The 72,089-nt window shown below is 30.7% G+C and overlaps 1 protein-coding gene across 1 annotated transcript; it reads right to left on the bottom strand.

Moving 5' to 3' along the window:
• Window positions 1–55,989: 55,989 nt before the first annotated feature.
• LOC129909818 (alpha-amylase 1-like) lies at window positions 55,990–57,726 on the bottom strand. Its single transcript, XM_055986917.1, has 3 exons — window positions 57,431–57,726; window positions 56,906–57,373; window positions 55,990–56,849 (listed from the first exon to the last, which is right to left on the bottom strand). Exons 1-3 carry the CDS (start codon window positions 57,611–57,613, stop codon window positions 56,028–56,030), a joined length of 1,473 nt encoding a protein of 490 aa, XP_055842892.1. The 5' UTR covers window positions 57,614–57,726; the 3' UTR covers window positions 55,990–56,027.
• Between the last annotated feature and the right edge of the window lie 14,363 nt (window positions 57,727–72,089).

Genomic DNA, 72,089 nt, shown 5'->3' with positions numbered 1-72,089 from the left:
GCTGTTTGCTATATGGATTCTTCAATAACGAGAAGAGAGTGTAACTTTTCATTCGTTGCCATATATAGATGATTTCAATATTTGTCACTATTACACCGGTAAGGAAACCCCTTTCCATCCTTTTTTAACCTCCTCCCCAAAAATATTGCATAACACACTCGGGCGTATACGTTACCAAAACCGACACACGAAGGAATTTCAATGACTTCTCTCTCTCTCGAATACGGAAGCAAAGAGGAACGTTGTTAGAGAACGAACGAACGTTATGGTCTTGATGGGCAGAAGAGAACCTTGTGTGACATCTCGTGCAGCGACATGTGACGTGTTATGATGCAAGTAGTAGCAATGTCGTTCGCACAGCAGAGTAAATTATCTCATTTTCCCAAAGCAATTTCCTGTCTATTTATCGAATACTCATATCTTGGGAAGACGATAATCAGCTTCCGCTTGTGTCTAATGTGGTAGTTATGTGGGATATCCTTTTTGATATCATGATTCGTGATGTCTGTTAGTAGGAAAGTTCAGGTGATTGTATTCGAATGCACTTAAGAATTTTGATGAAAACGAAAATGTCATAATGGAAGAAGAATGATGGTCACGTGTTAACTGGTGAAGTGAGTGACTGAGCACACACAAACATTGAGAGTAAAACATTTTCCACTTGAAGAAATTTTAAACAGTTGTTGTTATTTTTTTTTTATTCAATTCTGTCCACACCTTTCGAGTTTTTCGTATAACAAGGAAACAAGATGAAGAGAAAATAAAAAAAAAAGAAAAGAAAAATCAAAACTTTATCAGGTGTTGTCGAAGAAGTTCGAAAACTTTCTTTGAAGCCAGTTTTGAAAGAAAAGTTATACCCTCTCACACACACACACACACAGATACACAGAACACATGTAATATACATGAAAAGGTTTCAAATCTGGGTAAAAAAAACCTTTAAGGATTGGATATTTTGTTGTGCGTGGCGTGTGACTTGTATAAGTTTCTCGTTTTCCAAAATCTTATTTCAGTTATCTGATCCGAAGTAGAAATTGGTGAGAAAAACTTTAGTAAAGTGTCTGTGTTTTTTTTGCCTGTTATCATTTCGATTTCAAGTTTTGTTGAAAACTCTTACAGAGTCATTTAACTAAAGTTAACAATGTTCTTATCTGCTACGGTGGAACTTTTTGAAATAAAAAATTACTAACGTTTAACCTTTTGACAGGTGATGTAGCTTTTTTATGGTCTTTCTGCTTCTTTTTTAAATCTTCTATGTTAAAAGAAAATTTAGTATTCTGTCAAATAATTTCATGTTGAATTATAGCAAAGCAATATTTATTTGAAATTCTGGACAAACTATACAAAAAAATTAAAGAATGAAGAAAAAAAGTCTGTAGTTTTAAGAACTTTTCAATTAGGCGAATCTATTAGAAAATAGAAAATTTGAAGTTTAAAACACTTCTGGAGGACGAAAAATATTCAAAGTTATATGTGTCGTGCAAACCTAATGAAAGCTTTTTTTTTTGGTGTTTTTTTTTTTTGAGGAAAAATTGGGAAAATCGTCGATAAGTCCCAAAAAATCTAATCGATTACGACTGTGACTACTACGATAACGATAGTAAAAGCTATAATGATAACGATAGCTAGAGTGATTACGATAATGATAGCAATATCGATAACGATAGTGATAAAGATGGCGATGACGATAACTATAGTGATAGCGATAACGATTACAATAGGGATAAGGATAATGATAGTGAAAACGATAACTATAACGATTTCAATTACAATTAAGATTACGATTACGATTACGATTACGATTACGATTACGATTACGATAACAATAACGATAACGATAACGATTACGATTACGATTACGATTATGATTATGATTACGATTACGATTACGATTATTTATTTATTACGATTACGATTTCAATTATGGTTACGGTCACGGTTACAATTACGATTGCGATTACATTCAATATTACAAAAAATTGCAAAAAATAAAGCAAAGAGAATTTTGCATGTTATCGATGTTCTTCTTTATTTTTAGATTAAAATTCTAACAGATGATGATATTTTTTTTATTTTTATTTGTTTATTAAAGAAAACAATTGGAGCATATGGAAATCTTAAACCTAGTAAACAAACAAGTAGGTATTACAAACTTAAAAAAAAAAATAATTTTCAAAAATGGGTCACTTGGGCGTATACGTAACATTTAATTTTAACATTTTATTGGAAAATCAGTATATGAAAGTCCTAGATGCTTATATTTCCGCTGATGCATTTAAATTTCAGCGTCAAAACACATCAAAGTCACACTCACATCAAAATAACTTTGTTAGGTAAACGTTTTTTTGGCTAAAACTTAAATCTTTATCTTAAACCTGAAAATAACTTGTTCTATTTGCCTTCAATAAATAAAATTGTATGATTTTCCATAACAACATCTGTTTGATTTCAATTCGATTTATAAATTTTCAGTTACCACACACACCTTCCTTTTTAATAACAAATCCACTGAGTTAAAAAAGAAAACACCAAAAAACAAACAAAATCACTGAAATACAAAATCTGTCTAAGCCTCGAAGAATGATCCAAAAAATTAACTCTACTACAACTGCTGCCTGGTCGGCCAGTAGTTGTGTGGATAAAGTTTAACAAAAAAAACCATAGCAAGTAAAAGTGGTGACACATGTGTGTTCGCTCAAATAAAATACAGTATGAAAGCGGCATTTCAACACAAAAGGACTAGGTAAATATTTTAAGCAACACAAAAAAAAAATTGTTTCCCTATTTTATCCTTTTTATGTGCCTACAGCTGATGATGGTCTATCACTATAGAGTCCTTTTATTTCACCGAATCAAAAAAAAAAAACACCACTGAAAAGTTCAGAGCAACTAAAAACATATGCCAGTTTTGTTGTTGAAATAAAAACTTATATCCTTTAGCTATGAAAATTCATAAACATCAAGTCCTTTCGTTTTTTTTTTTTTTCTGTCTCTGTTTTTAGTTTTTGTTTAACTTTCTTCAAACAACCACCATGCAAAATGTATATATAAAAAAGGATGCATATGCATAGAAAACAGGAAAGGATGAATGAACTTAGAGAAAAAAAAAATAAGACAGCTTGGTGTCCATTCTCGCGGTTAGGCAATATCCTTCTCTCTGCCACGCTGTTAAACCGACCTCTCTCTCTCTCTCCGTTGTACAAAGTCCATTGGATGTAAAAATTAATCCTTATCAAGGCGTAGCATCCCTTTTGTGCTAAATTTACAAGGATAACATTGTTAAATACAAAAAAAAAGAAAAAAAAAAAACAAACAGATAAAAAAAGAAATCCTTTAAAAAGTGAATGAACGACGAATAGGATACATATAGTGGACCCGCAGGTTAAACTTTTCTATGAAAATAATCCTACAACATCATCCAGGATATCTGCATATATAAATGTATGTATTTTGTATGAGTGTTTTGTGTGTGGATTGTTGTACAACAGGAAATCTTTTCCATTTCTATGTTAGTTGCTCTTGCTTGGGACTCATCTCTATCCTCGGCAACCACATCATATAATGACGAAACGTATAGTGGTTAACCCCGGAAGACTTCATCCTTTTATGCATTTTAATGTTGGCGCGACCCCCGTTCGTTCCTTGTGCACAGTGATAGAGACACTGGTAGAGACACTCCAAGTCGTCCTTTGAGAAATGTTTTGGTTGGAAAATGAATATCATCAACGCATACCAAGACTGTAGAAGCGCGCAGAGCAAGCGGAAGACCTTAAAAAAAAAAAATAATAAAAGTGGAAGTTCCAAGAAGAAATCACCTTTTCTACGACCTCATTTACGCGAACATCCTGGATTGTCCTGGCTTTCTGGAGTTGGTTTAGAAAATGAGGGCGTTTTTAGTTCTCTGACGCATCACTTAAATAGTCGTAGGTCGGGGGTCTAAAAAAAGGTGCAAGGGACCAAAGGACACACCAGGAAAATGGGATATGATTTTTTTCCTTTTTTAATTTTTTTTTTGTATAGTCATTATGATAAGTCGTGAAGTCTTCTTATTCGTTTTTTGGTTTGCCATGCTAAGTATAGTGTACCTCACTTAGGTGCGCTCTAACATTTGCATCCTGAAGACTTATTATCTTGGAGAGATTTCCTGATTTTTCATCTTTTCTCTCTCTGTTTGTGTTGAGTTTTACTTGTATTTTTTTTTTCTTCTTTTTCTGTTTGTCTACTGTTCTCCTGCTGTGTGATGTTGACACAAGCAGCATAGATATTATATATATTTTGTCTTAAATAAGATGGGATTGTGAATTCATGGTGGCTTGGACTGGGTTAAAAGGATGATAGTCCTTCTGTCCTCGATGTTTAATGCGATAGACTTTCTTTGAATCTTAAGTTTTTTTTTATTTATTTTTTTTTTGTCATTCTTCTATTTGTGTCGAGTTGAAGAGAGACTCCTTTAATCTTATTTTCAAACTGCAACCGAAGGAGAAGTATATGCGGAATCAAAGGAAAAATATTTATCTTAGTTATTATACAAGAGGATAAAAAATGAAATAAAAAGGAACGTTAAAGATAAAGGTGCATTTAAGTGAGGAGCTATTGATGATGATGGGGAGGGTGATGGGGGGGATGATGGTGACACTATGACGACAATATGGGGGAGGCTTAAGTGATTTTCGATTGTGTAATCCTTCAGAAGTGATCATAAAGTTTTTCCAGCTTTATTTGGGTCGTCTAGAATGGAGAAGTGAGAATGAAAAATGTTTCAAGTGGTTTGAAAGGAAGAATAAACGTTAAGTATGATATCATTGTTTTCGAAGGAATAGTCAGTTAAGGAGGACCAAAAAAAAAACACTAGAAGCTTTCTTAACTTGAAAACAAAAAATATTTTTTTTTGTAAGAGTTCTTAGAGTATTTGAAATTTTTTGAAAAAGAGATTATAAGTGCACATATTTGAATTATCTTGAGGGCTTTACTTTTTAGATAGAAAGCTATAATAACTGTTTAATCGAATAGTAAAAAAAAAATGTATATATATTATTGACCCTCTCAACGTGTTTAAATCCAATTCTATCACCTTAATGGGTTTAAAACCTTGTTTAAATAAATAGAGTTTAAGGCTCAGATAGTTAAAATGGCGCAATCCTGTCTGATATAAAACAATATTTCAAGCAATATTATGCACAGCAGTCAAAGAAGAGAACACTTGAGAAAGTCCAACTGGTTTCTTTTTTTTTGCAACAGAATTTTTATCAAATTTAATCGTATACGGTCACTGTGGCGTATGTGGAACCTTTTTTAAACAAATTTTTGTTGGTTGAGAAAAATATCTCTTTTACCGAACAAATATTTGATGTCCGCGGAATACCATAAACATTTCCAACCCTTGTATGATTTTTAGTGTTATTTTCACATTGTGATTCCTACGCGAAAAATGAGCTTTCAGTTTCTGACGCTTGACATATATCTTTCAAGCTTTTACATCAAGTAATATCGCAAATACTTCGCAAACAAAAACTTTTCGCCTTAACATTAAAATTTAATTTAACTTATTTAGAAAAAATTAAAAAAAAAAAAAAATAAATAAATAAAACGAAGTTTGTTTCATGTAAAAATTATTTTAAAAATAAGTTAAAAAAAAAAAACAGTAAAAATCATAAATGTCATATATTTTACTGAAATAATAGTAACTTTATTTGAATGGTTTTAATCCTTAAACTAAGGATGCCATTTAATTAAATTTTTGGAAACAAACATTTTTCAAATTGTTTCTTATGTCGTTTTCGATTGGCTCTCCGGAAGCGTCCGGAATCATTCAGAAGACTTCTGAATCCGTTTTATTGGCATGAAAATGACAGCCAGAACGCTTCTCAGAAGAGAAATTCTCTTCTTGATTTCAAATCAGAATCAAATCAAGAAGCACTAATACATGAATACTCACATGTCAAATATACACTCAATCATTGTTTATTATTATTTTTCATTCAAATTTTTTTCGTTTTCTGAAATTAATTTGTTTATTTATTTTCAAACAAATAAATTAAGCTTTTAAAATATTTTGCAAAACGAATTCCCGATTAATTTGTTGAATATTAGGTACTATTTTCTTCACATATTAATTATTCTTCAAGTCTTATGCCATATTTGACATTTTAAATTTCACAGAAAAACAAACACAAACACAAAAAAAAAATAGAATTGAGTGGAAGCAATTCAAATTGTTTTATTGGATTTCAGAATGAGTGAATCCTTGAGTGATTCCAATCGAAAACGACATTAATGAATGTATTTTTGATTGATAAAAATTTTGAAAATAAATTAATAAAATAACAAATTAAGAATTCCATTCAAGGGAAATAATTAATCGACACATTTAAAAAAATTTCTTCGAACCGTTTGCGTTTTCAAAAGAAAAACTTTTTTTTTTGAAAATTTTACTTATTTTTAATTTTGTGACTACTAAAACGGTTTTGTATAAAAGTTGTAGTATAAATCGGTTGATTCGTTCACCAGAAATTAATAAAGCAATTCTATTACAAGTACCGTTTATATAGGTTCAAAAATAATTTTTTTTTTGTTTCAAGAGTAGGACGGTATTTGCCACAGTCCACACAAATATTTTGATTAAAATTATTAGACCCATTTTTGAAAAAAATTAAGCTATTCAAATTCCTCTATTTTAAGTAGAGTAGTTTAAGCTGACATATCGAGTTCGATTTTTCTTTCCCACCTAAAATCATAATTCAAATTCTCCGAAAACTAGACCTATTTAGCTATCGTTTATTTATTGACCTACACAAAAAAAGAAAGAAAACAATTCCAATTTCAGGAGGTGAACCTCGCCCACCCGATTAAGAGGTGACGTAGACAGATTATTTAATATGTCTACGAAATTTTGAATCAGGCATATGATTTCAATAAGCTTTAAAGATTTTTAAACTGTGAGACAATTATCGTCTTTTTGATTATCATTTAAAAAATTACGGTATGACCCTTTTTTTCAAAAATCATTATAGCCGTTTTTGAGTATTTTTCGAAACTTCGAAGATCGAAGATGTTGTATGGTTAATATCCGTTCAGTACATCTTTTCATCAGAAAACACTCGTAACTTGTTTGCATTTCATTAATATAAAGGAAATAAAACTATCTTAAGCTGAGCCATTAACCACTTTATTATAACTTTATTCAAGCTTACATTATGTAATAATGGGCCAAAGTCATTGAAATTAAATTTATTTCAAATCTGCGTCATCTTCGGTTCAAATTGTATCTTCCCGTGAGCATTATAATACACTTATTTCGTTGCTGCAACTGAGTCTCATAACTTCATTGGCCACAATATGAAAACATTACAAAGCAAACATTTGTCGAAAAGAAAAAAAAAATTCCTCCCAAACAAAAGCAAAACAACAACTTGCACAACACAAACACACAGAGACAGATATTTTTAGATGCTTTTTGAGAAATCCTTGGTTTTCAGACATTTTGTGGTGCAAATGGTCAAGTGTCCTGCTGTTAGAGAGACTTTATATGCCAATGGCGACAGCAGCAGCGGTGACGAGGATATATACCACCAACATTCTGAAAAGCCAAACTAACTGGCAATTGTACATGACGACGACGATGGGAGAGGGACCAAAAAAATGGTCTTTTATTCACATCAGTCTTCTTTTACTTGGTTTGGTATTCTAGTAATTTTCGCTTGATTTTCTTTTTTTTTTTTTTCATTATTTTCTATTTCGTCTATACGGTTTTCCTTTATGTGGTTTCCCTTTTTGCTGCTTCGTTTGTTTGTGGCAAAAGTTTAAGTTGAATTCAAGAGGCAAGTTGATTGAAAGGAAAGTACTATATAATACTAAAGGACTAAGGACCATGTGACACAAAGTTTCGTCTATATTCTTTTGTGTTGTTAACCTTAAAGCAGTTGTGTGAGTGCAATAAAGCGGACAAAAATATTTAATACTTTTGTCATACAGATCACGTACGAAACACACAATGAACTCACCAATAGGCTGTGACTTTAAGCTTGTGAGAAAAAGGAGGACTTTTCCTTGATTGAAGAAAGGAAAAGAATTTATCGAGTGCGTATTTATTGGTATAAACGAACACTTTCTGAATGGTTTCAATTTTCAAGCAACTGAGCTCCTGGAGGTAGTTTCAATTGCTATATAGCCATGATGGGGAAAGAAAACTTGCTTAAAAAAAGACGTTGAAAAGAATGACCTCCCCCACAGGGAACAGCATCTTCTTTGCTGAACAAAAATAAATTGACTCTCATTCATGCATGATGCTCTCTATACCTAACCTTCCCTACCAATAGAAGATTGTCACCTGCAAAGCATTATATTAATGGTGCGGTGTGGATTCTGGTCATCAGGTGGAAGTCGCAGCAGCACTTGGAATATAGTAGCAAGCAATGGGTGCGGTTTTCTTATTAAATTTTGTGCAACGTCACATTTTTCAATTACACGTACGTTCATCGTTCACGTCCGTTCCGTTCGTTTTTCCATCTCCATTGTTGGGCGTCCACCCGTCGCGTCGTGTCGGTCGTCTCTTTTCAATTAAGTCGAGCGAAATTAATGAGTGCAATAAAAAAATATTGCTTCAAAAGTTTGCCAGGAGAGGTCGTCTAAAATAATGGAGAAAAAACTTTAAGTGGGGTAAGAAGTTATTTGATTCAATTGAACACTGGGGGGAATTATGAAAACGTACATGTGAAACAGAATTGGGTTCGAATGTAATAATAATGTGAATGAAACATTTGGGAGCATTTTACACTGTTCAAGGCTGAGTTTATGTATGTATTGATAACCAATTCTTCCTAAGTTGAAATTTAATTATATTATGTGAAATAATATCATAATATGTATTTTATAAGAGAAAGTGACAAACTAAAATTCTTTTTTTTTATTTAAGATAAATTTAAAAATCGATCGGGACCTTTTCCTTACTTTTCTTTATTCCAGCTAGCTATACAAATAAAAATTCGTTCAAATATTAATTTCACTTTTAAGTCCATGACTTATTTAAATCCTTGTAAAGGGCCCAAGTAACATAAGGTCCATTTTTTTTCGATTCGACAAGCTATAATTTGTATACGTTTAGAGTTTAGTATAAGGCTTACTTACGCAAGTCAACCATTTTGGAAAAAAAGGAGGTCTCCTTAAGGCTACCTAGAAGTGTTTAGAAGAAGCCTTGTAAATATCAGTTAAAGAAGACCTTTATAAGACCTATTTGAACCGTTCTTTTAAAGAAGCCTTGTATTTTCAAGTGACAGAAGGCGTGTATAAGACCTGTTCCAAGAGGTTCTTGTAAGTATATAATGTTTTCATCTTGTAAGTATGCAATGTTTTTCACCTGTAAGTATGCAAAGTTTTTATCCTGGAGATATGCAATGTTTGTAACACATTAGAAAAAAAACATTGCATTTCAATGTGAGGTTTCAATTAGCTCCGTATTTTCCACTCATCTTTAATATTCGAGCATGGTCTACTGGTAAGGTGCAGAGGTACGTGGGATCAATTCGTGGTCGGGCCATGTGAAAATAAAAAATGTGTTCTTTTTCAATTAAAATAATATTCTCATCATTTCAGAACAACAGAAAAAGCAGTGGAATTTCCAAAAACGGAAAAAAAAATCAAAATAAATAAAATAAAATAAAATAAAATAAAATAAAATAAAATAAAATAAAATAAAATAAAATAAAATAAAATAAAATAAAATAAAATAAAATAAAATAAAATAAAATAAAATAAAATAAAATAAAATAAAATAAAATAAAATAAAACAAAAAGTAGAAAATGCAAAATGCAAAATAGAAAAAATCAAAAGAAAACAAAAATAATGAAATAAAATTCAATTAATTCTTTTTTTGTATGCATAAATTCAACATGTTATAACAACTTCTATAAGGCCTTATTATAACATCCTACGCAAGTAATCCGGTTTGTGCATTAGATAAACCCTCTGCAGGAACACCTCCGTAAGGCCATTACTAAGCTGTTTGTCACAAGCTATTAGCTTGTGGATTACCTGTGAAGGAATCTCCTATGCAATTTCGGTAAAATGCGCCAAAATGATTTGTATAAGACCTGTCCTTCTTCTAATGCAAGCCAAAAAATAGCTTGCATTGACCCATATGAAAGCTTAATTGTTACTTGGGGGACTGTCAAGTTTTCGCAATTAATATAAACATCATAGAAATTTGGACAGTTGTAGATTTTCTACAAACATTATAGTAGAAGATCCCGCATACGACGACCTACCCTCATCGTTATACCAGCTGAGATTTATATTTTCTGAAAGTTAGTGTCTAAAGAACAAGTTTGCGCATGGGTTGCCTAGCGATATCCTCTCAAGGCATAGGGTTGCCAAGCCTTAAAGTTCATTTTTTGAATTTTTTTGATTAGAAATATAAGAAAGTCACACATACAAATAAAAAATGTCAAAAATCCACAACTCGCGTTATGGACTTTTTAAAGTTAAAAAAATAAAAATTTGACGTTTGAGAAATAATTCACCAAAAATTAGAATAAAAGAATTTTGAAATAGTTTTAATGGTATTAGAAAGCTTAAGTAAAAAAATTTGACAGGTATCTGCCAAATTTTCAATTTAGCTTACCATTTTTGCGGAGTGATTTTTTTTTTAAGTAAAAATTTGAATTTAAAGTTTTTTTTAGAAATTTGAAATTTTAGTATTGTAAAGTGAGGTGAATTTTGAAAAAGGTCAAAAAGCTATTTGAAACAGGAATCGAAAGATATTGTTAATATAAAAGTGACACATACAAACAAAAAATGTAAGAAATATGCAACTCGAGATATGGACGTTTAAAAGTCAAAATCGTGAAATTCGACGTTTGAGAAATAATTCACCAAAAATCAGCACGAAAGGTATTTGAAATAATGTTTATGTTATTATAGAGCGAAAATAAAATAACTTGAAACGTACATATCTGCCAAATTTTTGATTTTATTTAGTTTTTTTGCTTCTTTGTTTTATTGAAAAATTACAGAATTTTACATTTCAATACACTGTTTAACAAAAAAAAAAAAAAAAACGAACTGTTCTACAATCTGTCATTTTATGTTTCAAGAATATTTTTAGGACAAAAAAGTTCAAGTTTTTCTGCTCCTACTTTTGGGGTAGAGCAAGTGAGTGAAAAGTGTCAATTGTCAGCTGTTTGTTTGATTGTGAAAAAAATAAGAGAAACCAAGATTTTAAAAAGTGAATTTCTTAAGAATTAGGTAATAACAACAAAAAAAAAAGTTATGGGAATATTAAAAAAATCATTTTAAAAAATGATTTTTGAACTTAAAACTGATATAGACAACTGTCAATTATGTCAAATATGAAGTTCAAATTTTCTGTTCTTTATTGTTCTGACAGTGTTTACAAACTTGTGCTGCTCTGATCTGTTCTGTCCTAGATTTTTTTCATTAACCAGACCTATAGTGTTAAGCTTTAATTTTTTGTTTTTGTTTTGGGAACGTCTAATTAAAAAAATAAACAAAACTGTGAAATCAATAACCGGTAGGGAATTACAGAAAAAACGACAATGAAGAGTCTTCATTGAAGACATTTGACATTTGAAACATTTTGACATTTAAAATTGAAAAGGTGTGTTTCATTGAAATTTTGTAAAATTATTTACTCCAGCAAGTATGGCAGATTGTAAACTACCTATATTAAAAAAGAAGAATTATTTGTTTCATTGACGGATAAATGTTCTACTGATCATTTCCTTCCTTAACTTGTACCTAAACAAAACTTGGTGCCGATGTGATCAGAATTTAGCAGACAATTTCCGTTAACCGCATTAAAATCATAAATATCTTTTTAAAACACATTCAACTTTCTCGTTACCTTAAAGTGCCAATTTACAATTTGTCCAAATGAACACTTTCGGAAACCATTTTCAAATTGCACAATCGCCCATTTTCAAAATACACACTAGCGCACATACAGTTGCCTTCACCAAGAGTTTCCATTAAAGTAATCGCTTTTCTTTGTCTAATTTTATTCTCAATAATATGTATGTGTTGTGTAGGTATATGTAAGTTTAACATCAGTGGAGAGAGCGTTTAGAACTTTCATTTCCGTCACTGGAACAATGCAATTTAAGGTTAAATTGCTTAGAAACCTTGAGGGTATTCAAAACAATTTTTTTTTTTTTTTTCTCCTCTCTTCTATTTGCAACAATATATACATACACAACACACAGATAGAGTACACAAGGACAATAGATGAAATAAAAAGAAATAAGAAGAAACAGCAAAAAAAAAAAGTAAATTCAACGCAAAGTGACAAAAGTTTCATTTCCTGCGAAAAACCGTTTAACAATCATTAAACCCTCCTACGCAAAAAGACATACGAGCAACTACAACAGGACAAGGCTGCTACTATATAGAAGCTGTTAAAAGAAAGAGAAGAAAGATTCTTCTGTGGAGTATTGTTCTTAGCATAAAGTCTAAGGTGAATGGAATATTCAAAAAAAAAAAAAACAGTAGCAGCACCAACAACAACAACAACAATTGCAAATGAAAAACTTTTTCAAACTAAACAAAAACCCTCGTTTCTAGAACCCTGTGTATACTTTGGCAAAGAGGACAAGGAGCACTGAAACAACAAGGCCCCTGGGCGGTCAAGAGAGAGAAAACTCTTGAAATGTCTGGCATTCGCATTTGTGCATCCTTTAGCAAAAGGTTCCCATCATCAAACGGACACATACAAATAAAAATAAACAAAAACAATTTTTGGGTAAACGAAAATAAAGAAACCCACAGACAGACAGACGACACGACACAACGAAGACGCGGCGGAGTGGGTTTTTCATGCCCTGACATTTTCGAAAGCAACTTTCTAAATTATCATTGTATAATTCGACTTGAGAGGACCTTTATGTGCATCCTGAATTCATGCATTGTGTGCATTAAGCGAATCCTTCGAGTTTGTGTGTCTGTTTCTTTGCTTAGTGCTTATGACATTAAGTAGAATGTGCACGTAGCACGTTCTCCTTCTCTCTCTGGCACTACTTTGTCGAGGCCATTATGACAGGTGGATTTGCTTTGAAGGTGTAGCCAAAGCTAAAAGCTTTGTCACACAACAGTTGTTGTTGTTGGAGGGGATTTCCATTAAGAGGATTGTTATACTTTATGAAGTATTTTAGCTAATTAAATCAGGAATTGCATGAAATATAGAACTTATAGTTTTGGGATTTGAGGTTAAACATGGCAAGTTTGTCTTTTGATACAAAAATATTTATGTTCGGCTGGAGGAAGATAGGTTTGCATTTTTGTCTCTTAACTTGTTTTTTGTAAAATTGTTTAAAATTTAACAAATGTGATTCCGTTTCTCATTAGTTTGGAATTTGTATCACTACAGAGCTTTACTCCTTAGTTAAACTTATAAATGGTTTCATTCTGAAAGAATATTTCTTCTTCTGTTCTGATATATAAAATCTTTGAGATGAAAAATTCTACAAAAAGAGTATTAAATCAACAAAAAAACTTAAAATTTTATTAGGATGACGGAACAGAATGTATTCTTCAAGTAAAAGATATCAGTTAATCATGTTTCTGTACTGGTTTAATTTTTCCCCCGATTAAAAAATTTCAATAGAACACTATGTATCTAATCTCAGTTTCTAAACTCAATATGTTCGTCAATACCATTCACCAAAAATCTGTTCTTCTCATCATTTCTAAAGAGTCTATCTTGTATTAATTTTTCTGCTATGGCTTGTTCATTGTAGGTTTGATCTTCCTAGTCAATAACCATCTGCAGGAGTGGAGACTGCAGCCTTAAGATCTTCTAAGATCCTTTCCCATTAATTAACTCCATTTTACAGATCCATTTAAGCCTACGTTTCTTACACTAATTTCAAGTTTTTGAACATTTTAACGTAATGTTTCTTTCCAAAAGGTATTTCGGAGATATTCAATTTTAAGTCACATTTTATGTTTGTATTTTCCAACAATTAGCTAAGTAAGGTAGAATTGGTAAATAAGGGGCTTGTTAATTTTTGTTGTAAGCCAAACCAAATTGGCAGTGATGTGTGAAGCTATTACCAGTGACCGGCTGTTTCTACTAGGTGACAAATTGAAAAATGCACTTATTTTTCCCCAGAATTCCAACGAGTGACGCTGGCTTACTTTCTCGTTAGAGTGTCCTTAGACAGCTTCTTCCAGTTTCATTTGCGTGTGCCATTGCAGATTTTTCGTTTAGGCACAGAACCTAATGTCCATTTGCTTCTCTGCAATTAACAATCGACTGCAAAGTTCTGATACCTTAAAACAAAATTTTTCTGATCGGTCTGAGCTAATTATTTTTGCCTCTAGAGGGCGCTATATTCAAAATGCTTCCAACGATACCTCTTTTGTTGAATTAGAATATGTAGATAAGAAGTTATGACGGAAAAATTGAAAGTCAATGTTTCCAGAGCCAAATCAGAAATCAAATAGAAGAAAATTTGTATACCCGATTTTATGAATAATTTTTGAAAGCGGGTGTTTTTGGCTCCAAAAATTTTTCAAATCCGGCACTTTCTTTTTAAAATATTCGAACAACACTACGAGTTAATGTATGAGTAAAAAGGGAGCGGGTCAAAATTCTGACTTCAAAATTCTGCTTTTTTCAAGAAAATTCTGCTTTTTTTCTATTCTGTCTTTCAAAGTTCTGCTTTTCAAAATTCTGCTTTTCACAAAATTCTGCCAAAAATTAAAAAAGGGTTTGGAACATTTTCCAATTTTTTTTTTTAATTTTTGGCAGAATTTTGTAAGATCATCTTCTATCAAAATTTGACCCCGGTAGAATTTTGACCCCAACCCGAGTAAAAACCAAGTTATCGTCAAACCTCCTCAGAACGCATCATTTTTACTCTCAAATAGAAAGGCACTTTTCAAAAATTCGAAAATGCATCTAAAGTTGCAATTACAACTAAGCTTGGCTTAAAAATTTAAATGACATGTTGCCATGGTTGCCAGATAAGTTTGAATAACAATATGAGAGTGCACAGCTGCATACTGATTCTCAATACTATTCCGAAACAATTCAGTGTTTTTGAACATCCAAGCATAAGTACAATGATAAAGAGATTATATTCACATCACCACCTCCTTCCCCTCAGCAAAATATTCTAAAAAATAACTAACACGTTTAAAAAAATAAAAGTCTTTACTTTGAAAAGGTGTAGGTATTCGTTGATGTAAAATATCTAAGTTTTTGTTGTAATATCCTACTCCTGCTTAAAAAAAAAGGAGGATAAATTCCCCCAGATTTATTTAAAAATTTTTGTTTTCTGTAACCCTCTACAAAACTTCTATAATTCTTTTATATCAGTAGCTATATTGCAACTTGCAGCAAGGAAAATGCACTCTTTTCTCGCTGAAGGATATCTATCTCAATCTGAGAAGAACCCATCTCCACAACACCTACGATATAAGAATAATTTTTTATTCAAGGTTAGATACATGACAGAAAAAAAAAACATCAAAGAATTAAAGGAAGCAAAAAGATTTGCACAGGCTTCATTTCGTTCTTCGCAGAAATATGTGCTGTTCCTTTGTGTCATCAACTCTTTTATTTTTTTTTTGCATCTCATCATGATTAAATAAACACAGACGTTCCCCAGCGTCAAGTGTCAACCCATTTAAGCCTTGCAGCAATGAAATTCTGCTTAACTCAAAAATTATACAAAGCAACGTTTCAACCATGAACCTACGCAACCCCTAACCCATGTCACATATTATACAACCCCCATTCCATTGCGTGTTTTGTTGTAACCCTCCACTTTTTTACCTGAGGAGATAATCCTGGGAATTTATTCGATTCATTCAGCACGACTTTCCACGTGAGAACTTTTTACAAAGTCACAAACGAGGCACGCACGCACCCTCTCGTTTATAGGGGGTATAGAAAGGTATAGGGTATAATACCCTTTATGGTGTCTCTATCGTTATCCAACATCCCCCTACCTTAACCGTGTGTGCCCTTGTGATCCTTGGCACAGGATTAAATTTTCAAATCAAAACTTTACATGTGTACGCGCCGCCATCACATCGACCGCATATATAGGTATTGCCGCCTTCATACACACCATCAACTTCAACTCCTCCTCAGAGTTCCACAACCGCACCGTTAGACTTTCAAAGAAAACTTTGTGGCCTCGTTAAGATAACTTTGATAAGGAAAACGGATTAAAACTTTTAGGGCCTGTATAACCCCCGAGATTTTTGAATAAATTTCTTCACTCTTCAAGAATAAAAATGTAGGTATACATACACTTGCACAAACCAACATAGTGTACGTGCATAATCCAGAGGATTGCAGGATTGATTGTGTGCAATTGAATGCGAAGATAGGGCGGAGGAGGTAGGTGATGGTACTACGGTCATTTCCCAAGTTTGAAGAAGGATCGGATCAGCTGGGAGCAGGGGGTGGATGCGGTTTATAGGAATACACCATTCAAAATGACGAAAGCAATTCACATAATTGAGGCCACTGGCAGAAAAACAGACACACAGATGAGCACAGAGAAAGGACAACGACCGAAAGACCGAAGACCAACGACGACGAAGCACCACCAGGACATAACTTCCTCGAAGGAATTTTGTTGAATTGAATTTTTAGTTTTGGGAAAACTTGAGTATGCCAGGGCGAGCGAGTAGCGAGGGCAGACCAAACGCAAACGAACCGAAGAAGGACGATCCACCGAATTAATGCTAATCTTTGGGGAATCATTATTCTGGCTTGTGGTCGATGGAGGGCTTTCGAAATAGATAAAATTCATTCTCATTCCCTGTTTTTATTGTTAAAAAGGATGAGAATTGGGAGTAAGCGAGTTTATTTAAATGCTCCCCAAACCTGAATCAACCGCACGAACCAAAAACCATTGCTAAGGCTGTTCTCTCTCTGTTCAAACGATTTAAGCCCGACCAGATGGGAATTTAAGGATTTGATGGCCAAGTTTAGATTGAAACTGTTTGCATAGTGCATTTATGGGATAGAGAAAAAGAGGAGATTCTCCAATATTCACAGCTCTATGCAAGTTATGTGTTTGGGAACATTTCTTCCATGTTTTATTCTATGATGGGCCTGCCAGTAACTCCTATAAACTCTGTTGATGATGATGCTGGGTTGGTTTGGTATACTGGGGAAATGTGAAAATAGTTTTCGGCATTGTTAGTTTGGTTTTGGGCAATTGGTCATAGAAAAGATGAACAGTTGAATGCATTTAAGTTCAGAGGTTAGTTTTAGTATAGGTGAGGATAATACTCTTTTGGGTTTTTTTTTTTTTGTTTTATATCCCTTTTTATTTGTTGCAATGCAAACAGGATTAAAGCAAATCCCACGAAATGTGGCTTAGATGTAAGCAGTTTGAAAATGGTTACCAGAATGCGGTAAGGTTAAAGTGAAAATAGACTAAAATAAAAGAGGCTTAGTTGAGGGGAGAGCTTCAAAATGAAACTTACAAGAGAAACGCAAAACTTTGTTTTTTTAAGAAGATATACTCGCCAGGATTTGTGTGTAGATTTACTAAGGATTTAAGATTTAGAACTTTAAGAGAATAGAAAATGGATAGAAAGTCCCTAAATTTCTATTAAGGTGTGAGTTTATTAAATATTTGGACCAACTTTTGTTTAAGAAAAATGACTCCTTTAGAGTGTTGAGTCCGATAGAGTTAAAAAAATTAACCATGGTTCTATGGTGAACTATAGTTAAAAGAAATCAATTAGACTTTGATTCGAAAATATCTGCTTCCGAATGAAGAAAAACAAATATTTCGATGGCAAATAATTCAGCAACTCGAACATCTACAAACTTTTGTTTTTCAGTTATGAATAGAGTCTAAAAAGTCCTTTCTTTTGTTGTCTCATTTGAGGGATTTGGAGAAAATTTTTGAAAATTCCGTTTTTTTAGACAAGGGGTACCCCTTGGATAATTTTCGAAAATCTTAAGAAATTAAATTTATAAATTTATTAGCTGAATGCATTGGCCCGTTCACTGTGATTTCATATCTTTAAACTAAAACTTATTTCGAGACTTTGATCCGAAAATACCTGCTTCCGAATTAAGAAAAAAACATATTTCGCTTGCAAATAATTCAGCAACCCGAACTTCTACAAACTTTTGGTTTTCAGTTATGAATAGAGTCTAAAAAGCCCTTTCTTTTGTTTTGTCATTTGTGCGATTTGAAGAAAATTTTTGAAAATTCCGATTTTTTAGACAAGGGGTACCTCTTGGATAATTTTCGAAAATCTTAAAAAAATAAATTTATAATTTTTTTAGCTGAATGCATAGATCTGCTCACTGAGATCTCATATCTGTAAACCAAAACTTGTTTCGAGACTTTCATCCGAAAATATCTCTTCCGAATGAAGTAAAAAAAAAAAATATTTTGATTGCAAATAATTCAGCAACCCGAACTCCTAAAAACTTTTGGTTTTCAGTTATGACTAGAGTCTAAAAAGTCCCTTGGTTAATTTTCGAAAATCTTGAAAATTAAATTTATAATTTTTTCAGTTGAATGCACAGATCTTTTCACTGAGATCTCATATCTTAATTAAAATTTTATCGGAATTTAAAATTGATCGAACAAGGTCCGAAATCCCTTATTATTCCCATAAGAAACTTCAACCGCTTAAAGGCATGGGTAAGAATTATGTTAGAGACTTCAAACTTTGGGAATATCTTTTTGTATTTATTTCCAACAGAAAACAAATTTCAATTTTTTTTAAATAACGACGAAATATACGAAATAAAAGTCATAATTTCATATATTTTGAACTTTAAGCTTGAATAACTACAGTGGGGTTCACTCTATGAAAAAATGTCTTGAATACTTTTTGTAGAGCGCTCAATGTACTATAAGAATCGAAATGGTAACGGAGTTACGAATAACAGAGTTACGCGCGACAGAGTTACGGCCGTCAAAGTTACGCGAAACCGAAGTTACGAAAAACTAGAGTTACGAATTCTAAAGTTATGTTAAGTTATGATATGTGATTTTTGGGTTGGCAACAATTGCGAGGAACTATATGGAATTATGGAAACATAAATAAGAGAATATCGATACGTAGGTGTGCAATATTAGTTGGACAAATAAGAAGTTAATTTCAATTTTGTCCCCCAAACTTACATAAGTATGCTTATGTTTTTTTTTTCTATTTCAACGTTTTTGCGATCTTCTCACAAAAACAAAACCATATATGTATATCTATACCTATCCAATCAAAATTTTACAAGATTAAATAACACCCATTTTCGCTTTACTCATTCAGTTCTGACCAATGAGAAAAATGTTAATCTCTTGTTTGTATTTCCATAATTCCATATCGTTCCTCGCAATTGTTGCCAACCCAAAAATCACATGTCATAGCTTAACATAACTTTAGAATTCGTAACTCTAGTTTTTCGTAACTTCGGTTTCGCGTAACTTTGACGCTCGTAACTCTGTCGCCCGTAACTCTGGTATTCGTAACTTCGTCGGTTTCCCATAAGAATCATATTTTAGTTAGTTTCTACAATGCTTTTTTGTAAAACAACAAAAATAAGAAAAAAAAAAAACAAATTTTTTTCCCATGTTATTTATATGGAAATCAGAAATAGGCACCTCTACAATATTCAGAGCTCATATTTTGAGAGATTTTTTTCTTCATATTTTTGAAAATCTTAGACCTGTTTTTTAGTTGAAAAAGAAAAGTTGCCTCAAAATGAAAAAGGCTAAGGTATATATAAGAAATCAGATGGTCTACTTAGTTTGGAAGTCAAAGCCTTTTAATATGATGTGCAGTAGAAAAAGCAAATATAATATTTTTTAATTTGTAAGAGAATAAGTTAGAATTACTTTTTGAATCAAAAATCTTTACTTTGTTTGTTTTAAAATCTTAAAATGGATCCTTTTCCTCGAATTGCATCTTCATACTTTTCTATTTTCTTTTCTTCTACAAATTCCTTTCCTTTCCCAATCTTATTTCTAGCATTATTGCAATTCCATTAACAAAATTACGCAATCTCATTACTTAATCGTCATCAATGTAAAGAATTAAACATTAAACTCCTTCGTTACTCATTTGCGGGAAACTATTTCAACAATCCCAATTTACCTACGCATTAATATCCAAATGCCCATCGCATCCGACTCAATTTTGTAGGCCTTCCAAACCTCATTGTTGTCCTTATAATGTTTACATAATTGCATATATACCAAAGCATCTCTCCTCTCTCTAACAGTTTGTTGGCTATATTGATGAATTTAATACACAAACGGACCTCAATAATTTTCGATTTGCTCAAATTCTATTTGTGCTATAATTATAGCAATACCATTCTGAAGGAGAATGTTTTCCATTAACCTATCTCTCATCCTCTCAATTTTCTATCATATCTTGCTTCATCGATGTTGTTGTTTATATTTACCATTGACCATTGCGTTAACTGTTTATGCACCAAATTACAATTATTTAGAATATCCAATTGGAGCGAATAAACAAACAACAAACATACACAAACACATACAGACACACACAAACGCACACATACCTGAACCACAAGCCAAAATGCAAACAAACTATAACTATAATCTATCCCTAGAGCCTTGTATATAGCATAACTTTAGCACTATATGACATAAAGCACTTTACGGAAGTGGCAAATTCAAATGAAACATCCCTTTCTTCCGGTGTGTCCTGCTAGCAAACGTTTCACCTCGTGTCGTCCACCATTTCTTTCTCTATCTTAAGACTGTCTATGTTGTTTGCAATGCATCCTGGTCATTAGAATTTAGGTCAGATCCTGATGCTGAACCACTATTTATGCTCTGTCAATATTAATCTCATTTGCATATCATTAAGATCAGGCTATAAGGACGTAGTGATGGGAACTATCGAACGATTTGAACTATCGATAGTTAGTACCTAACTAAATGATTTGAACTATAGAATTTTTCATTCATTAATTTATTCATTCGAATAAACTATCAAATAAAACTATCGAATAAAAACTATCGAATAAACTATCGAATATACTATCAAATAAACTATCGAATAAAAACTATCGGATGAACTATCGAATAAAATATTCAGTTATTTAAAAAAACTATTCGAATAAAAAAACTATTCGAATGAAAAAACTATCGTATAGTAAAACTATTCGAATGGAAAAACTATCGAATGAAAAATCTATCGTATAAAAAAACTATTCGAATGAAAAAACTATCGAATAAAAAAAAGTATTCGAATAAAAAAACAATCGTATAATAAAACTATTCGAATGAAAAAACTATCGTATAAAAAACTATTCGGATGAAAAAACTATCGAATAAAAAAAGTATTCGAATGAAAAAACTATCGTATAGTAAAACTATTCGAATGAAAAAACTATCATATAAAAAAACTATTCGAATGAAAAAACAATCGTATTAGACTAAGAGCCCACGACGGCCAGACCTTCGTTATTTTATACCAGCTGAAAGTTTGTCTGTGCATACCCCCCATAGAGGTAAGAACGCCCAGGGACTTTTTAATTCTGGGTTGTGGTTGCTTTGGCAGGTAAACGGTACTAAAGGTGTAAAAAATAGGACCTTACTTTCGTCATAGTATACCGCTTCATCTTTTTATATTTTCTTAAGGATAACTTCAGAAGTCTAGTCGTCCATTGCCAGACACCTACGGCGGTTGTTTCCCCCTGCCAGACACCCTTTAACTTGCAAAAATTAGGACCCTACTTTCGTCATAGTATACCAGCTAAATTTTATATATGTTATTTGGGGTCCTATGAAAAGATGTTACCTCAAGAGCCAGACAGTTTTGATGGTTGCAACACCTTGCCAGACACAATTTTCTAAAAAATTACTCAAAATAAAAAAAAAATATTAAAAAACGACGGCAACACTTACAGTAACAAATGATACTTTTTTCAAAAGCCAGAATTGTACACTTAATTTTAATTTTTAAATCAAGTCATTTCAATCAATAGTTTTTGAAATAATTGATTCCAAAGTCAAAATTTGTGAAAAAAAAAGTTTAAAAAATTACATTGAATACACGGTGTTACAAAAATGAGGTTTTAAAATATACGCGGGCGGAGACCTATCAGGTTTTGTAGAGCTAGTCGCACTGAATACGAAACGGTATTTGAAAATCCCCTAACACCCCCAAAATCTGGAGTTACGGGCAAAAAACGGTTTTTTGGACCTTCACCCATTGAAAAAATTCTAGCTTCGACAATTTTTTACCCATTTTCGACATTTTAACAGTTTCTGATAGAAGATAAATATACCTTTTTAACAATGTATAAAACATGTAACTCGGTTAAACCACTTAGAATTTATAAGATGTCAAAGTTCAAAAATTCAATTTTTTTTGTCATTTGCCCAACTTCGGCATCAATTTAAAGTATATGTTTTCAAAACAACATGCTATTTAAAAAATATATTCTAAAACTATATCTATTTCCTAATTGATCGAGGTATTTTTTATGAAAATCACTTCAAAATTGGCTTAGAAAAAAAAATTTTCGATTTCAACCCAGATACAGAAATTCGAACTTTTAGGTATAGAACAAAAAAGTTGTTTCGGCACGTAGTAGGATAAGTTGGGCGCCAGGATTTGATGAAGAGTTTTTGTAGAGGAGCTCAATACAAACATTTTTTTCTTTGGGAGGGGGGTCTATCTCCCCCCGTTTAGGTGGGAGGCCATTTTTCTAAAAAAAAATTATCAAAATAAAAAAAAATTATTAAAAAACAACAACAACAACAAGCAACACTAACAGTATTAAATGGTACCATTTCCAAAAGGCAAAATTGTGCATTTGATTCTAATTTTTAAATCAATATAATATTACCAATAGTTTTTGAAATAATCGATTTCAAAGTTAAAAATAGGGGAAACAAAATTTTTTAAAACTGATTTTATACTATTTTTGTCCAGACTGTGAATTTTAGTAAATAAATTACTTAGACAGAAAACTGCCTCAATTAATTCCTTATCGAACAATGAAAACAATATGTTTCTATGTCTTCTAGTTTTTGGGAAAATTGAAAAATTATTTTATCAGATTTTTCTTTTTTCAAAATAATTTTTGTTTTTATTTGTTTTTATTTTTCAATTTTCTCAAAAACTAGAAGACATAGAAACATATTGTTTTCATTGTTCGATAAGGAATTAATTGAGGCAGTTTTCTGTCTAAGTAATTTATTTACTAAAATTCACAGTCTGGACAAAAATAGTATAAAATCAGTTTTAAAAAATTTTGTTTCCCCTATTTTTAACTTTGAAATCGATTATTTCAAAAACTATTGGTAATATTATATTGATTTAAAAATTAGAATCAAATGCACAATTTTGCCTTTTGGAAATGGTATCATTTAATACTGTTAGTGTTGCTTGTTGTTGTTGTTGTTTTTTAATAATTTTTTTTTATTTTGATAATTTTTTTTTAGAAAAATGGCCTCCCACCTAAACGGGGGGAGATAGACCCCCCTCCCAAAGAAAAAAATGTTTGTATTGAGCTCCTCTACAAAAACTCTTCATCAAATCCTGGCGCCCAACTTATCCTACTACGTGCCGAAACAACTTTTTTGTTCTATACCTAAAAGTTCGAATTTCTGTATCTGGGTTGAAATCGAAAATTTTTTTTTCTAAGCCAATTTTGAAGTGATTTTCATAAAAAATACCTCGATCAATTAGGAAATAGATATAGTTTTAGAATATATTTTTTAAATAGCATGTTGTTTTGAAAACATATACTTTAAATTGATGCCGAAGTTGGGCAAATGACAAAAAAAATTGAATTTTTGAACTTTGACATCTTATAAATTCTAAGTGGTTTAACCGAGTTACATGTTTTATACATTGTTAAAAAGGTATATTTATCTTCTATCAGAAACTGTTAAAATGTCGAAAATGGGTAAAAAATTGTCGAAGCTAGAATTTTTTCAATGGGTGAAGGTCCAAAAAACCGTTTTTTTGCCCGTAACTCCAGATTTTGGGGGTGTTAGGGGATTTTCAAATACCGTTTCGTATTCAGTGCGACTAGCTCTACAAAACCTGATAGGTCTCCGCCCGCGTATATTTTAAAACCTCATTTTTGTAACACCGTGTATTCAATGTAATTTTTTAAACTTTTTTTTTCACAAATTTTGACTTTGGAATCAATTATTTCAAAAACTATTGATTGAAATGACTTGATTTAAAAATTAAAATTAAGTGTACAATTCTGGCTTTTGAAAAAAGTATCATTTGTTACTGTAAGTGTTGCCGTCGTTTTTTAATATTTTTTTTTTATTTTGAGTAATTTTTTAGAAAATTGTGTCTGGCAAGGTGTTGCAACCATCAAAACTGTCTGGCTCTTGAGGTAACATCTTTTCATAGGACCCCAAATAACATATATAAAATTTAGCTGGTATACTATGACGAAAGTAGGGTCCTAATTTTTGCAAGTTAAAGGGTGTCTGGCAGGGGGAAACAACCGCCGTAGGTGTCTGGCAATGGACGACTAGACTTCTGAAGTTATCCTTAAGAAAATATAAAAAGATGAAGCGGTATACTATGACGAAAGTAAGGTCCTATTTTTTACACCTTTAGTACCGTTTACCTGCCAAAGCAACCACAACCCAGAATTAAAAAGTCCCTGGGCGTTCTTACCTCTATGGGGGGTATGCACAGACAAACTTTCAGCTGGTATAAAATAACGAAGGTCTGGCCGTCGTGGGCTCTTGCTCTATATAATAAAACTATTCGAATGAAAAAACTATCGTATAAAAAACTATTCGGATGAAGAAACTATCGAATAAAAAAAGTATTCGAATGAAAAAACTATCGTATAATAAAACTATTCGAATGAAAAAACTAACGAATGAAAAAACTATCATAAAAAAAAACTATTCGGAAGAAAAAAACTATAGAATAAAAAAAAAAGTATTCGAATGAAGAAACTATCGTATAAAAAAAACTATCGTATTAAAAACTATTCGAATAAAATAATTATCGAATAAAAAAACTATTCGAATGAAAAAACTATCGAATGAAAATAGTAACTAAATGAATGAATGAATGATTTAAAACTATCGAATGAATGAATATTTTACAACTACACCGAAAAAAAAAACCAATATCAATTTAACATTTTTTAAATATCAAATTAACATTTTTTAAATATCAGCCAAAAATGCTCTATAAAATGTGTTTTATGATATTTAAAATGTTAAAACAACATTTTTATTATCAGGATGATATTTAAATGTCACATTTTGGAAATTTTTTTTGATATTTTATTATCATTTTTTCATATCAATTTCTCATTCCAAATTATTGAAAAAAATTAAATAAAAAATTCTTAATGTGTACTAATTTAAAGGCGCTTTGTGTTTTTTCGAAGTAAAATATATGATTTACTGAGAAAATTTGATCGGCACTAAAATTTTACTTCACATAGTTTGGGAGAAAGTAACAAAACAATTATATCACCTATAATAGGAAAAATAATATCACCATTATTTGTAAAGAATATTCCCTTTCAGAATTGTTTTGAAAAAAGAAAGAAAATTCTTAAAATAATAAAAATAATAAAAATGAAAAGGAAAGAAATAGGTTTCATTAAAATGAAAAGGAAAGAAATAGGTTTCATTATAATAAACTAAAACGTAAAATCGAGTCAACATTGATATTTTAATTGTAAAAGTGAAATTTTCACTATCCACTTTAACTTAAAAAAATGTTAAAATGATATTTTAATTGTCAAAGTGAAATTTTCACTATCCCACCTGAAATTAAAAAATGTCAAAATGATATGATAAAATATCAAAATTGATATTTTAATTGTTGGACGACTTTTGTCACTGAAAAATGTTAATTTGATAGCTGTTATTATCAAATTTTTTTTTCGGTGTATCGATAATTTGATAGTTTTTAATCTACAGTTCCCATCACTAATGAGGAGGCCTTAACTTCTAGACTATACAACAAATCCTGTTTTGAACTTTAAAGAGGATTTTCCTGACTTCTTTAAAAAAAAGGGTATTGACTTTTCAAAAAGTATTTTTCTGCAAATTTTCGTAATATATCATCTCTCCCAAAAAATATGATGTCCTCAAATAATAAACATTCATATCCTGATCCTGATAATAAAAAGAGAAAAACAAAAAAAAAATAATCAAAATAAAAATGTCCCTTTTCCTGTGGGGACAGAAACAGAGAAAGTATGAGAATAACACAACGACAGCAGCGCCATAGAGAGCGACTCGACTACTATACCTGTCCCAGTGCCTGTAATCCAGATAAATCTTCATCAAGCTTTATGTGTTTTGGGTTTGTGTCAGTCCACTTGGGCAATCACCTGTCTGATGCTATATGTCCTGTCCATATAGTTCCCTGGCAGGTGATGCATCACTTCGTGGTTTAACGAAAAATGAATAATGGGGTTAGCGAGCGGCAGCAAACACAATCACACTCCGCCTGCTTCTATTTCTATGGTGGACTGGAGGCTCAAGGGGACGTTTTTGCTTTATCTGGAATCTGGGATGTGTGATGCTGGCTGGTACCTCTTGTCTACTTTTTTGGAACTCTCTCTCCTGCATATATATTTTGTATGTTATGGGTAAAAATTACAAAACACAAAACCTGGGGGTACACAAATATGTACTCTATGTGGGTTTTTTTTTTGGTGTAGGTATACCTTAGATAGATTTTAGATGGGAATTCCACAAAAATATTATGCATGACATTACCATTCCATTCCATCACTATTTTCAATCTAATATTTTGTCAGCTGGAGCAACATGAAGGAATAAAGTTTTTGAAATTAAATAAAAATGTTGGTCTTTCTAGTTAGCGATGGTAGGAATGGCGGTTTTTGGTTCGGTTCGCAGATCGGTTATGATGGGAATTTGAATTTTTGTGTTGAGAATGGTTGATATGTTACAATCTACATAGACACATTGGTTGGGTTTTGTATGAAATGAAATTTTGACAGAAAGTCTCGCGTTGAATAAAACTGACTGACAGCTGAAGGCAGATAAATTATATAAAAAAAAAAATTATACCAAGCTGTGACAGATGAAGTGATAACTTTTTTTTATATACACTTCGCGTCACTTGAATAGAAACAACAATTTTTCTTTAGAAAATAGCGATTGGCGCTTTGGTGAGGTAACTTAGTAGATTTTTGGTTTTGCATTTTCAAAGAGGAACTTTTAACAAACAATGTTGTAAAAACAAAAAACCCAAAACAGAAACCGTATGGCTTCTAGTTGCGTTTTTTCGCATTACCTCACAAAAAACAGTGTTTTTTTTGCGTCACTTGAATAGAAACAATCTCTTAAATTAGATAAAAATGATGAAAAATCATGGAAAACACTAATTATAGTAAAGCAATATTAAGCTTTGACATTATTTGCACATTATAACCAATTATGGGCTACGAGCTACCAATAGGCACCACAGAAAATGCATAAATAGCAGCTAACATTAGAAATGCACCTGCACTATGCAAAATCGAGAAAGATATTGGAAAATTTGCCAAATTTGGATGAGATAATTTTTAAAATATCGTAAACTAGTGATCAAATCAAAAAATAAGACAGGTGAGACCCAAGTCACGAGCAGAGAAAAAATAACTTAAAAACTAGCTGCAATTTTCTTCACTTTGCCGCTAAAATCGGTCAAAAACGTGGTGTTAGTGCGATGGAAACGTGTTGGTTTGTTTCATCCTTTAAGTTATAAAAGGTGCACAACATTAAAAAAGCCTCAAAATGCAAAATAACAACATTTTAAGTTCTACTAAGATTACAAAAAAGTTAACTAGGTATTTTATAGTTGCATTCGAACTGAAAAGTAGTGAGGTAAAGAGTAGTTTTTTAAAGGAAAACATACCAACTCAGATGGACCACGTTAATATTAGCCCTATTTCATTGGTTTATAAAAGAATAACCTTTATCGCATCGCCAATAAAGGGCACTAAAATGTGTTATAGTAATACGCTTTGTTTTTATGATGTGCAATAGCAAAATTGAAGCTTCACGCTTTAAAAACAGATGCTTACTTTTACAAAGAAATAATGGTAGAAGCTCTTGGCAAGTTTAGGAACGTGGAAGAACAACCGTCTTAGAGATTGCACAGGGATAGTTCAAGAAAAAACAACGCAATAAAAACAAAACAGATGCATTCCGGATAAAAACGAAAGTTTATTTCACTTATTCAATCCTTAAATTGTAGAAAATGTCATTTTCTTAATTTGTAAGAAGTTACCAAACACTTTTATCACTTTCTCCAATTAGGTCCACGATTGTGTACAGTAGAAGTGCATTTTCAATGTTAAATTCTATTTATGCATTTTCTGTGGTGCCTATTGGTAGCTCGTAGCCCATAATTGGTTATAATGTGCAAATAATGTCAAAGCTTAATATTGCTTTACTATAATTAGTGTTTTCCATGATTTTTCATCATTTTTATCTAATTTAAGAGCTTGTTTCTATTCAAGTGACGCAAAAAAAACACTGTTTTTTGTGAGGTAATGTGAAAAAACGCAACTAGAAGCCATACGGTTTCTGTTTTGGGTTTTTTGTTTTTACAACATTGTTTGTTAAAAGTTCCTCTTTGAAAATGCAAAACCAAAAATCTACTAAGTTACCTCACCAAAGCGCCAATCGCTATTTTCTAAAGAAAAAATGTTGTTTCTATTCAAGTGACGCGAAGTGTATATATTTTTTTTTTAAGAATTTAACGGGTTTGAAATTCAAATAGCTCAAAAAACTGATTCTCATTAACAGAAAAGATAAAATGTACCATTGCGTCACACGTACTTGTATCTAGGTAGGTTCCAAGCTTTACAATATACCTACAAGAGTATAAAAAATACCTTAAGTAATAAGTATCAGTTAAATCGAATTTGTCACTTCGGAACTGGCAAATCATAGAAATCTATAGAAAAAATGTTGATCTTCACCATCAATTTTTGTTAAAAGTCCCAAAGGCTTGTGATGTGGATTTGTAACACTAAAGCTGCATTCTGTACTGATATAGTCGTCAGCATAAAATTTTGTCCTCTTTCCTGGTATATACATTTCTCAACTGAACAGCAGTGTAAATGCTAAAGACATAATATGGTCCAAATGTTGACCCTTGTGGTACACCTGCTTTGATTTATTCATTTTTAAATCATAGCATACTTATGAGAGTGTATTGGTTAGAAAATTGTTTGATAATTTTTAAGTATGTACTATTGGACTTATATTATCTAGGTTTTTTCTTTTTTAATTCTTTCGAGGCTGAAAAAGCATCTCCTTAAATGGTTTTTACCTCCAACCGAAGTATGCCACTTAGTTTTTTGTATAACAAAGAAATGTTAGACTTTTTTTAAATTGTTAAAGCCGTTTTTTTACCTATAATCCAGTCAAATAAGGGTTTAACCTCGGAATGAATGTTAGTAGAAATTTTTTTTCCTCAATATCTTCCTTTTGCCATTCTATAACATATCTCAAAAGTCTAGAAAAATCTCATGTCCGCTTGTCGCGATTTCAAGGTCAAATCGCGAAATGGAGGTTTTCAAAATTAGCAAAAATAGGCTATGGTATTATATACATATTTGATACATGATTTCAAGGTATTTTTTAATGCTGATTCCAAAAAATCTAAAATCAAGGCAATCTGACGTCTCTGAAAAAAGTTATACCTGTTTTTCATCTGTCAACCCATATTATTATAACAGTTGCTAACTTACTACCGAAAAACCCTTAAAAGTTATGGTAGCGGAACCAAATTTTTCATGAAGGTTTTAAGATACATTATCATTTAGAATCAAAACAATGCAATGCAAAAAACATTCATATCTATGACAAAATGGTATTTTTTGAGAAAAGGGGAAATTTTGGGATGTGCACTAAAAAACATCCAGGTACAATCTTGGAATTAGTGCTCATAGGCTAATTTTTTGGTTTCTATGTTTGTTTGGATATTCTATAATTTATGTCCAAAATCTAAAAAAATCTCATGTCCGCAAGTTCTAATTTTCCAGGTTAAACTAAGTTAGGTGCAGATTTAAAAAAAATAATAAGAAAACTTTAGATTCTTATATGTATACAAACATAACCCATATCATTTCAAGGTACTTTTTAACGCTGATTCCAACAAAACCCACAAACAAATCAATATGACCATCCCTGAAAAGTAATGTACCTTATTCATGTTGATCTGACACAAATATCTGAAGAGTAGTTTTTCAATTTTTTCAAACCTGCAACTAATCTTCAAACCAAGAAAATTAGTACTCGCGGACATGAGATTTTTTTAGATTTTTGAGGGTAGTTAAAGAATATCCAAACAAAGATTAAAATGAAAAAATTAGCCTATTAGCACTTATTCCTAGGATGAACAAGAATCTTCTTTAGTGCATATCCTAAAATTTGCCCCTCGATAAAAAAATACCAATATTTCGTAGGTATATATATTTTTTGTAATGGATTGTTTTGATTTTTAATAATGATGGATTCTAAAATCTTCAAGCAAAATTTGGTTCATCTACCATAACTTTTCAGGGTTTTTCGGCAGTAAGTTTGCAACTGTTATAATAATATGAGTTGACAGATGAAAAACAGGTATAACTTTTTCCAGAGACGTCAGATTGTCTTGATTTAAGATTTTTTGGAATCAGCATTAAAAAATACCTTGAAATCATGTATCATATGTGTATATAATACCATAGCCTATTTTTGCTAATTTTGAAAATCTCCATTTCGCGATTTGACCTTGAAATCGCGACAAGCGGACATGAGATTTTTCTAGACCTTTGAGATATGTTATAGAATGGCAAAAGGAAGATATTGAGCAAAAAAAATTTCTACTAACATTCATTCCGAGATTTACCCCTTTTTTCTCCTTATTTGACTGTATTACTATAATTTTTTTTCATACACAAATTTTCCACAAAAAAAAATTGGTTATTAATTGACACATAAGAACAAAGTCTTAATTGAACTCATTAATCCGTTTTCAAATAAAAGATTTTTCAAAATAATAATTAACTTTTATTTTTAATTTTAGAAGTAATATTTTTAAAACGTTTTTGTACAAAAATTTTAATAGAAATCGGTAGTGTCGCTTGGAAGAAAGTCAGACAAAAAATAAAACGGTTCTATTGGGGCACCGTTATAGATATTATTATTTTCTTATTATATATTATTTTATTTTAAAAGTACGACGTTACGAGTATTAGCTACACCAAGTAATTAAAATCGTAATAACTTTTTTGAGTCGTATTGCAAATAACGTTAATTTTTGTTCTAAAAATAAAATTTAAATTTCGCCATTGTGAGTGAGTGAGTGAGTGAGTGAGTGAGTGAGTGAGTGAGTGAGTGAGTGAGTGAGTGAGTGAGTGAGTGAGTGAGTGAGTGAGTGAGTGAGTGAGTGAGTGAGTGCTCAAAAACTGCTTTACTACGAAGTTTGTAGTAAATCGCTTCAATGGCTTAGGCAGCCCAAGATAGGGGCAGACAGGCAGGCAGGCAAACGGAAATAAAACATTAAGAATTATTATTCATTTCTGTTTTTGTTAGGTATACATATGTTTTTTTATGTCGCTGAAACCGAATCCAAAGTCCATTTCGAGATAACCTCAACAAAAGATGTTCCTTTTTTTCCAGACAGACAACCTGCCTCGAACATCTTTTTTTAAGGTTATCTTGAAAACCTGACGTGATGGGACAAAATAGATTTCGGATTCGGTTTCAGGGACCAAAAGAAATATAAATTCGCACCCTTAGGTCAGAACTTTTTATTAAAAGGTATTGGTTTCGTGTAGAAAAAATTCGAGGTTTTAATCAAAACCAACATAACGATGATGGAGAAGCTCAAAAAAGGGGTTTTCGTCATGCCGTCCGTCGGTCTGTGCAGCAGTGTGTGTGTGCGTCTACCTGTACATCGAGTTAGGACTTAAAAGATGAATGGATTAGCTTGAAACTTGGTACAGATGATTTTTGCGTAATTTCCTAGACCAGTTTTCGGGTTGGTCCCCGTGAAATAGCTATAACTCCAGCCTATGAGCTTGGTGGTAGCACACACAAGTTGTTGTTGTTAATTCAAAACCTTCAATATAAATTACATTACACAAGCAGCAGCCCTGCAAGTATGAAAGCTATACACAAACCTCTTCAGTTTTTTTTAGTTTTCCAATATCTCTTTTATAACGCATATCTCCCATATACCGTTTTCGAGGTATTGCAATTTTCTCGAAAACGGCTCTAACGATTTTGATTAAATTTCTTGTACGTAATACTCTTATCGATTCAAACAAAACTGAGTTTTTAGTTTTTCTCAAAAAATTGGGAGAACGGAAATATGACCTTGTCGTTTTAAAAAAAAACTTTTTGCATGATGGTCGAGACATTTTGGTATTTATTTTTATCGATCAGGCGTTAGAAAATACCTCGAAATCATGTATCGTATAAATAAAAATGTTCCATTACCTATACTATGATATGCAGTGCAACACAGAAAAACTCTATTGTATCTACCCTTCCGGATGGAATAGAAGGTGGCCCAATATCTCAAAATAACTCTTATATTGTGTACTACCAACGATGTAAATTTCATGCTTTTATCACAAAGTGCACGATTTTGTTGCTAAGCCGCCCCACTAAAAGAAAATAATGTATTTGGAAAAAAATTATAAAAGTAAAAAATCAAAAATTAATGAGATAGTATTGAAAGTGTTTTCAAGTTCAATAAAACAAACCACCATAATGTGGTGATTTTGTTATATATGCCATTCAATTCAGGACTCACATGCTTGTCTAATTATTTCTTCTTTCCTCATTTTTATATTCGTCTACAAATTCACAATGTTTTTTTTTTGCATAAAATTACATCATTTGTTCCTCTTACTTGCCTAATCCATTTGTAACTTTTTTTATGTTCAAGCTGTTAAAAATTAACAACACCACATCCACAAAAGTTTTCTTAATCACACACATAGTCACAAAGCCAGTCATTAAATTTATATAAAAAAAAGTAGGTACTTAAATTAAAATTACAACATGGTATGGAACAGGAAACAGGAAGAGCCAGCATCAAAATGCTTTAGAATGTAAGTCTCATCCCTAAAATACGATAACAAGCGAATATATTCACACTACACATCATTAAGATAATTGATTTTTAATTTACTCTTCTCTTAAATTCATCAGTAAAAAAAAAAGAATACGAATATAAAAAAAAATCTGTGAAGAAAAGCTTGTTAAAAATGTTTGAGGGTGTTTCATATAATTACTTTCTTTGCTTTTGTTGTTTTATATGGAATCATTTTTTTTTATCAAGATGGTGAATATCCTAATGCTTTGATGATTTCGTGAGTGACAACCAAATGATGGCAATGTATATCTTTTTTGATGAAAGATACTTACAAACAAAATCTCGTTATGAGGTTTCTTAATAAGAAAGTTTTTCTCAGAAATAAAAAAATGAAAAAAAAAAAAATTAACTTGAAGATGAAGATGGAGATTAAGATCAGAAAAAAAAAAAACAAGAAATACTAGTATCAATAAAGGACTTCTACAAAAACATTGCAGTGGCGACAAAAAATAAAAGCCTTCGATAAATAAAGATTATAAAATCGTTAAAATACAAATTTAGTACATGAAACTTGGCAAAAGTTTACTTTTGGAATAAGAACCAAGGATCAAAAAATCTACCTATACAAAAACACTGATGAAATTGAGAACAAAGGTTTAAGATAAGGATTCATAAAGTTCTTAAAAATATTATTTGTGAAAGGGTGTTTTTTTGAAGGGTTGAGTTTTGTGTGAGAAAGTTATCATAACAGTTGACATACATTTTGTAATTTTTATCAAACTTTGTGAAAACTTCTTTTCTTTTGTTATAACAACCAAGAATTTGAAGAGTCTACAAAATTTTCTGGAGTGAAATAGGGAGTAACTAAAGCTCAAAAATTGGCAATATTAGGGAACCCGGCCGAACAGCTTAGATTTTGATGATCTTTTTTTTAAACGTCGGTAATTAAAAATACTTTAAAGTCTATAGATTAAAAATTGCCGGTGTTGCCGTTTTGATTTTTTAAATTTTATTGAAGATTTTTGTGATCAAAAATTTTTTTTTTCAAATTTTTCTTAAATTTCATAAATTAATTGATGCCAAAAGATTGTCTAGGAAATTCAAGGAAAAAAAATATATGGGAGTGAGGGACAATCTTTCATCGTTCAAGCGATAGATGCAATTTTCTTATTAATTGACTTCAAACACAAAAAAAAATATTTGAACACAACGGCAACACCTACAATATTTAAATGTACATTTTTAAAAAGCTAGAGGCTTAGTCATATTTGTAAAATTAAAATTAAGTTAATTGAATTAAGGGCTTTTGAATGAATGGTAACTAAACTCAGATTTTTGAAAAAAAAAATTATTGAAAAAATTTGAACATGTGATTTTTAAAACTTTTTCGTAATATAAAATGCATTTTATTTTTCAATTTTTTTTGGCCACATTTATTATGATTTGAAATTATAAAAGGAAATGTCAATGTATGTCAATATGTATTACGGTTTATGAAAAAAATTAAAAAGTATTTCATTTTCGAAGAACTTTTTTGAATAGAAGTTTTGGAAAAAAATTTAACTTATTTTTTTTTTTTAAGTTCAACTTCTAAATATAAAATTATTTTTTATTAATTTAATAACCCTTACTGTTGAAAGTTAAATAGCAAAAATTGAAAGTTCTTATTTACCAAAGTCTTTGAGAAAATCAATTATTTCAATGCAAAAATTCAGTTTTTATCAAAAAAAAACCCATTGAAATTGAAGTAATTTTTAATTTTTTTTTTAAACTGTAATATACATATATGTATTACTGATTCAACTGATAATATTTATAGCCAAAAATTTTTTTTAAATAAATTCATATTTTATTAGAAAAAGTTTGGAAAAAAGTCATTTAAAATTTTTTTTTTTTAAACATTTTTACTTGCGATATAGGTACTATAGGGCAAGTTTAGGATTCGTAAAAAAAATCGAACTCGAGATAACAATTTTACATGACATTACGATGATGGAGAATGCCAAAAAAGTGGGTCCGGCAATTCTGTCTGTCTGTCTGTCTCTATCTGGAGCTGCAGCCTACACGAGTGAAGTGATTTTCTTCAAACTTGGTAGTTAGCAGTTTTTGGTGATTCCCTAGAGGGGAAATTGAAATTTTTTTTTATGACCAAAACTAACGGTACCTGCCATATAACGGAAATAGAAAAGTTAATTTTTTTCAAAAACGGCTCTAACGATTTTGATTAAAATTTTTGTGTGTAGTACTACACATAAGAGCCAACTTTTTAAATAAAAAAAATATTTTTTGTACCGTTATTAACGGTACCTGTCATAGAACGGTTTTTTTCGTTTCTGAATATCTCGTACAACATTAACCCGATTTAAATAAAAAATTTTATACAAACGTGTGTAAGTAAAGATAATATTAAAAATTTAGAAAATTTTCAAAAAACGCAATTTTGGATTTTTAAAAAATATTTCAAAATTTTTTTTTGAAAAATCAATTTTTTGAAAACGGATCAATGAAAAATTTTGAAATTTAGTTTTTATGTGTAAATTAATTATTTCTTCAAAATGGCATACCAACTTTTTTTTTGAAAAATGTTAAAAAATTTGTATACATAAAAAATTATTTTTTTAAAAAACGGCTCCTACAATTTTCGAAAATTTTTTTCTAAAAATACCTTTTTATACAAGAAATAAAATGGCATATTTGTTTTTTTTTTTAAGATAATTTAAAACGGAGTTTAATTAACTATAAAAACAGATTTAATTTTTTTATACTACTTATGAAATTTCTTCAAAATATCAAATTTTAAATTTCTTGAATAAAAAGCTTTAACATTATAGTTACTTTAAGCATAAGAGCAAGTACGTGCGACCCCAGTCGTGCAATTTATTTTTTTTTAAATTCTGAGTTTGAGGACCGTTTTTTCAAAAACTCTTCATTAAATTTAGTGGATTTAAATTTAAGAGATACGAATGAGCTTCTGGCTTTTTAAAAATGTATTTTAAAATATTGTAAGTGCTGCCGTTGTTTTCAAAATATTTTTTTTTGTGTTTGAAGTCAGATTGTGAGAAAATTGCATTTATCGCTTAAACGATGGAAGATTGTCCCTTACTCCTTTATACTTTTTTTCCTTAGGTTACCTAGAGAATGTTTTGCTATCATTTGTTTTATGAAATTTAAGCAAAAAAAATGGTTTTGTTCAAAAAAAATTTAATTTTAATTTAAAAAAACAATACGACAACATCGGCAATTTTTAATCTATAGACTTTAAAGTATTTCTAATTACCTACGTTTGAAAAAAAAATCGTCAAAATCAGAGCTGTTCGGCCGGGTTCCCTTATAATTTGCTTTAGTTACTCTACTAAAAGGCCATTTTTAAAAAATGATGAAATTTAAAATTAGTTCCAAAAATACAAGGACACAAATCGTACCCTATTTAAAATTGGTAAAAATATTTCATTTAAAATAGAAACTACCCAACTAACAATTTTGCTTCTATAAAGCTTTATAGGAGCAAAAGAAGCATGTATAAAGCTTTACAGAAGCAAAATTGTTAGTCGGGTAGGAATCTAATCAATGGTACAAAAGATACCCTTACGAAATCGAATCCACTGGAACCGTTCTTCGTAAATGTCAAGCAGTTCGAAAAAGTCATAAAACACTTAACCTCAAAAATACATTTTTCAAAACCTGTCAATTGACATCGACAAGGGTGAATTCCAAGTTAAGAACTCAATACATTGTGGTCTTCATAATATGGTTCTTCCCAACTCAAACTTAGATTGACTAACTTCTGAATCCATCCATTTATGTATGCTATGTGTTGGGTTAGTATAACCAAAAAACAGAGTTTGGAAATAATTCAGATATCATAACACTTCAGCTCTTTAATAAAACGCTAAAACCACTTTAGGATCTAGCATAAATCATAGTATCATAATGGTTTCAGAATTCACGTACGTCGTCGGTCGTATGTATAAGGAAACGCATTGGTTCTCTATTTTTCCCTAGAGGCAATGTACAGTAAACGAACAAACAACTATTCGTATATAGCCTCATTCCAACATTTCAACCGACACACCCGCCAGACCCGGTTTCGTATAGAAAAGCCAATTGCTATTGAAGTACCTTCTATTTATTGATATTTTCGTATTCATAATTTATTTAAGGAAACCAGTGATCCTGGCAGCGTTATGGTACCAGCTGAACACTCCTGGTTCCTGGTCCATGGACCTGGGAAGCATAGCTATGTTCATTTCGGTTATTGGATAAAAAGGGATAAATGTGTATAGAAGAGGTATAGTTTTGAACTATTTTATTTGCGTGTACTGTACAGTATAGTCCTTTTAGAGGTCTGCTATTGATTTGCGGATAGACATTCAGTTCCGTTACATCTGCAGGCGATTGGTTTTGGCAACTTATTTACGAACACACACCTCTTTTATTCATCCACCATCCTCATCTAGAAAAAATAACAAACTCTTAACCACCCTCCATTTTCCACTATTTCTGTCTATCCATATCCTTCTGGCAATCGCTCCAGTTGGAACAACTCGCTTTTATTGCATACAAAAAAAAAAAAAGAGAAAACATTGGTGTAATCGAAGTTGTGCGTTACTATCGACGGAGTGTGTTTCGGAATATTTATTTGTTTTAAGCATCTCTCTTTTTTTTTTTTTTTTTTTTGTTGAACAACTGAACTGAGCAATAACATGAACCGGAAAGGCGGCCGCCATATCCCATAGTAAAATGGAGATCCATTACACTGCTAGCTATACGGATATGCGATATTGGTGATGCTGGAGAACAGAGCATTTTGTGAGGCTTTAGGTTTTGTTGTTTTGTATTCTTTGACTACAACAAATTTTTGGTAAATTTCGGAAAACAACAACTGATGCAGCTGATGCTTTTGCTGGATGAGGATAGATTTTCAGAAGGGACTGAATTAGAACTCGTATTGGCTCTTACATATTTGTCAAAATAAAGTTACCAATTACAGATTTTACTGTCTCTTCGAAAAAGAATACCCTTTTACCCAAAATTATTTTATGAAAACTTTTTATTCTTGCTTTCTATCCCAAATACAACTTTCTTACCAAATTTCATGTAAAGCTAATAAAAACAATGATCTGATCCGGATCACGAGGAAAATAAAACACAGCTATTATCAATAAATACTTAGTTCTTTCAATGAACCCTACATTTTCTCTACACCTAAAAAAAAATACCCTTTCAATCTTTCAAATGAAAAAAAAAAAAATTACAGACCCACGCGTCGTTCGTTGAAAATTCACCAATTTCAGTAGTTTGCAACAAACAAACTTCTAGATTATCGACCATGTGAAATTTAAATGAAATCCTTGCTTAATTTGGAAGAGTGTTTCAAAAGGAAAAAGTTGTGTTTTTTTTTTAAGTTAATAAAGTTATCATCGAATTCTAAGTTTTAACGCATTCCATTAAAAACCCAATGAATCCCATTCGTTACTTGGTCACTATTGTATAAGAAAATAAGAGTAATCATATTTGAGCTACAAAATTGGGGTTTGCATGAAAAAAATTGCCTTGAAAAGCTGTAATTGCAGCAAAAAAAAAATCAAAAACAGAATTTTTTTAATTTTTAAATTATAATGAATAGTACAGGTAAAATAGTACATAAAATTAATAAATAAAAAATAATATTGTTACACTCATGAAACTTGGCAAAAAGTTTGCTTTTGGGATAAGAACCAAGTACAAAAAAAGTCTATAAAAAAAGTTGTGAGGAAGGGTGTTTTTTGGCGGAGGGGGTGAAGGTCAAAAATATACTGAAAAATATTGTTTGTTGAATATCATCATATGACACATGTTTTCAAGGTATTTTTTGATGCTGAATCTAATGACATAAAAATAAAGTCAATGCGATTGCTCTAAGAAAAGTTATTTCCGATTAAAACCCAGGGTGCTTGTTTTTTGATCTCAACAGGTAAAATATAACCGAAACCCATGTGAAAAACATGCTACACAGACAAAATTTGGGAAGAAGGTTTAAGATAAAACAGGGACATAGGATTCATAAAGTTTTTAAAAATATTTTGGGTGAAAGGGTGTTTTTTTTTTTTGATAGGTTAAGTTGTGTGTGAGAAAGGTATCATAACAGCTAACTTATATTTTATTAATTTTTAAAACTTGGTGAAATAGTTTTGGTTGGTATAAGAATTAAGAATCTATAAAAAGTAAAAAATTATTTTGAGTGAAAGGGTGTTTTTTTTTCAAGAAATGATGAAATTCGCAATTAGTACCACAAAAACTGGGAAAAAATTGTTACACCAATAAAAATTGGTAAAAATGTTTCATTTATAACAGAAAGCAAGAACTCAAAAAGTGTATACAAATATTTTAGGTTAAAGGGTGTTTTTTTTTTGGGAAATAGGGAAAAATCCGCGACAAGTCCGATAAAATCAATGGTATGAAATTCATTAAATATGTTCTCTTTCCCATGGAAATTACGAATAATGTAAGTCTATAAATTTTTTTTATGTGAAAGGGTGTTTTTTTAGAAGTAAAGAAAATATGGGTATATTTGAAAAAGTGTGTATTACTAGAGTAATATTAGTGGTACCCCATTGAAATTTAGCAATTATGTTACTTTTAAGATAAGAAACAAGTACATAAAAAGTCTATAAAAATATCATGGGTATTAGGGTGTTTTTTTGAGTGAAAACAAAAATGATGGGTCACCCTAATTGAATTTGGTAAAAAAAATTGATTTTGGGATAGAAAGCAAGAATAAAGAGTTTTCATAAAAAAAATGTTGGTGAGAGGGTGTTTTTTTCGAAGAGACAGTAAAATCTGTTATTGGTCCCAAAAAGCCAATGCTTTGAACTTCTATCGCTGAACCAATAACCAACCTGATTGATTTTTACTTGCTCTACGGTGTGAAAACACCGAATGTCAAAGTTTTTATATATTTCAAAAATTAAATTAATAAAAATGTATAGTGTCCTTATTTTCCAGCAAATACAGCGTTAATAACACTGCTAATCCCACTGAACCTAAAACCTTACAGTTACGGCTATAAAAAAATTTAAAACTTGTCATGGAACTCGTGTTAATCTAGAACACAAGCAATTTTTTATCTTTTCTGCTGCTAGCTGGTCCAATTTCGAAAATTGCATCCATCTTCTTCCTTGAAACACGATTTTGTGAGAGATCTGAAAGGCAAGTTGTATTATGTTTTACTCGGCTCTCCGTTCAGCTTCAGGCTTCGTTTTTCATCCTCAAAACAAATGACATCTCACAAATGCGACACAGAGCCGTATCGTGCATGGAGGAGGAAATATATACAACACAAACCAAGACGAAGAGTTGACGACTCCAACAATTCCGAGTCCGACGAATGGACAAAACCGTATAGCCATAGCCAACACTCGGTGTGGTACATGAAAAACGGACGAAGGACAAGAATAAATTTTCGGCATTTTGACATTTTATTTAATAAACGAACCAACAACGGTGTTGCAACGATATTGCACTTCCAACAACAATACTAGAAGGAAAAAAAAACAACAACAAACATTTGTACACGGAAGTGTAAGTTTGGTCTTTCAGGATTCCTGCAAACGAGAGAACACAAAAAAAAAAAAAAACAAAACTTAGCCGTGAATAGGTGTATCCTTCCGTATCGTTGAAAAATATATCACGTAATGCTAACACAGCTCAGAATGTCCTTTCGTTCATTCTGTGCAATGTTCAGAGTAGTGCACATATAGTGAGAAAGAGAGAACAAATTCACATGTCTGATTGGGTGAAAGGGTGCTAACTGTCATACTATTCCGGATGCTTTGCTACTACGTGTCCTTTGATACAAATTGGACTAGGCCACCTTTCCCTCTGCACAGTAGTTGGATATATCCAAACTTGAAGTAGAAGTTTGATTAAAAAAAAAAAACAGAATGACAAATTTTCCATTTGAACAGTGTTAGATAGGAAAAATTAATGTCTTTGGGTTTAATTAATTATATACGAGATATGGAAGTCGAGCAAGTGAGTACTTTGAAATTTATAATAGACAATCTAGCTTTTAACATTACTGGAAAATTGTACAAAATTGTACAAAATTGCACGTATTTTATTGAAGATTTTTTTTCAATATTTTTAGTTTTAACTCATTTCATTATAATACTGACGAAGAATAAATAAATGGGAAAATATGATCATAATTTCACCAGATAAAAAATATTTTTTAACAAGGGTTTAAAACTACCTATTATTCAAAACTACGAAAGTTTACATATCTTTTGCAACACAATCAGCTTATATATAATAACTTGCAAACTCGAACATTGAAGCTCAGAGAATTTTTGTTACCGACTTGCTTACGGCCAGAATTAAGCTCATAGAGCAAATTTATTTAACAACGCTTAGTTAAGTCAAGGCAAGTTAAGATTTGCAATTATAAAATATCTGCATTCATTAAATCGATAAAACAATGTCATAAAGAGCAAAAAATCTTGACATCATAAAAACATGTATGTACCTAGAAACCGTCTAACCGGTAATAGAAGATTTACTGAAATTAAATATTTTTGTATTAAAAATCAAGGACCTTTTTCTTAATTTTTAAGATTCAATTTATTTTAACGATATTTCTTTCTTTTTTCTTTAAAATGAAAAGTGAAAATGAAAGTGAATATTCTGTACAAATATAATAATGTGACATAATAAATTGTTCTATAATTTTTTTTCCAAACAACTACACTTAGGAGCAAAAAATATAATCAAACATTGCATTCTTTAAAAACATAAAATTGATCGGGGCCCTATTTCATAAACATTGACAAGTGCGACAGGTGTGACAATTTGTAAAGTGACAACTTGACAATTGTCTAATTTCAGTCTCATAAATAATTTGACAATATTATATAGAATTGTCAGAAAATTCGTAACAATTGTCAAGTTTTCGGATCATATAAAAATTGTCATGACAATGAATTGTCAAGAATTTTCTGAGAATTGTCACAGATTTTCCGACAAATTTTTCGTGACAATTTTTTTTGTGGGACAGAAAAAATATACAAATTACAAATTTGTCGATATGTCAGTGACAATTGCGACCGGCAATCGAGTTTTGGTCAAGTTTTGATATTGTAGATTGTAGTGACAGATACGGTTAAAAATGTTTAAATATTTTTTCCTCAAGTGAAAGTGATGAAGATTGTCAAATCGAATATCGTGAAAGACGCCCTCGAGGAAAGAATTAACAATGATTTTATAGTATTAAGTGGTATTCAAATTAATGAAAAATTTCAAGTCGGATAAACAACAGCGCAACATATTTTGTTAAAAGTTGGGTACACTTACAGCATCTCACAAAAAGGAACCATGCCCTCTGTTTTTGAAACCGTTTCGAACTTAAATTAAATTAAAATGAAAAAGTGGGGTTGGGGTAAAAATTCTGCCGGGGTCAAAATTCTTTTGTCAAAATTCTGCTTTCAAAATTCTGCTTTACAAAATTCTGCTTTCAAAATTCTGCTTTTCAAAATTCTGTTTTTCGAAGTTCTGTTTTTCACAATTCTGCTTTTCATAATTCTGTTTTTCAAAATTCTGCAAAAAATTAAAAAAGGGTTTGGAAAATGTTTTTAAGTTAATTTTTTGCAAAATTCTGTAAAATCATCTTCTTGAAAAATTATCTGCTTATTTGATTACTTACCTAAATAATTTGTCATTATTTGAGTGCATATTAATTATTGTTTTATAAATGAATAAATTTGAAAACAACATTTCCGAAAATAATTTAAAATTTTTTAATTTGTCAAATAAAGATGAATATTCAAAAATTTTAATAAGAAAAGGAATATCTTGTATCAAACAACATCGGTTCCAAAAAGTTGTTATAGATTTTATTTGAAAGAAAGTCAGTCTATACATTTTAAAAAATATTTTCGACACTTAAGCAAAACAATTTAGGAAAGTACCAATGTTGAATTACATTGATGAGGTGTATTTTTCTTTAGTTAGCGCATATGCTATATAAAAAAAAAAAAAAAACAAAATTGGCAGAATTTTTTTGTTCAAGTATAATGCTAATAGAATTTTGAAAAGCAGAATTTTAAAAAGCAGAATTTTGAAAAGCAGAATAGAAAAAAAGAAGAATTTTTAAAAACAGAATTTTCGTTAAAAAAGCAGAATTTTGAAAAGCACACAAAGAAAAAATAAGGCAGGGATTACTATGCTTCTGATATATTTAACTTTATTTCTGGTATATTCAACTTTATTCTGATTAAATATACTAGAAGTTATCCCTGGCGTTATGTTTTCTCCGTGCAGAATTTTGAAGCCAGAATTTTGACCCGATCCCGAAAAAGTATTGTTGTGTTATGTGTTGTATTTGTACTACACCTTTATCTTATTTGTACTACACCTATTGCGTTCTAACTTAACGACAAATTTGTCAAAGTGTGACATTGTTAAAGTTGTCACGACAATTTTGTAAAAACACAAAAACGACAAATTTGTCATAGTGGAAAAATTGTCAAGACAAATTTGTCGTTGTATTTAACTGACAAATATGTCACCTGTCAATATAATATGAAATGAAAACTTGTCAAACAAGTGCGACAAATTTGTAGAATTGTCACCTGTCAATTTTTATGTAATTGACATACCTACATGAATGTTAATGGTACCACTGATAAGCTTGAAATAAAAGCTTTAAGTCAATGCTAAGAACTTAAAAAATCCAATCATTTTATAGAGATCCAATCAACATAAATGAAGTATGTAAGAAAAAAAAAGTCTGAAATTGAAACAGAGAGTATCACGGAAAATTTAACACTTACAAAAATTAAGTGCAATTTATTGACAGATAACGCTAATAGGGTAGAGTTTCCTTATTCCGGCCGTCTCAAGTAGCCGGCCACCTTTCAGAAAAATCGTTATAACTAGTGATTTCGTAGGATTTATTTCAAATTTTTGATCTTATTATGTGCTTTTAAATGTCTCGCCTAAAGTTACAATATTATTATTATTCTTGTTAGTCAGTTTTCTTCGAAAAAAATAACTTTTTGTGCCGTGATCCAATGAAGTAAGGTTTTTTTATAATTTTACTGCCGAAACCTATTATCGTAATTAGTGTTTTGCGTAAACAATTTCCGAGTTAATACTTTGAAATGTTGTTATTCTTATTAAATATATATTATTCTTTGATTAAAATAGGTTGTAAATAGGTCAAAGATGTGAATTTTGTTAATTTTGAGGGGGGCCGTAGATAGAACACAAAAAAAAAAGTATTGAAATTCAAGGGGTTCCTGTATTCAGCCCTCTTTTATTGATAAAAGTTTAAAAAATGGAAAAAAATAAATAAATTTTTGAATCATTTGATGTAATTGCTTATTTATATTCAAAATTGTTTCTAAATTCATTAAAAACTGAAATTTAAATAAAAAACATTCAATTTATTTAAGCTTGACCTAATTAAGTTAAAGGCCGGAGATAGGACACTAGATGGCCGAAAATAGGAAACAAAGGCCGGATTTAGGAGAATCGGACTTCTTTTTACAAAAACTTAAATAAATTATTTTTGGGAACAAAAATTAACTTTTTTTTTAATTGTACTATAAAAGTAATAAAAAAACTACATTTTACTTCAAGAAAATTGTTCGAAAATGTTGATATTTGACGTTGCTGTGCTTTTTTTTATGAGAAAAAATCCGTAGCAACTCTTCCCAATTATCGTTTGTATTTTTTATGTTCCTACCAACAATTCAAAGTAAAAAATTCAAGCTTTAAAATCGGATCATACAAAATATTTTATCCACTGCAATTTTTGTTTTATATATATAGTTCCAAAGGTTGTCTTAAAACTAAGACAGAATTTTTAACCTTATGGATATCAAATGATACTTGCACTTAGGCTGCTATTTTCCATCTATTTCATTTTTGTAATCTTTGAACATCAACAAAATGAGGGCGCTACTACCAAATCTTATAGCTAGAGTTACAGCTTTTTCATGGTTGTCAATCCGATCATCAGACTTCTTATTTTGAGACGGAAGTCATTTTGGCATAAATGCATGCAGAGATCCGCTTAATTTAATACAATTTAATAATAATTTTAGGTGGTCTTGAACTCTTTGTTCACAATTTTATATAAAACAACGTAAATTGTTAATTAAATTTGACAATCGGCAAACTAAATAGTACCCTTACAATTTTTTGCACCTAATCGTTGATGAAAAATTTGCTAAAAACACTCGTTTCTCGTTAAATTATTTCCTTTACTATCCTCCAAATTTAACAATTATTTTACTGATGGTATCTATTCTCCTAAATGTTTGTAATATTTTATACTAACTCAACAGAATAGTCTATAAATTATTTGACCACTCATATACATAGTTTTCATTTTATCTAAATTGATTTCAATTTCCTATCGATTCGAAACAATTGCTTTTTGGAAAAATTTAATTCCCATCAATTGTTAAAAATGAATTTTTCAGCTCTAACTAAAAATGTTGGTCCCAAATGAATGAGAGATGTTAGCAATATATATAAATTTTTTTTAATCATTTTACTCGTATAGATAAAAGCTAACAGCTATTCACAAATAAATTTATACACCACCCACAGCACACCTCATCTGGTACTCAATTCACTTAAAATATGGGAATACAATTTCAACGCACTTGCAGTCCATTAATTTATTTATTTTACCAAAGAGTAGATACATTTTAACAACTACATAAAATAAATTTCAGCTCTTAAATCAATTTTCTTTTTAGTAAAAAAAAAAAAAAGTGTGGGCGAAACAGACACACAAATCTGATAGGGAATAGACCCTATTTTTTGGTAACCAACCGAAATAATTAAACCTAAAAACAATTTGCTTCGATACCTTTAGTCCCCAGAGTTCCGGTGAAGGTGTATTTAATGCAGCTTGCCAATGGGTTCGTTTCCTTTTTGGCCATATCGCCCGGCTCTACTCCGGTTAATCACGTTATTTAATATTTATTATGACGTCCAGAAATGATATAAGTTATGGAATTTTCAATCTCCATTTACTACTCGTATAATGTATCTATATACGATGAAGGTAGAGCCTTAACATTTCAAAAGAGGATATTAGCCATTACCTTTCCTACCTGTATCAACCTCCTTTTTTCATTTTAAAAAGTTTCCTGTTGGCGTGTTGTTGATCTCCTGCTAATTTTCGTGACATTTTTGGGGAGCTACTGTTCTACTGGAGGAGTGTTCCTGTTCACTGTCACAACCCAATGGACTCATAACTCATTTAAATAAATACAAAATGCAACGACAGTGGTCAAAATAATTACAATGAATTATTGAATTTTATCCTTCCATGCATATAGAGAATGCAAATGAATTGGCCCCCACGGCCAAAACAAGAGAGGGTTTAATTTTGTCATTTTTCGTTGGGTAACTTATATACCCACATATCCACATGTCACATCTACTACAAACATACATGTTGTTTTGGGTATTTATTATTATATGACATCATTCGGATGTGCGGTTTTGTGTGTAGGTATATTCTTTTTTCAAAACTTCACCGAAAAATAACATTTCATATTTTTTTTTTTCGTAAATTAGTTTTTACATTGAAAATGTCCGGATCCGGATCCCAGATCCAAAAACACACAAACATGAAGGATTATGATCTCTAATGACATTAGGATAGAGTGCAGGTTATTTTGGGGATTTTCGTGTTAATTAGTTACATTTTGGGTTTTTAATCATTTAGCTATGGGTAAATAGTGCATATAGTAGGTATATATACAAGTTCCACAAACATCACTAAAGCTTATAATTGAGTTAAAAGGTGACACAGGTAATTTGAAGCTTTCAACACATATCATCTGTGAATATATGAACAGGTGGGGAGGTGGATTTTGGAAAACTTAATTTAAATTCGGACACATAAAATTCATTATATAATGGATTTATATTTGGGAAAACATATACATGATGGTTGTTTTAGTTAAATATTAACTGGGTTCTTTTTTCAGAACTACATATATCGATTGCAAATTCTTGCAGTTGTTTGTTTTCGATATTGCCTAAAGTATTCTAAATCTATAATTTTTTTTTCTACTTCGTTGTCACACATATATACGTACATACAAGTTTTTTTTTGGTCAATATTTCTACATATATAAAAAATTTTTAATAAATAAAATTAATTTAAATTTGTTCACTTTGACGTATACGTAATTTTATTTGCAATATAAGGAAAGTTTAGGATACGTAAAGAAAAACGAACTCGAGATGACAATTAATAGAGAATAAAACAAATTTGACTAATACCTAATAATAGAGAAGCCTACAAAGGTCTACTCTGTCTATCTTCATCGCGAACTACAGCCTAAACAATTGATCTACTTCAAACTTGGTAGTTAAGCGTTTTGGGTGATTCCTTAGAAGGGAAATTGACTTTTTTTTAGACTAAAATTAAAGCTATTTGCCAAAATGAAAAAGGTTATTTTTCCTTTATGTAAACAATTTTAACTTAAAAAAATACGAGTATCTACTACTGCAAAAAACCGTACTTTTGAAAGTAAAAAAAAAATTAAGGCACAGTTCTCTTGATTTCTGACTTTTTGTAAACGACTTAATCGATTTCAACGAAAATTTTTGTGAAAAAAAATTTGTGGCCTTGATCAAGTGACTTAGAAAAATAGAAAGCTTCAAAAACATTATTTTTTTAGATTTAAAAATATCCATTTTTTTTTCCAAAAATCAAATTTCTGAATATTTTTGGATATTTTTTTTTTTTTTTTTTTTTAAATTATTTTTGCAACATTTTTTATAAATAAAAATTATATTTAAAACATTATTTTTCTAAAAGAAAATAATAAAATATACAAATAATTAGGTATATGACATACCTACTTCGTTTTTACTTGAAAACTATTTAGTGAGATGTTCTGGAAATTTTTCAATAAAAAAAAAAAAAACAAAAGTTTCTTTGACGTCTGGGCCCTTGTTACTTTATCACTGGCGATAAACGTTTTTCAACGTCTTTAAAATCCACTTTCTTTTATAAATCAAGCAAAATTTCTTTCAAATTCAGAATTTATGAATTGAGAAAGTATCTATGATCTGGAACGAAAATTCTTTAAATTTGAAGAGATTTAATGGATTTTAAAGTCATTTAAACATTTTATCGCCCGTGATAAAAGTTACAGAACATGGGCGCTGGTTGTTGAGTTATCTGCAAACCAAGTACCTATACCTAATTTTTTTTTTCTAAAATTGAGTTATCTTCGGAAAAAAGTCTAGAAACAAGTATTGTTTTAAGAACATGAATTCATGGTGAACAGGCGTAAGGATTTCGATAAACAAAAAAAAAATTTATTTTTTTCAAATTTTCGAAAAAATAAAATGCACGACTGAGTCGCACGAACTTGCTCTTAGAGTTAAAGTTGCTTAAGTTTTTAAGACTTTTTATATAGAAACTTGGGAAATGTAGGTATATAAAAACAAGAAAAAAAAAAAAACAAATAAAAAAAAATTCATTTTTCAAAAAAATAAAACAATATCTGAAATCAAATCGCCCCACAAAACAAGTATGCACTATTATTTGATATATTAAGGTGCATTTTTAGAAAAAAAAATTTCAAAATCGTTAGAGCCGTTTTTTAAAAAACTAATTTTTTATAAATAATTTTTTGAAAAAAAAGTTTAAAAATAAAATTGGTATGCCATTTTGTAGAAATAACTAATCAACATCAAAACAAAATTTCAAAAAAAATCAATGTCCCATTTTCGAAAATTTGATTTTTCAAAAAAAAATTTTCAAAATTTTTTAAAAAATCCAAAAATTATTTTTTTTCAAAATTCTATTTTTGGCTAATATTTAAATTATATAAATGCTTTTGTATAAAAAATTTCGTTGAAATACAAAAAGTAGTTTTGCAGAAAATCCGATTTGAAAAAAGCGGTTCTATGGCAGGTACCGTTAATAATGATTTTCCAAAAAAAAAATTTTCTTCAAAAGATAGATCTTGTTTAAAAACTAACATTTGAATTTTTTTAACAAAATCGTTGGAGCCGTTTTCGTGAAATTAAACTTTTCCGAAATGTTTAATTCCAAAAACCCCTCTGGAGAGTCTCCAAAAACTGCTACATAGCAAGTTTGGAGTCAATCGGTCAATCCGTTTAGGCTGTAGCTCTTTATACAGACAGACAGACAGACTGACAGACGGACAGACTGACAGACAGACGGACAGACGGACTTCCGGGACCCACTTTTTTGGCATTGTCTATCATCGTAATGTAATGGAAAAATGTTATCTCAACTTTTTTTTTTTGTACGAATGCATAACTTGATATATAGTACCTATATCGCAAGTAAAAATTAGGGGGTAGGTAACCCTTGCCGAAAATTTTTTTTTTAAGCATTACTTCCAAAATCCATCCAGTGATACATACATCAAAATAAAGGCCTTTTTGAGTTCTATTCACGAATGAAATCCAAAAGTTTATTTGAGGTTTGGTTCATGAGTTATTGTGAAACAAAGTCAGTATTTTTTTACAACTGTTGTCTTCGGACCAAAGTGTCAAAGTCTCACAACAAGTTTTTGTTCAAGAATATAAATTAAATACATGAATTTAAATAAAGCAATAACAGATGTATTCTTTGCATATTTTCGAAAAAAAAGTATTGCTCCAAAAGAAATAAGCAAAATGTATTTTCACATTTAATTCATAATTCTTAAAGTTCAACTTAACTTAAAAACTTATTCACGCAATTTTTAATCAACAACAACTGCTTGCCTACTGTTATCTCAACTGAACGCTTTTGTTTGCATGAATCTTTTCTACTAACTCAAGCGTAAAAAATTATGAAAGAAGTAAAGGATGCAAAGTAAATGATATGCACATCGTAAAAGAGTATAAAGTAAAGTAAAGGATATGCATATCACCATCAGGTATAAGTTACATCATTACTTACTTCAGGCGTAGGCAGGTATCTCTTTTTTTAAAATATCTCTATATACCTATGTAAATATTACAAAGGATCAACTCAACTCATAGGCGTGTGTATAAAACACACAGCGGATGCTCTCAACATCCTACCCCAACCAAATGAAAGGCAACAAAGATAATACAAAAACAAAAAAATAAAATACAGTTAATTTATCCCGTTTTTCCTTTCGATACAAAATAATAACCCCATATCTGAAGTACGCAAATAATATACCATCATCATCATCATCATCGGTGCAGGATGCATAATCGCTCGGTTCACTGCAGCTTCAAAAAAATAAAAATAAAAAAAAAAAACCTCATCGAACTTTCCGCTCACTCAAACAGTCAGTTTTTAATTTAACTTTTTAATGATGCAATTGACTTGTGTTTTCACAAAAAGAAAAAATACAAAAAACAAAAACAAATTCTCTGCGCAGTAATATTGGCAGGACTTCAAAAACCTACCTTTTCCCTTGACTTGATGTGGTTCTGGGTTCCAATCGCATACAAAAAAAAAGAGAATAATTGAGGAAAAAAGGGGGGGTCGAACACTCAAACTCAAACTCAAACAAAATATACATGATGAGAAAACCCGCAAGCGGAAAATGCAAATGAAAATTATTTTTCTAAAGCGTTCATTGCTACCATCATCATCGACATCGACATCTACATCGTCATCGTGATCGTCGTCCTGTGTATAGGAGAATAGGAAACAATATTTCACAAAAAAAAAAAAAATAGAAGAATTACCAACAAACAAAAAATCGAAAAAAAGGATGCAAAACCTCAACCAGGATTGAAAATTGAAAAAAAAAAAAATTACAAACTCCTACACTCTTTTTACCCCAAAATGAATGTTGGTTGACTTTATCCACCCACCCTCTTTTTTTTTGTAATGTCCATCATTGTTTGTCATAGTTCACATTCACTCCCAATTCAAATCCTCAAAACAAGGATAAACCAAGCGAATAAAAATGAAGGACGACCCAAAGCAATGGATGTGATTTACAATAGAAAATTTAATATTCACTTACCTCCTCTCTCGCCTTCAATTGATCAGGATTTTCTAGGGATGGATTTGTTGGAAAACCGGAAAAGGTGGATGTCGTCGTGTGTATTGGTGTGTGTGTGGGTGTATATAAGTCAAGTATATCCTTTTTCATAAAATTTGCATTTGAATGGTCATGCAGAAGCACAGTAGCAGCATCAGTAAACAAAAAAATATATATAACAAAAAAATGAAAAATGTCAAGGATAAAAACAGGATAGTCTTTCAGACCACCCAAGGCAGAAAGAATCGATTTGGCCATCAAAGCAAACGATATGCAGTAGTGGAAGTGGAAGACAGCCGTCATTGGGATAACTTGTGAGTATCCTCAGGCAGAAGAGAAAACCAACAAAGGCAAAAGATGACTATATGACTATAGATCCGGAAAAAAAAAATTGCTTAATACATTGAACATAAAGGATACTTTATAGAAGAAACAAAAAATATAAAAAAAAAAAACACATAATTTTCGGGAAGGATATGCTTGTGAATGAGGAAGAATATGCACTATGAGGATATCTGGTGAGTGTGTTTCACTTAACTTTGCTAAATCGAATGCACAATGTCGTCGTCGTCGTCGGTGGTCGTTGTCTTTGTATGTTGTCATCCGCATTTATTATGACCCAAGATACGATCAAATGCTTGATGATGGTCTTCCTGGAACAACGTCTTCTCTGTGTTTTGACTTTGTGGTGAATATTGTTCAATTGAAGGAAATTGAAACTGAAGCTTTAGAAAAAATATGAATGCAAATACATATTTTTTTTAAAAGACACCTCGGAAGTTGTCTATCTGCTCAAAGAATAATATTTCAAAGACAGCTTCCGTTTGTTATCACATCCGGGCAAAATCACATGCATTTGAATTTGTTGTGTACTTTTCTGTTCAAGAAAAAAAAAATGTCAAAGCAGGGCCTCTTGAAGAGCTATCCCAACTAACATTTAAGCTTTGGTAAAGGTATTACAGAAGCTACATTTCAGCTTCTTTTTAACTTTAGTAAGGTTGTTGGGCATGGAAAAAGGAGAACGTTATACAAATTTGACGCTTTATAAGAATGCACTTATAAGGTCTATAAGAAGCTTAAACAAAGCTTTACCGAAGCTCTACCAAAGCTTTGAGATTTGACAGATAGCTTTGGAAGAGCTTGTATAGCTCTTTTAAATATGTCTTATCGAAATTAAAAAAAAAAAAAAACAATTTTCTTCCTTAATTGGTTTTGATTTAATTTTAAATCGCGAATTTCATCTTCTAATCTAATTATATAACATTTCTTCTTTCTTTCTTCGGTTAAGTTTCTTTAACAGTATTTAAACAACTTATTACAAGTTGTTAAACAAGTTCGAGCAATTTAACTCTGAAGTAAGCTCAATACAAGCTGTATAAAAAGTAGGACCTGTGAGATTTCAATTTACAGAGAAGCTGTTGTCTTAGTTAGGATTTCAAGGGTAGTGAGGTCTATTTATGCATTTCACCACAACACAAACGTGATATCTATCCTCATCCTCATACACCCCACCAAAAAGGGCAAGTACTTTCATCACATCTATTCTTTTATTATTGCTCTTATTTTCCAAGCTGGATAGCAAATAAACGCACAAAAAAGAATTTTGGAAATACTTTATTAGAAAACAAAATTAGGTATTTGACTTCTCATCATACAAAATAAATGTTTGAATTAATTTAATTTCTCAAGTTACACAGTGTCAAAAATATGTATTCCTATCTATTGTAGAAGCATACTTCTGAGCGATTTAAAAAAAATATATATTCTAAGACCGGTTTTGTTTTTAAGATTTTTCCTTGAGTCATTTTGTAACTTTAAATCAAAAATGTTCTTGTCAAAAACTAATTTTTTGGATTTTTTCTCTTTATTAAAAAAAAAACTAGAGAAAATACCTAATATGGAGATGGAGTAGAAAAAAACCTAGCTACTGTTCTAGAAAAAAAAGCAGTTAAGTTTTTCTGCACCATCCAAAAGTAAGATTTTCAACCAAAAAAAAACTCAAAACTGACAATTTTTTTTTTCAACATTTTTGATTGTCATTTTTTCGAAAAGAAAAATATATAAATAAAAATAGAAATTAGAAATAAATAATATTTTGCGTAGAACAAAAACTCAAGCTTTGTTGTATATTTTCAGAAAAGTCTAATTAAAAAAAATAGTTTTTGAAAATTTTTCTCAATATTTGTAAGGTTATGTCAAAAAGGAGTTCAAGAAAAACTGCAAATCGTTGAATAATCAACAGCTTTTTCATATAAATTTCTAGGTATATGGCAAAAATCGTTAAAAATCTTTTTATCACCACTGCCCACTTTTTTCTATACCCCAACTCCCTGTGCTGGGCATCGCCACTCAAGTAGCACAAAAGTCTAAGATACACCAAAATATTTCTTGTATTTTTTGCACTTTCGTGATATGCATTTTGAATATAAAAAATACACCATTTTCTCGTATAAAATAAACTCCGGTGGTTAAAAAAATATACCGATTTTGGTGTATAAATGGCACTAGTGGTATATTAAATGATCTGTTTTTGGTGAAAATTATCCCTTTGAAATTGAAAAATACACAATAAATCTATGGATAAAATACACCATTTAAATTATTCTGATTTAAAATTTGAACCAAAGTTTATTTTTTATCTCAAACAGTTTGATGAATTCTAATTCACACCATTTCTTATGAAATAAATGAAAATGAATTTTTATTCACTTTCATAATATTGCCATAAGAAACTGGTTAAATATGATTTTGTTTGCCAAATTTTAAAACGAAACACATTCTATCTACTAATTTTAGATGCTACCCCCTCTAAAAATCGAGCGCCTCAAAAATGTCAGTAAATTAATGATTTTTTTTTTCGATTTTAAGAATCCATTTTTCAAAAATTATAATTTTTGTGTTGTTTTAAATTTTTTTAAGAAAAGTTATTTTATAATGAATCGAAAAAACTAAGAATGCGGGACTATTAGGTCGATAAATATACTATTTTAATAAAATAATTAATCGCTGTCTTCTATTTTTAAATGGCGTCCATTGAAAAATATGGCGTCTCCCACATATGCATTTTGGTGAATTTTATGTCCACAGGGTGTGCTTCCTACACCAAACAGTGTGTACAAAATAAACCGTTTTGGTTGATTTCAGAATCAAATAATTTTATGCACCATTAATGGTGTATTATAAAAACAACTGAATATCGGTGTATTTTTTGCACCGAATCTTAAAAAAATGTTGAAATTTTGTACAGAAAAGACAGTGGTATAATTTTTATACCACTAATTTTGAGAAATACACCATATTTTTTCAATTTTCTCAATTTTACACCAAAATTAATGAATTTACACCAATTTATACACAAGTGTGCTACTTGAGCATATACTGCAATCCAATCGATTTTCTGCCTTATCTATACTATTAACCCCTAAATTTCTTCAAATTCCATGATTATTAAAAAAAAAACTTAATTCTAAACATATGGCAACCCTGAGTCCCGTCGGGATATGGAGCGGAAATCCTAGTACTTTTTGTTTGATTTCGTAGTTTAAGGGTGTCATTCGAAGTATAACGGTATCTTGTACAAATATAATACTTATAAGATTTACTTAATTGTACTTAATTTTCATGTAAAAAAATAAAGAAATCTAAAAGAGTAGGTACCTACTCCAAATATTTTTCCTGATGTTAACAGCTTCTAGATACTAAATTTCAAAATTACGAAAAAATTAAATTTAAAAACAGTATGAGAATTTTAAATGACCGCACTTGAACCAAAAAGCCACTTACTCACGTTTGCGACGACCGACCCCCAAGCTAATGGTGTTGTTGACTTAATCCAACACTGGAGATGTTATGATAAGAATTTATGATAAGAATTAATAATAAACAATTTTGATTTGTTTGTATATTATTGGACTTCCTTATTTTTGTTGTCATTTTCTGAGCATAAATTGAATTAACGATTAGTTTTGTCATTTTTATCTAAAGAAAAATGTTATAATCACTTGTTGTCTAAAAATTTTGAATTGATTTATGTTTCTTAATTTTTATCTAATCAATTTCCCTGTAAAGTTTCAATTTTTTAAATTCTAATTTCAAAAAACAGTATAGATATCGGAACTCTACGCGAGTCACAAGCTGATAGATGTGCATAGAAGAGAAAACCATTTTATTGAGGGATTATTCTGAGATTAAACATTGTGGAACGCATTTAATAAAAACATTCTATTAGGAAGCGGAGTATACTCTTATTCATAAGGTTAAAAGTTAAAACTCCTGTTAAATGATAGATAAATTGATACCGAAAATTTAATTATAGACTTGCATTTTTAAAATTAACTTGGCAACTCTATTTAAATAAAGCAGGTAGCAGTAGGTACCTACTACATCAAATAATACCACATTAAATGAAAATCCCAAGCAAAGAATATGATGAAAATAATACAAATATTTGATTCTAAGAATGTGGCAACTCTGTTAAGTGAACAATAAACAAATACCATAATTTTTTTATAATTTTAATTTTACCTAGACTCTCTTTAATGAAAAAAGTGGAGATGAAAAACTGGATTCAAATGGATGCGGTAACCCTGTCTCCTAAACGGCGAATACCAATGTCAATTGTTTTTTAAAAAGATGTTTTCTGCATATCAACATTCAACACGCCTCGAAAAATCAAAGATTTAAAAACTTTGGCAACCCTATAAAATTTTTTACATGGCTACCCGAATTCAAATAAAAAAGTGTTAACTGGTGGAAAACATTCACAACTATGCCAAATACGAAATCTACCAATTTGTATATTGGGGGTGGCTTGAAAAATAGCCGCCATCTTGAAATTTGGGTTTGAGACAATATTAGATCGCTTAGAAGCCTCACGATCAGTAAAATCCTGAAAAAATAAAACTAATACAAATTAAATAAATCACAAGTTTCGATTTTTATTTCTTTAAGCTTAACAAAATTCCATTTTAAACCCTTGATCCAATATGAATAGCTAAAACACCATCTTCATCATTAGTTGAAATATTAATCTGAGCTGTTCCATCCTTAGCAACAACAATCTGCTTTCCCGAACAAGGTGATCCCGACCTATTGCCCGAAATAACATCACAATATGTACCAGCTGGCAAGCAAGTATACAAACGCTGATTCAAATCATAATTCTCTTGATTAAAAGCAACAAAACCCTTATTGCCACGACAGAATGCAATTTGATCACCATCATTATCCCACCAATTATTAACTTCAGTTCCTTCAACAGCATTTCTAAAACCGACCATATTGTAAATTTGACGCCAACGATGTTCACAAACCCATCCATTTGCACATGAATCATCATCGTTGAATTCAGGTGACAAAATATCGTCACCATTACTGGTCGGTGGACCATCATCGGAAACTTCAAAATCAAACGAACTCATCACACGAGGATTGCCATAAGGATAGGATAACATAAAAGCGGTTGCCATCTTGTATCGTCTGGCTGATTTGTAATTCAAAGCTTCACCTCTTTGGTTGTCATGATTGTCAATGAAAATCAAAGACTCTTCGGTAGGAACGAAACTCCAACCTTCACCCCAGTTATTCAAATACTTTAACTTGTCGCCATTGTTGAACATATTGCTGATCTTTGACGAGTGACGGAACTCGGTGATAGCTCCCAAGTGAGTGTATTCCTCACGAGTGATCATTTCACCTCCGTTATCGATAACTTCTTGGTAGATAAATGGTCGGGAGCCGGGAGCAAATCCTTGTTCAGTATTTAAGTCATCAAGGGAATTCAAAATGGCCTGAAAGTAAAATGTTAATAAATTTCAAAATAATTGTTAATAATTATTGTACTCACTTCCATATCATGTGGCCACATGTGTTTGGCAGCATCCAAACGGAATCCAGCAACACCGATTTCAATCAATTTATTCATAAGTGTAATAAGCTTCTCACGAACATAGTCCTTGCTTTGATCAAGATCCTTCAATCCTACCAATTCACAATTGCGGACTTCGACGCGATCATTAAAGTTATTAATTGAACAAGTTGGGTTAAAATCAAGTGATGAATAGGGAACAGCTGGGAAGTCCTTGTTATTGGGATCAGCTGTGGATCCAGCAGTTCCAACAACATTATCACCAGCGGCCATATGATTCATGATGAAATCTGGATAGATACGTACTCCAACTTTATTACAACGAGTTACCATGTCACGGAATTGAGCCTCATCACCGGACCGAGTGGTGAGGATATAGGAAACAGGTTGGTAACGTTCCCACCAAGGACGTCCGTTGATAGCAGCATTTTCAGTTACAGGAGAAACCTTTAGAAAAATTCTGAATAATATTCAAAGCTTTTAGAAGTTTTACCGAAATCATACCTGAACACCAGCATAGCCTTTAGGAGCCAAAAATTGTTCACACTCATTGGCAATGTCCTCCCATTTCCATTCGAAAAGATGAACCATGGTATCACGTCCACCCCAGTAATTGGTATTGTGCTGACCGTTGGTAGCAGCAATTACCACCACGATCAGTACAGCTAACACATTTGTAAAGGCCATGGTCAGAACTATTCTGAAGTTCAATAAATCGTTCCGCACTATTTATACCCTGTTTTTTTTTTTCAAATCAAAACAACATAAGAGTTAAGAAAGTGTTATCGATAATTTATTTCAATTTTTTGGTGATAGAAACGATAATTTTATTGTGATTTGTCGAGATATCTATAATTATAAATTAAGTGTGGCAGTTGATTGATTTTTTTTGTTGAGAAAATATTCGACAAAGATAGGAAAAGAAAGAAGACTACTTATTAATTAGAAACAATGAATTGGGGTTTCCAGTTTTTTTTTATAATAAATTGAGGATGCGCATTTGCTTGATTTCATTTAAGATTGCTAATTTTTTTTTTTGAAAATCATCAGGTTATCAGTGATAATCATGTGGATAGGTGTTTTTAGATAGCAATTTTAAATTTTGAAACTCATTTGATCTACTCGTAAGAGCCGCACAAAACAACCAAGTTAAGATTGTCTTAAATGACAATGCAAATAAGAAATGACACACGCCATTATCATATGATATTTTTTTGGAGGAAAAAAGTACGAGACTATTTTTATTTGCAATAATGAAAACGCAAATTACCACGCCCATTCTGGTCCCTGTTCTTTGAAAATATGGGGGTTTCGCCTAAAAATCTAAAACTCAAAACAGACTCGAAAGTGTGTATTGAAATTCAATTTGGGTATGTTGCCCCCAGGCCAAAGTTGTAATTCACATTATTTGTACTTTGTACGACGACGTGCACTGTGGCGTATACGTGTTCTAATTTGTATTTATTTGTTTCATAATTATATTGATGTTATATATGACTGAATTTCAAAATAAATTTAAAACAAGTTAGGGAATTCAAAACGAGGAATACCGTTACTTTTTTAGTAGGTTCAAGTCTCTTAAAATCTCTCTGTTGTTTTCCTTTTTAATTGCAAATGCAAGATTATTTCGAAATAATGGAATTATGGTGTTCATGATTTAAGGCAATTTTTTGTCAGATTTTAAAACACGCTTAAATTGTGTATGATGTCGTTTTCACAAAGCCAAAACCACGAATCTGCAAAATTGTAGTGATGAGAAAAACGGCTTCAAAGCTTTGGCAATCTTATGGGAACTCGTGCAACAGAAAATTTCAAAGCGGTCAGATTTTTTCCGAAGTTTTTAACCTTTTGTTATTGATTTTCATTTGCTGAAACTGTTTTTTACAACTTTTAATTGGAAAACGTTTCGAAAATAATTTTGTTTGATCTATTTACCTAATAAAAACGAAGACACCATTGTTACAGTAAGAACATTTTTAAAGAGTGATGAGAAGGTCGTCTGTTTTTTTTTTTTTCTCTTTGAAGTCATTAGGGTATCGCACCGCCCCAAATGAAAACTATGGATTCTTGAGTTAATTTTAAGTCGAACATCACGAAATTTTTCAAATTTAATTTAAATAAATAAAAATTACATTATAAACCACAAAAATAACAAATTACCTGAACAAAATTCTTCCGTTTCTTGATACAAGAGGCAAGCTCAAATTGAAAACGATCTACACTAAATTACTTTTGCCGTAGTCAGTTCAAATTTTTGGCCAACTAAACACGGTAGTAGAACACCAAGGTTACTCTTAGATGTTAATATCCCAATATCATACTCTTAAACCACCACCTAATTAAAAACAAACAAAATCCATAAACAAAATATTGCACAAGAAAAATAAAACTATTTTTTGTTTTTTTATTATATAATCAATATTTAAGTTCAACTTAACAACAACAAAAAAACAAATAACATCTGGCTTCAATTCGGAGAAACGATAGCGCTCAGCTCACAACTGATCAATGCCTAAACAAACTTAACTGATAATAGCAGAAATCAACTATTTACGTCGAATCTCAAAATAAAGCATCAATCAATACAGACACTAGGAGGGTAGAATTCATTATTATCAGCTGTTTAAACCAAGAACTTCGTCATTATAAGTTAAAAAAAAAACCTCATCAATCCAAGTCCATCTCATTACAATAATTTAGTACAATATAGGTGCAGTCGATAAGACCAACAATCTATCCAGCTTTTTCATTGGGTTCTATTAAATTAAAATAGTTTTTTTCAAATTTACGGAAGATTAAAGTTCAACAAAATATCTTTCTTGCGTTTCACTTTTTTCCTGAAAAAATCTTATACAAAAATTTAAGTAATATTTTGCAATATTAAATATACTATGGACTTTGGTATAGCTCGAAATTTACCGTGATAAAAACGATCTTTTTCCATTTTTTCTCTTGATTTCTAACTTTGTAGTAATACAATTCACCGATTTCTACGAAAACAAAAACGTTTTAGAAACTTAAATTTAAAAAGTAGGCAATGTGTATTTTCAAAAATACCAATTTTTGAAAACAATTCAAAATTTGTTTTTGAAAAACAATTTTCTTGAAATGCCGTTCAATAATAATAATTTCTTCAAAACGGCATACAAAAAAAAAATTATAAATTATATCTAAGAAAGACTGGAGTCTATCCTATTCAAAAAAACATTAGACAAACCCCAGTCTAAGATAAACTGGGGTCTAAAAACGACTATGAATGTGCCCCATTTTGTTAAATCGCCGACACCGCACAGTAGTGCCTTTGGTGCTTTTTGGCGTTAAAATTCATTTGCACGGCAGTGTGATGAAATTTGGTATATTAATGGATATAAGTATGGAGAATACGAAATAGATGCCAATTTTTTTTAATGAAAATGGCGGCTCCAAAATGGCGGCCAGAATAAGCCTTTAAATTGATTTTTTTTTTCAAATAGTAGGTATATACCTAAGCTAGAAATTTGGCTAAATTCAAGCCAAAAAGGTATTGGATCTTAGATTTAGGACTCAAAGATTCAGATTCCATTAAATAAAATCAAAAATTTTGAAAACAAAGTCCAAAAAATGCCAAATTAAAAAAATGTTTTTTGATATAAGAAGTTGAAAATGAATTTTTATCTACGAAATGTGATGTCATTATATTATTTTTTTTTTTTACTTTGGATTTGAATTTATAATATTAAAATCTATTAGAAAAGTATATTTTGGTTCACCGAAAAAATTAATTAACTTTTATTGAATATTGAAATTTTTCATTACATCATGTTTTCTCATATTTACTTAAAAACATAGTTGGCAACCATATAACCCCAAATTATTCAATTTTTTAAGAAACATAAATAGAAATTGTGAAATTGAGGTCTAAAAGTGTGTTTTACTAATGTGGCATTTTTTGGACTTTGTTTTAAAAATGTTTGATTTTTTTTTTATTGAACATAGTTGGCAACCATATAACCCCAAATTATTCAATTTTTTAAGAAACATAAATAGAAATTGTGAAATTGAGGTCTAAAAGTGTGTTTTACTAATGTGGCATTTTTTGGACTTTGTTTTAAAAATGTTTGATTTTTTTTTTATTGAATATGAATCTTTGAGTTTTAAATCTAAGGCCGGAATTTTGACTCCAAAACGCACAAAAGGGACCACTGTGCGCCGGCAGAAGAATCATTAGAAACATCCCAAAAACGGAGATCTTTGAGGGCTCATAGATTTTTTAAGTGCGAGACAAAAAATATCAGTTGAGGTGTTGATGCGCGAGGAAAAGTAAGACACCCAAATGAAGGCAAGCAAAAAAAATACATCGAAATCAATCAATCCATTTTTGAAATACATATGTAAGTATGTATCATAAAAAAAAATAAAAGGATCCATACAATCCAAATTTTATGATAAAATTCATAATTTTGTATTTTGATTTTGCTGATATTAAAAATTTGTCAATCTATTGTATTTTTCAGTAAATTTATTCTTAATGGTTCAGTAACGCAATTCCCTAAAATAACAACATCTTTGTTCTCCAAATTACTACATTATCGTTTTTACCCGAAGAAATTTTCTATTTAAATAAAATTCAACTCTGTCATCACACGTGTCATGATATTCATGTATCTTCTTTTTTTTGTAAACCAAACATTATATCCTTTTTCTTGGAAACAATTCAAATGTCAACCCATTTATTATTTAAAAGAAATCGTAAATTATATTCTCTTCTTTGTGTGTGTTTGTGTTTCCGAAATCGAAACTTTTGAAGTGCCGAGATAATAGTTAGTTGAGGGAGTGATACGATTCAATGAGTTTGCTCCCTTTTTTTTTGTATAGTAGTAGTTGATATATATTAATGTCCCCTAATTGTTATGTCCTTTTTCTATTGTAGCGTGAAGTAGAATGTCCTTTTTGCGAAGACAAACAAAAAAGGAATCAAATTGAAGTAATCTAGCTGTCCGTTTACTGATAAATGATTGTGTAAAAACAAATCTGTAAACAAAAAATAGTAAGGGACTGGGCGGACACATGTAATAGAGACACAATCAGTGAAAGCTCCATCTAATTAAAATAATGCTTTCTTTTTTAAAGGATGGTTCGAGATTCGGGTTGACTTGAAACTCTGAAATTTGCTGAAAATAAGTTCACACAAAATAACTTTATTCAGGGTTTGTCTTTGGTGGTATTTGATGAAAATAATTTTAAGAGCTCTTAAATTTAATGAATGGTTTTGTATTGTGATGAATCCAATTTTGTATCGATAGTAAAGTTTACAAAAATGCCACTGTTAATAAATAACGGGAAATAAATTCTGTTTTGAAAACACTCATAACATTTTTGACTTATCTGTTCAAGAAGACACACGAGATACGAGCAATTATCTTAATTCTAATAACGCATAAGTAAATAGTCCTACAATAGATATTTCACAATCTAAATTATAATCTGTCTAGCAATTATAAAAAAAACAGTCGATAAGAAATTATATATAAAAAGGGGGTTGGGTCGTTTGTCTTTTGTGCGTCATCACTCATCAGTGAAGAAAACACTCCTCTCCAATGCGAATTGAACAAATAAATGCATAGAAATTGTTCATCGATTTTAAGATTTAAGAGAAAATTTTGATTTTAAAAAGTATATTCCTTATGTGAAGTAGCTTAGCGTCACTTGAAAAAGTAACGCGCATCAGTTTTCAAAAAGTAACATGCGTCAGTTTTCGAAGGTGATGTGCGTCAGTTTTCAAAAACTGATGCGCGTCAGTTATCAAAAAGTGACGCGTGTCAATTTTAAAAGAAGACGCACGTCACTTTTCAAAAAGTGGCGAGCGTCAGTTTTCAAAAGTAATGCGCATCAGTTTTCAAAAACTTACGCGCATCACTTTTTAACACTGACGCGCATCACTTTTTGAAAACTGACGCGCGTTACTTTTTGAAAACGTCACTTTTTGAAAATGGACTGACAAAAAGTGACACGCGTCCGTTTTCAAATAGTGACGTGCGTCAATTTTCAAAAGTGACGCGTTATATTACATTAATTTGCCTCATTATTTTAATTCAAATTAGCAAAATCCTTCTCAAGTTGGTCTTCCATGGGACCCTGGCATCCGTCGGGAGCACCACCCCGTCTACCCCATTGGTATGTACGCCCCTTTTTATGAGCCTTTAAGTTTTCTAGTTTGTACCTAATAAACAATATGAAAAAATAAAATTAGCAAACAAAATGGCAGTCAGTGGAACTTTCTAATTACTAACGTGAATATTATGAAATTAAATCTTAAAGTATTCTAATTTTGCAATGTAATAGTGATCAAAAGTTGTATTAGGGTCTAACGTTGAATAATATGCTCGCTCAAATCGGTTGAAGTTGTTAGAGAAAAAACCGATTTTATATGAAAAAATGATTTTTTTACCTTCGCTTATTATTTCGCAGCTTCTTTACTAACTTCAATTTCAACAAAAATAAGCTTAAAAGTTTTTTCTTGGAGTTATCTTTCACGAGAAATCCCAAAAATATTTAATATTTTTTTTTTTTATTCAAACGGTGCAATAAAAAAACATATATTTCAAAAATTTTTTAAAAATCCAAATTTCTTCGATTTCTTCCTATATTTTGAGCGAGCCAAAGATATTAATAAAATGAATATTGTAAACGCAGAATTTAATTTTGATAAGCAATACAACTTTTAAAAGCTATCAGATTTGAAAATTCCATAGTTGAGCACTGTGACACACCCTAAAACGTTAACTCTCAAAAAAAAAAAAAAATAGCGACTGAACAAAAATGGAATTTGAATACTTCGGGCTAGGTCTACTTTATTCCCAACTTGAAAGAGTTTTTAATTAACTCTTTCGATGTTGTGCTACCTCCTTAATCGCGAAAAATAACTTAATTACTTTTGCTTGGTAGAATCGCACGTAACTCAAAATTATAGAAAACATTCAATCCCAATCCAAACTAATTAAATTTTATTTTTCAAATTCTCTCTGTAAAAATATTTTAACAAAAATTACTAATCTCAAAAATATTTCAATAATCTCGTCCGGACTAAATGTTAAAAGCAAATTAAAGTTATTTGCTACCGAAACAATGTTTACAAATCCCTTTTAAGCGTGTTACCTCATTCTACCAGACATATTTTATCATTTTGAATAAACTTTTCTGAAATTACCTTATACCTTCAGAAAATTTTGTAAATATACCCCGCATCCACAGCAGACAAACAAATAATGTTTTAAAATCTCCTGAAAGATGAGTTTATGAAAGAAAAAAAAAAAAAGTTTATTTGAAATTTAATTTCTGAAATTCCAACCCAGTACAATTTGTACGATTCAACTCAGTCCCTAAGGGTACATAATTATTTTGAGTGAGAACGAGTAGACTCAGTTCAGTCTTCTTCAGTTCTAATGAATTGACCTTCAAATATTTAAATTTCGTAACCACAACTCAAGTAAATATTAATTAAATCAAAATTAAAATTCAACAACAAAAAAGAAATAAGAAAAACACCGAGTAATATACCTACACAACAACCTACACAAGCTTGATGGTAAAAATATGCCAACAGTTAATTCCAAGGACCACCGTCATCTTCGTCATCATCAGGCATTCAAGCAATGATTTTTGTATAAACTTTTTCTCAAAAACAAGGAGAATGGGGGTTAAATATTTGTTGTTGTTGTTGCTGAATTAATAACTCAGAAACCTATACCTTTACTAATATTTTCGGAAGTTTACTTTTCCTCAAGATCAAGAGAGTTGAGATTGAGAGATTGGATATAGCGATAGAGATGGGATTACAAATTGAATTTGCATGAAAATCCAATTGAATATTATTTTTTGATTTGGAATTAAAGGAATTAAATGGCCTTAGAAAATGTTTTGAAAGGAATTAAAATTAAATTGTATTTTTTGATTTAAAATTCTTGTTCAAAATTGACTGATTAAATATTAGCACTTATACAGTTAAGATTCGGATAAAAAAATACAAAACGTTAAAAACATTCATTTCCAAAGTTCTCCGAAAAAAAAATCCTTGTTTTGTACTTATATTAGCTCATAAGATTAAACTTGGTATAATATGAAAAATAGGTTGATACTGAAAATGAAATGGGAATTTCTATGTGGCAACCCTACTTTAAAGGAAAAATTGTCATTTAGCTTTGCATTTTTTTTTTTGCGTTTTGTATATATTTTTGTGTCTCTAATTTATATTTTTCCCTTTTTACTTGCGATAAACATAGTTTAGGATTCGGAAAAAATTCGAGATAAAAAATAGACATAACATTACGATGATGTAGAATGTGTGTCAAATGGTACAAATAAGACCCAATTTTTTAAATACAAAAATATTTTTTGAACCCTAACTAACGGCACCTGCCAAAGAACCATTTTTTTTTTTTTTGGTTTTTGAATACCTCTTAAATAAAATGCACTTTTATGTAGTCTACTTGCAGATTATAAGAGCTGCCTCTACCTATATATAAATGTTTAAGAAATTTGGTTTATGAAGAGGAAGAGCCGCCATGGAAACTAAATTTTGTTTTTGTCATTTGACTTTTTTGAGAAAAACTAAAAATGCTGTTTTATTGCAATTGCTTTGAATATTACGTATGCAAAAATTAATCAAAATCGTTAGAGCCGTTTTCGAGAAAATTGCAATAACTAATTAAAGCTTTAAGGGAAGAGCCGATATTAGTGATTTAAAAAAAAGGAAATAACATATTTCCATTATCCATATGTTTAGAGAAAAATCGTTAGAGCCGTTTTCGAGAAAATTGCAATAACTCGAAAATTTTGTATGGGAGCTATACGTTCTAAGCGAAGTATTAAAAAACAAAAAAAAAAATGACCTAGGAAATTACGAAAAAAACATCTATACCAAATTTCAGGAAAATCCGTTCACCCGTTTAGGCTGTAGCTACTTGTACAGATGGACGCACCGACGCACAGACCGACGACGCACAGTGCGGCGACCAGTGGAAAAGAGTCAAAAAATATGATCTTCTAAAATCGGTTTTGAAAAATGCAAAAATATAGCCAGACTTCTAACTAGATGATCTGTAAATATTTTTTTTGTTAAATGCACCTACATCAAGTTATACAACACCAAAGAGTTTAAGTAACCGTACACTGAAAATAATAAATTTCGTAAAATTACGAAAATCGTTTCATACACTACATTTTCGTTGGCTCAACGAAAATATGTAATTTTTCGTAATATGAAAACCTTCATCAATTAATGAAAACGTTTCATAAACTTTTTCTCCCTTTTTAGTGTCAAAAAATCCAATTCAATGAAAAGATTCATCAATTAACGAAAAATTTCATATTCATTTTAAAGAATAAAAATAAGAATTTTTTCCTTACTTTATTAAAGTTTTAATTAAGTAACGAAAAAATTCATTAACTTATGAAATTCAACATTAACTAACGAAAATCTTCATAAGCTTATGAAAATTCTTCATATACTAATGGAATATTACATTGGCTTATGAAAAAATACATCAGTTAACGAAAAAAATCGTTGCCTTACAAAAAAAAAACGTAGACTTGGGTGCATTTCTGTTTTAATGATTAAAAATTGAATTTTGCTTTATATAGTTCACATTAGGTTTTTGTTTAAAAATCTATGTAAGTTGAGCTGAATATAAAAAATATTTGCGTATTGACAAGGTGTCTCACGAGAAGTCGGACTCATCAGTTGACTTAAGTGAGCTCCACCGGGTCGAAACGCCAATTTTTGGTTTTGGATTTGGACTATATATTAAATTAATAATTTAACAAGTCCAAAAAAAAAATCCAATGAAAATAAAAAAATAAAAAGTTTCGTTAGCTAACAAATATTTTTTAGTAATTTAATTAAAATGTTTATTAAATTTACGAAAAAATTCGTTAGCTAACGAAAGTTCTTTCATAAATTAATCAAAAAATACATTGACTAACGAAAAATATCACCGTGGTTAATTAAATTTTACGTTAATCGATGAAAAATTTCGTAAAGTGATGTAAAAATTCATTAACTCTCGATCAAAAATTTTTATGAAAAATTCATTAAAATACTACAGTTTTCGTTGATTGATGAAGTTCTTTATTAACGTATGAAAGCCATTTCGTTGAGCCAATTAAATTTTTCATCGGCTGAAAATTAATTAAATTTTCGTTGGCTCAACGAATTTTTTCGTTGTATTTACGTAAGGTTCAGTGTAGTATTTAAATTTTAGAAAATTAAAAAAAAAAGTTTGATTTTTAATATAACTTTTCAATTTTGTTTTTGTAATATGAATTTTTTGAAAACGGGTCAGTGAAATATTTCGAAATTTCGTTTTTAAGTGTAAATTAATTATTTCTTCAAAATGTCGTTCTAAAATTTTGTTTGAAAAATGTTAGAAAATTTTTATACATAAAAAATTATTTAAAATAAAACACTACTCCGATTTTTAAAATTCCTTTTCATACTTTGTTTTGTGATCAAAAGCATTAAAAACCATGTTTTATTAATTATAAAAATAGGGGTCGAACTACGTTTGTTAATTTTTTGACAATTGCTCTCTCTATTTAATCAGAAGAAAAAGATAGCGACATAAAGCGACCCCAAATTGTATGTATTTTTAACATTACCAAAAATATGCTCAAATTATAATTTTCCCTTTTTTTTAAAAACCTTTAAGTTAAGAGCTACTATTACCAAGAGAGCAAGTACACTGCCGCTCATCTGAATAGGTTCACATTTTAGTTCATCTTACTCTTAGCCTGTCTTGGTATTTAATGCAATGGCACATCTTTTTTATATATGTAACGAGAGAACATTTTTATGCGCTTAGTTTAGGTGAAAAAAAATTGTCTTGGGGCCTACCGTTCTTCTCACACGGTACCTAGACCAAATCTAGTCAAAAAATCAAGCATATTTTTTGGCTCATCTGAATAGGTTCAAAAGCAAAAAATGTTTATAAATGATGAGTTGCATGAGTCTGTTGGACTCAAAATTGTGTCTGTAAATAAATCTGATTGTGTATAACCTGTAAGGATGAAAACGGGTCGTGAAAAAATCTTTAGGCGCGAAAAAAATGGGGAAAATAAAAGAAGTCTTTGAATCAGCCCGAAACCAACGATGCATTGGGACAAAAACAAACGCAAGTTAAAATTTAGTAAGCAGTTATTTGCGCAATATCCAAGGGTATAAAAACAACATTAAAAGTCGATGCAACTCAGTCACAACATGGCTCGATAGATGTGCAATGATCAAAACAGCATGACTTTGCGCTAAAAATTAAGCCGAAAACCGGTATAAAATGCAGTTTAACGACGGCAAAACGGGTTGTCAGAAGTGGTAAACACTTGAGAAGAACAAATCTTCGCAAAAATTACCACTTTATAAACCACGAAAAGAAACTCGCCGACAATAGTAAAAAAAAACTGTGTTACAAATTGCAGATCGAAAGTTTTGTAGAAGGAAATAGCTTTGCACTTAATGACACTGCCTTCACAGTTATCTAAACACATTAAAATAATGCTTCTCTCTACGAAGGTCATACAAATAGGAATTTAGCCCTCAGTGCCCACTAAATTCATTTTTTTTTTCTTTGAAAAATCACCGGTTGCAAATTCGACTTTCACGACATATTTTTTTTTTTATTGTAGGCGAGTTTCTTTTCGTGGTTTGTAAAGTGGTAATTTTTGTGAAGATTTGTTCTTCTCAAATGTTTACCACTTCTGACAACCCGTTTTGCCGTCGTTAAACTGCATTTTATACCGGTTTTTGGCTTAATTTTTAGCACAAAGTCATGCTGTTCTGATCATTGCACATCTATCGAGCCATGTTGTGACTGAGTTTTATCGACTTTTAATGTTGTTTTTATACCCTTGGATATTGCGCAAATAACTGCTTACTAAATTTTAACTTGCGTTTGTTTTTGTCCCAATGCATAGTTGGTTTCGGGCTGATTCAAAGACTTCTTTTATTTTCCCCATTTTTTTCGCGCCTAAAGATTTTTTCACGACCCGTTTTCATCCTTACAGGTTATACACAATCAGATTTATTTACAGACACAATTTTGAGTCCAACAGACTCATGCAACTCATCATTTATAAACATTTTTTGCTTTTGAACCTATTCAGATGAGCCAAAAAATATGCTTGATTTTTTGACTAGATTTGGTCTAGGTACCGTGTGAGAAGAACGGTAGGCCCCAAGACAATTTTTTTCACCTAAACTAAGCGCATAAAGATGTTCTCTCGTTACATATATAAAAAAGATGTGCCATTGCATTAAATACCAAGACAGGCTAAGAGTAAGATGAACTAAAATGTGAACCTATTCAGATGAGCGGCAGTGTATATGCGACCCAATCGTGCATTTTAATTTTTAATAAATTTAGGTTAATGCAAAGTGTATTTCGTTATTTTTTATACTTAAAAAATTGTATCAATATACGAAGAAAAATAAAATATGTAGAATCCGCTTTAATTCTGTTAAATTTAAAGTGACTTCAATTCATTTTTATGTGAATTTTCATCTTGAAAAACCGTCTTAAAATTAAAACTTTAAAATTATCGTCAGGCTTCAACTTAAGTTGCAGTAAGACTTTTAAAATTCAAATCTTTACACATAAAAATAAAATGATATTCTGCTTAAATTAAGTGTATTTCTTTTAAATTTGCACATCCAAGAAATTAAGAAGATTTATTCGCTTAATTTAAAACGATAGTCATCTTGGCAAAAATACGCATGTAGAAATCCTCTTAATCTAATACCGAATCCGCTTGTTTTTAGGCTGTCTTTTTTCTCCGTGTACTTCTCTTCATAATATCAATAATATCATTTTTTTTTCGAATTTCAATAAATTCTTTCAGTTTTCTATACAAAAATATTGAATTAGCTGTCTTTCAGAGGGATTTCGCCCTTTAAAGAATTTAAGTCTACAAATAATATCCTATATTCAAATACAAAAAAAAAACCTACAAAAATGTTTTTTGAAAAAAGTATATTTTTTATGCAATTAAAGGCTAAAATATACACTAAATTTAGCTGAGACTTTCTTTGACGCATCTCATCTCTAAAATACGAACAGGTAATCGGGTTGTATTTCCAACTTTTAGGTACATTTCATGTCACTAGAATATTATTTTTTTCACGAATCTCATTTGATACAATTTTTAACTTCACAACTCGTGAATATTTCATTGCAGTCCGGATCATCCGAAATCCTATTAACCAACAATGGTTGTTGAATAATGCTGTATCTAGTTAAAAATTTCTTTTAACGACATTGTAAGCTAATTAATTGCATTTTCTACATACAACTCGATGTGACTGTAAAATTGCTTATGTTGCACACGGAAACCCTTTTGGCACATCTGTCAGCCATCATTTTCCATGAAGGAAGGAAAGAGTATAATAACTGCCTTTTTTTTTCGATAGAACTGTGTATGGAAGTCATATATAGTCACCTCAACCCTCCAACTCATCTTCCTTCTTGAACCTTGATCCTTTAATAATGCAATTCAATTGACAATTTTACTGGCTTAATTACACTACTTCTCGGTATGGTGCCTGTTTTTAGTGTGATGACACTTGGTCTCTATCCTGTTTTCCAAGCCTTGTCGTAGGTATATAGTAGATGCTATTATGTTTTGCTAAACAAACAAAATTCCCACATACCTAAAGCTATATTATACAAGCCTTATAGGAGTACGGAATAGATATTTTGTTCCAAAAGGGACTTACATGGGGTTTAATTGACGACATTCACAATATTATGATGGTGATGTCATTAGAACGTTGAAGCTTTAATTCATATACACCGTTACATAGTGGTACCAGAACCAGCATAGAACATTCCAAATAAAGAAGAAGGAGCAAGTTTTCCATTCCATATAAATATCCTGTGTGTGATGGCCATTGTTTGAAATAACTTCATTAGGTCTTCCGTTAAATTGTGTGTGTTTGTCCCCTGTAATGATGAAAACGACGAGGACGAGAACGATGACGGCTCTACGACTATGACTACGACTACGACTTTACAACGTCGGTGTACGCTGATGATAGATGTTAAGGCAATTAGATTAGACAGGCAAAATAAGATTAATTAGGGACATGAGAATGCCAATGGGCTATGGTGGAGCTTATTAAAAGTGGATTTTGTTGCCCGCGATGCGATGGTTGACTCTGCCAGAGGCTTTAAATTTCAACTTTTGAGGCCAAGAGGGAAAAAAGGTTTGCGATAATAATAAACTAGCTCCAATTTCTTTATCTATTTTTTTGTTGTTTCATTTAAATTTTTGATGGTTTGGCTTTGTACAAGTTTTGAGCGAAGTTTGATCTCTTTGGATTAAATTTTCCAGATGAAGAACCCTTCACTTCTATAAGAACTTTTTTTTTTCTTGAAAAACTTTCAAGTTCTCATACTTAGTTTAGAAATATACACAAAACATGTTTTATGGTAAAATTTGTTAATCCATCAAAGTTTATACGATTTCATAAAATAGTTGATTTTTTTCATGGTCGTTTGGTCTGAATCCCATTTTCATCATCACACACTTTTGTGTAACTGTGTGTGTTTTACTTTTTTTTTTTTTTTTATTTGAAAGTTTGAAAACTTTCAAAAAAGGTCAGCACATAATTTGTCACAAAAGGTTTTCCAATGTGACAGACAGAAAGGTCACATCACCATCACACACGAGCTTGATGAAATTGTTCATTTGACATTCCCCCTAAATTCCACTTGAATAACCTAATATAAAAGTCTGATCTCCGCCTGTCTTATCAAATTGTTGTAATGTATCACTCTAGCCCACAGTCTCAGTCACCTGCCAGAGAATTGAGTTTTAATTTGAAGGGCTAATGACATTTTTGTTTGACTTTTTTAACGTAGGGTTGTTTTTTAAATAGACATAGGATAATAATGCATAGTTTTAGGAGTAACTTAATGGAAAGAGTCATGGAATCAATTTCAATAAATGACAAATTTGTATGAAAAATTTTCTTTGTTAAAATATTAGAAAAAGCTATTGTCAATGTTACACAGAGAAAAAATACCACCTAAAAACGAGCTGATTCCACATCAAAGGTTGAGAAGATTTCTGCATGGTTTTTGCCAAGATGACTCCCGCTTTAAATTAAGCGGAAAAATCTTCTTAATTTCTTGAA

The sequence above is a fragment of the Episyrphus balteatus genome, chromosome 2 (genome assembly GCF_945859705.1).
Source record: "Episyrphus balteatus chromosome 2, idEpiBalt1.1, whole genome shotgun sequence".
NCBI lineage: Eukaryota > Metazoa > Arthropoda > Insecta > Diptera > Syrphidae > Episyrphus > Episyrphus balteatus.
The sequence above is the reverse complement of the archived record's forward strand: the minus strand, read 5'-3'. Positions and strand labels throughout refer to the sequence as shown.

Excerpts from the sequence above, each read along its gene's own strand:
- LOC129909818 (XM_055986917.1), bottom strand. The coding sequence starts at position 57,613 with ATGGCCTTTACAAATGTGTTAGCTGTACTGATCGTGGTGGTAATTGCT. Across the intron at positions 57,374-57,430 it reads AAGGCTATGCTGGTGTTCAG|GTTTCTCCTGTAACTGAAAA; the intron begins GTATGATTTCGG and ends ATTTTTCTAAAG. Across the intron at positions 56,850-56,905 it reads TGTGGCCACATGATATGGAA|GCCATTTTGAATTCCCTTGA; the intron begins GTGAGTACAATA and ends TTTTACTTTCAG.